The sequence below is a fragment of the Prionailurus bengalensis genome, chromosome E1 (assembly GCF_016509475.1).
Source record: "Prionailurus bengalensis isolate Pbe53 chromosome E1, Fcat_Pben_1.1_paternal_pri, whole genome shotgun sequence".
Lineage (NCBI taxonomy): Eukaryota > Metazoa > Chordata > Mammalia > Carnivora > Felidae > Prionailurus > Prionailurus bengalensis.
In genome coordinates this window covers 54,075,402-54,136,349 of record NC_057347.1, presented here as the reverse complement: position 1 = coordinate 54,136,349, position 60,948 = coordinate 54,075,402, and the positions used below count along the sequence as shown (strand labels likewise).

Genomic DNA, 60,948 nt, shown 5'->3' with positions numbered 1-60,948 from the left:
ACAGCAACACAGGGCCACGGGCAGAGAGCCGGAGCCTGCCCTACGAAGGGTACAGAGCATCTCAGTGCCCCAGGCCAGAGGGATCGTGAAGTTTAACAATTCACATAACTATCTGGGACAGTCCTCAGTACACTGCAGGTGCTCAATAAATGCCACTACTTATTACTAGCAACATTAAGAGCACTGACCTTCAGGGGGAACTTGGGAGAAAGACTGGGGCGGGGGAAACAAGGCTTGTCCTTGGTCCTGAAGAGTAGCTGGAGGCCACATGGGAGGTCCTGTGACATTCCTTCAATAGTCCTGTCTTGGGGCGCCTGGGTGGCTCAGCCGGTTAAGTGTCCGACCTCGGCTCAGGTCATGATCTCACGGTTCGTGAGTTCGAGCCCCGCGTCGGGCCCTGTGCTGACAGCTCAGAGCCTGGAGCCTGCTTCGGATTCTGCGTCTCCCTCTCTCTCTGCCCCTCCCCCACTCGTGCTCTGTCTCTCAAAACTAAACATTAAAAACAAGTTAAAAAATAACGTTCAAGAAAAAAATCATCCCGTCTTTCAACCCTTGCACTGAAGTCACTGAAATCTGCCGAGAAAACCCTCCCCACCAAAACCCAGGTGGAAGGGAGCGCTCAGTGCCCCTGTCACTCCCGCAGCGGAGGCAGTTAGACGGAGTGCATGCTTTAGTACAAGTGGTTTATTTCTCCCCAGGTGAGGGCGCACATGTACCAAGCAGAAGTGTGCCCACCTGGCTCCTTCAGGAACCACCCGAAGGATTCTAGTTTAGTTTACATGCATTAAAAACAACCCTACAGTTGCCAACCACAAAATGTTAAGAAGCAACATCTTGACACCGCGGAGTTCCTATCTGCGTGCGACGTGGCCCCACACAGATATATTTATGGTACACGGGATGTCGAGGTTAACGCAGGTAAGACAGGAGTCCTGGATGCCCCATGGCTCTGTTCTGTCCTGGGGCCGGGGCCGGGCGTGGACAGCCACTCTGCTGTGAGTGTTTTGATGGCAAAGTGGCTCTCCCCAAACGGAAATGGAGCCCTGGTTCCAAGCCACGCCTCCCCACGCCCCTGGCTTCGGGTGGGCAAGGCTGTGGGGGTTCAGTGTCTCGCACTCTGAGTTGACAGGAGATTAGAAGCACCAGAGACCCTAACCCTGGATCCTCAGCAGGCAGGATGGTGGGTCATTATTTCCTCCTGGCCAACAAGCTCCTTCTCAGCGAGCAGGTACATCCCAGGACAACGGGATGGGTCCGGGGTTGGGGGGATTAAAGAGGCCCGTCTCAGGTCAAGACACAGTCGTCTCATTTTGCTGAAACCTTTTACCGCAAACTTGCTCAAAGACAAAAGGGAGGGGCAAATTCACATGGGCATTCCCCGGAACAGGGGACTCTGGTCAGCTGTCCCTCTTTGCTTCCTTCCTGTTTTAAAGGGCCTCCTCTCCGACTGGGATGGACCCACATCCCCATCGAGCAGCAGCTCAGGACAGCGTGTCTCACTTATCTTGTACTTTGTTTCAAAACCCTCCCTCCCTGCAGATGCTTAAAGACCTGGCCGATGCCAGACAAATCTGCAGCCGGGGGTAAGGAGTGAGCCCCAAGTCTGCTGTAAAAACTGGATGTGCTGTGAGCTTCAATTCTTTGGATAATCAAAGTATTCAAAACACTGGGAGGAAAAAAAGTTAAAGTCGCTTTCAAAGTGTCTATTAATACCTGAGACTGTCCCTACCTGCGGCGAACCAACTCACAGCATCGATTCTGGAATGGAGGAGAGGCGGGGAAGGGCGCAAAGGATGAGCAGAGAGTGGCTGCTGTTACCCACACTGCCCCCGGCTCTCACCTACGAGGAGCCTACGAGGGACGAAGCTGTGGTCCCCCAGCCCGGGGACCACCCACCACACAGCCTCTCCAACACCTTCCCTCTGTGGTCCAGGGAGAGTCCGTCTGGTGGCTCCGGGGCACTGATTTGGACAGTGTCTCATCTCATCAGGGGCATCACCTCCCTTAGAGGCATCTCCTGATCAGCTCTTCCGTTTTTATCCCCGGGAAAATGCCGCCCATCAGTGGGCAGCCGAGAGGAGAGAGGGTGGTCACCCGGACTTCCGGCCGTGTTAGCAAGAGGCACGGTCCTGGACATGAGAACCATACAGCTCTCAGGTGGTGACGCCCGACCCTCCTTACTGCCGCTCCCCAACTGGCGAGGGTGGGATGTGGGGGTGAGCAGAACAAGGCTCCCTGCTTCGGCGTGGCGAAGCACCTGCGGGCGTTTCCGGTGTGGACAGGAGGGCAGAGGAGGGAGAGGCTGGCCCGAGTCACGGGTCTTCTGTCCGCCTGGGCCTTTGGTCGGGAATCTAAGCCAAGCCCGGGCTGACTCTCCCTGCTTCTCTGTAGCCCCAGGAGCCTGCCAATCCCGTGGTCCTGCGTCCAGTCTCCAGACGCCTTTGGTTTCTATTGAAGAAATGCGTGCGTTGGCATTAATTAAAAACCAAAACAGATCAAGGAGGCAGGAACCTCTGCGGAACGCGTGTTAGGCTGGAAACTCATTCCCGTAGTGCCTCAGGTGCTCATCCGCCACGGACAGGTAGGTGGCCCTCATGCTGGGAGAATACTGTGGGAGAGAGGGGGAGGGGACGAGTCAGAACAGGGTCACCTGTTACAGTGAAATCAGACCGTACTAGCAAAGGGGCCGGGGCTTCTCAGGGAGCAGGGGCCGGGCCAGTCTTTATCTCAGGCATCGTGGGGACTGGCCGACACCAGAGTAGCTTGGGCAGGCTTCACTGCTGGCCATGCTTCCAGTCCCAGGGCCATCAGGACGTCTGGCTTCCAGCATCAGATGTGAGATGTACACACACACCAGCCACCCTCCCTCTGCTATGGCTGCCAAGTCCACTCCAGGCCACACCACTGCCACTGGGGACAGCGTCGGGGTGCACCAAGGCACTGGGGAACCTGCCTCCTGAGTAACTGAGGGCACAGGCCCAGAGATTCAGAGACCCAGGTTCAAATCCCAGTTATGCATTTTACTCATCCCGTGACCTTGGCTGAGGCTTTCCAACCTCTGCGAGCCTCAGTTTCCACATCTGCAGTCAGGGACCTAAGAGCACCAGGCAGTAACCGTGCAAGAACGAGATGCTATAAAACAGGCAAGACACCTCACACGGCGCATCTCACACACTTGGCCCAACGTTACAAACACCTGGGAGCCTAACAGTTCCTGATGCTCGGGCCACGCCCACCAGTTTTGTTTTGTTTTTTTTTTTTTTGAGGTAAAACCCATATAACAAAATTAACCACCTTCAAGTGCCACCAGCACTTTTTTTTAAAGTTTATTTAGTGTTGAGAGAGAGAGAGAGAAAGAGTGAGAGAGACCACAAGTGGGGGAGGAGCAGAGAGAGAGAGGGAGACACAGAATCGGAGGCAGGCTCCAGGCTCTGAGCTGTCAGCACGGAGCCCGACGCGGGGCTCAAACCTACAAACTGTGAGATCACGACCTGAGCCGAAGTCGGACGCTCAACCCACTGAGTCACCCAGGGGCATGTTTTCAAAAGGCTCTTCCAAATGCAGCCAAGTCGGAGAAGCAGTGACCTAACACAAAGTGTGCTCAACGGACGTTCGTTAGCGACTGCTCGGGGAGCACAGGCCTCCAGCTGGGGGGGGCGGCGGGGATGGGTGCTGGGGCTCTTTAACCCAGCAGTTCTTAACCATTTCGCAACGTCTAAGACATTTCTGGTCATTACACTGGGGGGGGGGGGGTAGGGAGAGTGGGCAGAGGCCAGGGATGGAGGTAAACATCCTACAGCGCCCAGGACAGCTGCCCCCCACAGAAGGACCCAGCCCGTCCGTAGAGTGGGGGAGGAAGCCTGCTTCAGACTGTGGGGGCTTCTCCAACCTGCAGCCCCAGCTTTCCCCGTGAACCCATTAGAAACGCAGATTTCCCGAATCAGAAACGGGCTGGGCCCAGGATCAGGGTGCCTGGGTGGCTCAGGAGGTTAGGTGTCTGACTTTACCTTGGGTCATGATCTCACGGTTCCTGAGTTCGAACCCTGTGTCGGGTTCTCTGCTGTCAGCGCAGAGCCTGCTTTGGATCCTCTGCCCTCCTCTCTCTTCCCCGCTCCCCTGCTCTCTCTCTCTCAAAAATAAACATTAAAAACAAAAACAGAACAAAAACCAGGCTGGGCCCAGGACCCTGTGTTGCAACATGTCCCCCGGGAGATTCTGATGCACACTCGAGTCTGAGCATCTCCCCCTCGAAGCACTGTTTCCCGAAGTTCCTTGATGATAAGGATCACCTGGCTGCTCGATGCACTTAGAACTTCCCAGGTGCCTTCCCTGGACAGTCTGCGTCAGTGAGTCTGGACTGAAGTCCTGGGATCGGTATTTTTCACAATTGCCTGGGTCACTTGTGTCCGTCAAATCGAGGACATGGTGCCTGAGAGGGAAGCAGGGATTCCTGGAAGGTGGAGCCTGGGGAAAGGCACATTTCCAGCCAATGGAACAGGCTGTACCTTCAGACTGTCTTGCTTGCTATCACCCCGGGCAGTGAAATCCCCATCTGTCCCAGAGCTGGAGCTGGCAGAGGGAGGGGTGCATCTATACATCAAACTCGCCATTAGCTGAGTGCTGATGAATATTTGGAGCAGGCACAGGGGGAGGGCAGGGAGTGGCAGGTGCGAGGTCTATGGGGGTGCACGTCCACACACGCTGGGGGTTCCTAGGTCGGCAGCACCTGTAGATGCCTCCTCGTGCCCCTTGCCACTTGCACGGCAGGAGGTGGGGGTCGAGCTGGGTAGGCTGGGTAGCCAACTCGGCCAAAGCTCTAAGAGGCCCTAAGCAGGTCTTAATTCTAGGGAGGAAGGTGAATTCTGTCCTTGAGCCTTGCGAATAAAGTCAGCCCTTGATTATCTCTGCTAATGGCAGGGAGAGTGGCCCGGATCTTTCAAAACAGAAGGTAATCCCCAAATCATTTTTATTTGGCATCACAGCACACGGACTAATTCCTCATTCCCAGCAGCAGATCGCCCCTAATTATGTTTCGCTGAGATTACAATTAATATCAATCTGCATTCCTGGGTCTACAGCAGCTGGTAGGAGGAGGAAAAGGAACCCAGGAGGCTTCTGGGTAGAGAAAGCCAGGTTGAGATTTAAACGGTGCCTACTCTGAATGCTGGCTTCCACTAGCCCGCGGTCCCTCCCTGAGGACCCCAGCGAGAGCTAGGCCTGTGTCTAGGGCTGTGCCTAAAAGGACGGCAGGTGAGGTGCTCTGGGCAAAAATAGCAAGGCGGGGCGGTGGGCGGGGCGGGGTTTCTCAATGTCCCAAAAGTGGACACTTGGGGCCGGATCATTCTCTGCTGGGCTGAGCAGCATCCCTGGCCTTTGCCCACTAGGTGGCGGTAGCACCTGCTCCCCTCCCCCACCACCCCCAAGTTGTGACAACCCCAAATGCCTCCTGACAGGCCAGATGTCCCCTGGGGGCAGAACTGCCCCAGGGCGAGCCGCTCAAAGCTATGGTTCAAGTGCCACCTGCTGCACAGGACTCCCTCGGATCCCACACAGCAGCAGGGACAGGTCCCACCTCCAGGTCCCAAAGCACTTATTACAAGAGCCGCGTTTTTGAGCCCTTCCCGCTGCAGGTTATGCACTTCCTGAAGACCCAGCTGGGTCCCCACCTCTCCCCCGCCGCCCCCACCCCCCCCCCAGAACAGCACTGTGGTTTCCCCCGCAAGCACCACCTGTGTTTGGGGCTGACTCATTGGATATGCGTGTGTGTGAGCACCAGGGCCCGGGCGTGTGTCATTGGCCCCGTGTCCTTGGGTCCCTAGCAGCAGCCGCTCTAGTTTACCGGCTGGATGGCCCCTTCCAAACCCCCTGAATTAAAATGCCTTGTCCAGGGGCGCTTGGGTGGCTCCGTCAGTTGAGCATCCGACATCGGCTCGGGTCATGATCTCACGGTTTGTGAGTTCGAGCCTTGGGTCAGGCTCTCTGCTGTCAGCGCGGAGCCTGCTTGGGGGATGGTCTGTCCCCCACTCTCTCTGCCCCTCCTCCGCCTTGCACACGCTTTCTCTCTCTCTCTCAAAAATTAAACATTAAAAAAATAAGTAAATGCCCTCTCCAGCCAAGTGGAGGCAAGGGGCACTTTAACGGACACCGGGCTCAAGAACTGTGTGCTGCAACCCCACCCATCACACACAGACTTCCGGCCTTGCTTTCCACTCGCCACCCCGGCCCCCCATCTCTTACAGATGCCGCAGCTTGTGGAGAAGGTGGCGGCGGGAGGGAGCGGGCGGGACGGTGGAGAGTAGGGGTGGAGCAAGCGGCGCCCTCTTAGAGCATCTACGCACCACACAGACGCGCGTTTACAGTGACTGAGTCCTCCAACGCCCGCCACCACCGTGGGGTGTGTGCTATTATCATGCCCATTCTACGGGTGGGGAAACTGAGGCACATAGAGGCGAAGTGCCTGTCTAAGGCCACAGAGGTCAGAAGCAGTGAGCTGGTGTGAACCCGGGCACCTGGCACAGGAGTCTGTGTCCTTGGACTCCACGGTCTACTGGCTCTACTCGAAGCGATCTATCTGTCTCAGCCAGGATTCCTGCGGCCCCCACACTTCTCTGGGAGAGGACAGAGCCTTTTCTTTCCAATATGCACCCCCTCACGCCACAGGCTCCTTTCCGGATGCTGAGTCTCGGTCCCCTGGCTGGAAGCGGGCGTGGGCCAGAGGCCCAGGCCCCACTCAGGTACCAGCTGAGCGGGGTTAAGGAAGGCTGGTGTCCCAGACATTGCACCGTGGGGCTCCACCCCGCTGCCCACGGTGAAAGGCTAAACACCATCGGAGAGCAGAACAATTTCCTTGGAGCAGAAAGGGACGCTCTCTCTTACTTACATTGTTTCGTTCAGCAAACTTATCACTGCAAATTATTTCTCTGTCCCTTTGAGATGCATATAAACCTTTTTAAGGGCTAAACCAGGCTCTTGCCAGCTTTGCAATCCAGGAATGTTTTCTTAAGAGCCCGACGCGGGGCTCGGACTCACAAAAACCAGGCTCTTGCCAGCTTTGCAATCCATTCTTAAGGGCCTGGGAGCCACCTCTTTGGAAGGTAACCATCAAGGACTGCCCCCATCTCCGTGGCAATGAGCGACGCTGAGGGCCACCCTAACTGGCATCCATTCGGGATGGACTAGTGTGACAGAGGCACTGTGTGGTCCTCTTGCCTGGGGACAAGCGTGCACGGGGGTGAGGCTGTCTGGCTACATGGGGGTGAGCTTTCGGTCTTTGCAATGTCTTTAGCAGATTGCCAGCTATGTGCATGGCAGTCCGGGTTTAATGCTTACTTAGTAACAAAATTGTTTCACTTTTTCTACCTTCGGGGAGGGGATTCACCAGGTTGAGGGGAGGTCTTATCTGTCATCACTTCCCCAACAAGGGCCTAGCTCTGACTTTGCCCGGGTGCCCAGGTTACCGTGGGAGGAGGGGAGCCTCTTCCGATGAGCGGAACGTTCTCGTAGCGTGGGTTACCGCCGAAGAGCATGGCCTGGTTCCTGCGGGCCGAGAGGACAGCTCAGGATGGGGAGGCGCGGGGGTGGGGTGGGGGTACTTGGATTTCTCCAGGAGGGGCCCGCGGATGCGCATGTGCAAGCACGGGGTGGAAATGGACCTGGGGGAACTGTGGGCAGGAATATAAGGGAAAGAGCCCTCAGAGAGCCCAGGGGAGAAACTGCGGGTGGGGCACCAGGGGCCAGGAGCAGCGTGGCCCGGAGAAAGGCAGCTTCTGGGCCCTGCGATCTGCCCTGAGGGCAAGGCTTGGCATCTACAGGGGTGCACATGTACTGGGGTGGCTAGCTGGCCCTCGGGGGCCTTCCCACCAGGCACCCTCTGGCTGCAGCCGGGAGACCACGGCTGGCCTTGGATGCCTTCCTCCCAACCCGGTTCTCTGGTACCCAAATGTGCTCCAGAGCCAGCTCCCCTAGGGCTGGGGCAGGGGGAGGGGTGGCGGTGCTGCCCCAGCCGCGATGTGTCGAGACATGTACAGGGGGAGCCCTGCCGTACATGTATTCCGAGACTGGGGCGTTGGAGATGGTCTGTGCTGGGGGCTGCAGGCTGGTCTGGCTGCCCAGGCCGCTGCTATAGCTGCAGAAGCTGCGAAGCTGCCCCCGAGGGGGGTTGTGAGCAGCGATGCGTCGGGCCTGGGGGTTGAAAGGGTCATCACCGTCGATGTCATCATAGTCTCTGTCCCTAGAACGACATACAGGACACGACTGGCCGTGAGAGCCTGGACTCGGAGGCAGTGGGGTCCCGGCCGGCTTCCCAGGCTTCGCTCCCAGGACCCTCTCTCGCCACATGTGTGTGTCTCCCTCAGGTTCCTGAAACACATGGTCTTCAGGCCTGCCTCACACAGATCACTCCACCTGTTCCCAGCTTCACATCCACCTCCTCCAGGCAGCCCGCCATGCTGACCCCGTCACACTGACCCTCCCTGCCCTGCTTCCTTTTGTCCGATCTGCCCACAGGCACTGAAACACCTCATCTCTATCTGCTTCGTGAAAATGTAGGTGCCCCACTACCGGGGCTATAATCTACCCTTCTGGGTATTTTGGAAGCGCCCCTCCAGCATCCAGAGCCCTCATGATCTCGCGTCACAAAGCCCTTCAGAGGAAGAGAGGACGAGGAAGGGGCGCCAGGTGGGGGTATGACACTGTCACCATGCTCTCAGCTCCGCTCCTGCCCCGGGCCCTTGGAACCTCCTTTGGGGGTCTGTCTGGACTCTCAGGGAAGCTTCTGCAGAAATCCAGCCAGCCTGTTGGGGCTGAATGCCTGGAACCCCTGCGGCCATCGTTCGGCCCAGGTTATCGGCTCTGGGCGCAGTCACAGAGCAGAGCCTCCTGCGGGCTCCCTCAGGAAGCCCCCTGGCAGCCCACCTGGTGGTAAAGTGCTTCCAGGCCCGCGGCCCCGCGCAGATCATGGTGGAAAAGGCCAGGGCGGCCAGGAGGGAGAAGAGGCCGAGGTAGAGCAAGCCCTCGATGCCGTCGTAGCAAATGCCAGCAAGAGCGTCCAGGTAGTCCTGGAGGAGGAGGAGGAGGGACACGTTGCTGGAAGGCGGGTCAGGGCACGCCTGGGGTCTGAGCTCACTTCTGGTGGCCCCTCTCCCCAAGCCTCGGCCGGGGATCGTCTCTATCCCAAGCGCTTTTTGTATAGCCACTAAGGGTCCACACTCTGGAGCCCGACAGAAGGGCTTTTGGGGTTCACTCCATAAGCGTCTGCTGACCGCCTACTGGGTGCTAGGCACGCGAGGGTCGGGGTCGGCTCCGAGCAAGACAGACACGGCTGCAGGGCGGGAGAGCCAGAAGACAGGAGACATTTACGCTAAGACCAGCATGGCCAGAAGGAGTGGATTGTGCCTTGAGCAGATGGGGGAAGGGGGCACGGGTGACATGTTCGGGAAAGAGGAAAAAGGGCCAGAAGGAGACAGGATGGGGGCAGCGGGGGGGGGGGGGCGGGGCGGGGCGCCAGTTCCCGCTAGGCTTTGCAGGCAAGTGAGGAGCTTGCTTTTTATCAGTAGGTGACGAGATGCAAGAGAAGGGACGCGACCCAACTGGCTTTTACAAAGACCACTGTGGTTGCTGTGTGTGAAAGGTCATGGAAGGTCAGGGGGCGAGAAAAGGCTGGAGACCAGTTAGGAGGCCACGGCCATCACCCAGGGGAGCAGGGCGGTGCTTGGGTCGTGGCAGAAGCGGGGAGGGAGAGAGAAGTGGACGGGTGCAAATGCATACCTGAGAGTCTAGATGCTAGGATTTGCTGAGGGATTGGATGTGGGTGGTGCAGAGGGAGAGAGGGTACGTGCCAACGTCCAAACCCAAGCCCTTGACCTAACAGCCTGGAACCTTCAGTGAGCCACTTTACAAATACACACGCATATAGGGGTGCCTGGGGGGCTCAGTCGGTTAAGTGTCCGACTTCGGCTCAGGTCATGATCTCACAGTTCGTGGGTTCCGGTCCCACGTCGCGCTCTGTGCTGACGGCTCGGAGCCTGGAGCCCGCTTCGGATTCTGTGTCTCCCTCTCTGCCCCTCCCTGCTTGCACTCTGTCCCTCTGGCTCTCTCAAAAGTACATAAACATTTAAAAAAAAAAGACATCCATATATAAATATCTATCTGTCCGCGCATGCACAGTTTCCTTTTCTATAAAACTGCCCACGAAATAACACGTATTTGACAATATATATATATATTTTTTGTTGAGACAGAGAGAGACAGAGCATGAACGGGGGAGGGCCAGAGAGAGGGAGACACAGAATCCAAAACAGGCTCCAGGCTCTGAGCTGTCAGCACAGAGCCCGACGTGGGGCTCGAACTCACGGACCGTGAGATCGTGACCTGAGCCGAAGTCGGCCGCTTAAACCGACTGAGCCACCCAGGCGCCCCCGTATTTGACAATATTAACCGTGACAACTGAATGGCTTATGGGTACAGACTGTGCGGAACAAGGGTGTGCAGAATCAAGGGCTCACTACATGGAGCTGTGATCGTTATAGGACTCCCCGTGCTAAATCCATATGGAATGTGAGAAGTGTCCACACACCCTGGCTTAGTGCTTGGGGTGAGGGGAGCTCACCCCCCCCCCCCCCAGAGTGTTCCCTGCATTCGGGGCTGTGTGATATGCCAAGTTCTTGGAGAGGCAACCCTGGAAATGAGCAAGGAATGTTCACTTGCAGCCGGGGAGATGGACGGTTGACCAGATGGCCGGGGAGTCTGGCCGATGGAGAGTCTCTACGGGCTGCTCTCCGGGAGAATGTGGCCGGCGGGGGTGCCCCCGTCCTGCTTGCCGCCCAGGGCCCCCCCCACCCCAGCACCTTGTGCAGCCCTCGGCAATCCAGCATGGCTGTCAGCTGGTGAAGGCCGGACTCCGACGAGTTCAACAGGAGCTGGATTCCGAGCAGGTCTTTCTGAAGCAGGAAGAGGCAAACACATGGACAGGCAGAGAGACAGAGAATGAGCGGTGGGGGAGGGCTTGTGGAGAAAACCTCAGAGAGCGGCGTGTGCAAAGAGGCCTTTAGAGCCAGAGGGAGGAGGGGGACTAGACCCCTGGGGAGGGAAGCGCTCTCCACAGCCTGGCTCTGCAAAGCCATGGGGTCCAGGAGGGGTGAGGTAGAGCGGGGAGGAGGGGAGAAGGGTTGTCGGGGTCCAGCTGGGGCTCCCCCTGTTCCGGCACGGATCCGGGGGGAGGCAGCCGCCTTACCTCCGCCGTGGGGAAGAGGGGCACGGCAAACTGTAGCAGACCGGCCACCTGGATCTGCATGGTGGTGAGCGAGCGCTGGAAGATGGTCAGTGCCTGGCCAGGAGAGACCGCAGCCCTGCCGTGAGACTCCCCTTCCCAGGCGCTGTTCCCCGGCAGTCCTGCCCCCTAGCGTCCCTGATCCCGGCCCTTCCCCTCATCCCTCAGGTTTCGCGGGAGCAGCACGGTCCCCCGGTTTCCTGCTACTCAAGGCGTGGTCCTCGGATAAGCGGCATCGGCCTCGCAATGAAGCCAAAAGCACACAGCCATCTACACCTTACTGGTCGGTGTTGGGGCTTGGGGTCAAGGGGGGGCGGTAGGCAGGGCGAGGACGGGGCAGGGTGGGCATACCTGCTGGAAGGGGCTGCTTACGCTCTGACTGCAATATAGGTAGTAACGGGTCACCTCTGCAAGGCAAAGGCGTCGGCATCAGGCAGGAGCTCACAGGTGACCGGACCGTCATCCATCTTCAGTGGCCAAGCCAACCCCCAAACTCCCAAAGGAGGGTGCTTCTATGAAATGGCCCAGAGGTCCAGCTGGACCTGAGGTTGGGGGGTGGGGAAGGGTAGGGGACTACAGGGCCGAAAGGTATGGTTCGCCGTAGGCCTGGTCTGAGTATTTAGAGCCGCTCTTGACAACACAGGACCCGAGGGGGGGTTACCTGTGCGGATGTGGTCCTCTGTGATGTTCAGGATGAAGGTGTCGGGAGCTGAGCAGAAGTCACTGGTGCCCTGAGCCAGAGAGAGACGGGAGGGTGGAGGAAAGTTATGACACCGGGGTCCCGGCTGGAGTCAGGCACCCTCGGCCCCAGCCGCTCGGACCCCTCCGCTCAGTCCTGGGTGGAAAGCAACAGGCAGGAGCCAACTTCCCTGGGCCTGAATCCTGGCTCTGCCCCTTCCTAGCTCGGTAAGTCTGGACAAGTGACTTACTCTTTCTGTGTCTCAGCTGCCTCGTCAAAAACACGGAGAGAAAAACGCTATCCACCTTAAGAATTAATCTATGTAAAACACCCCGGGTGTTTAATGACCCTGGCTTGGTCATTAAGCGTCTGACTTGGCCCAGGCCGTGCAGCGTTGGTGGCATAGTGGTGAGCATAGCTGCCTTCCATTAAGCATCTGACTTTGGCCCGGGGCCACGACGTCACAGTTCGTGAGTTCGAGCCCCGCTTCGGGTGAGCCCCACTTCTCTCTCCCTCCCTCTTGCTCTCTCTGCCCCTCATCCACTTGCACCCTCTCTCTCAAAAAATTAAAATCGATCCATCAATCCAACACCCAGAAAAGTGACTGGCAGACAGCCAGCACTTGGCATTGTTACTGCTCTTTATTTCTCAGTGCCTGGGATGGACCTGAGGGGTCCGTGAACCTGCAAGACGTGTGATGGGGAGTTCCTGCACCACGGCCATTGATGACCTCTGTTGTAGTTTTGTCTTGCTGTTACTAAGCCCCACATGCTTTTGGGGTGTCAATCTATGAAGCGTCCTCCGGACTCTCTTCCTAAAGGATTCTGTTGGCATCGGACCCATCTCTGAGCCTTTGGGTGCGGGTTCTGCTCAGGATAAGATGTGAAGGGGGGGGACGGAGAGTTAGACTATGGGGCTCCAGGCTCTGCCACTGACGAACCCGAGGGCCTGGGCTCCCCAGCATGGCCCGGAGAGGTGACCGCTAAGGGCCCACGGACTGTTTGGGACAGGCCGGGGGCCCTGGGAGAGGGAGCAGCCAGGATGGCATCCTCTGAGCCAGGCCTTTCCCAGGTCCAGCCTGGGGGTACGGTGGAGCATTGGGTAAAGGAGGCCTCCCCTCTAATAGAGCAGTCAGAGTAAGCTCTGGTCCTCCAACCTGTTCCTAGGGGCTCCCCTGCTCCAGGGAGTGCTCCCCGAGCAGGGACCCATCCCCACAGCCCCCGCACTGCTGGTGCCCTGCCCTCCTTCAGGAGCAGCTGCAAGCTGGGGCTTCTTCGTTCATTCATTCAGAGTCGATAACTACTTATAAAGCACCTATCAGATGCCCTGTGCTGCTAACACTAGGCATGAGTATAGTGGCCAACTGCATCGTGGTATTTACAGGCTTTGGGTAGGGTTGGGGAATAAGATGCCCCTTTACATTTTTTTTTCTTAATGTTTATTCATTTTTGAGAGAGACAGAGTGCAAGCAGGGGAAAGAGAGAGAGACGGAGACACAGGATCTGAAGCAGGCTCCAGACTCTGAGCTGTCAGCAGAGAGCCCGACGCCGGGCTCGCACCCACGAACCGTAAGATCATGATGTGAGCCGAAGTCAGACGTTCAACTGACTAAGCCCCCCAGGCGCCCCTAGATGCCCCTTTAGATACGGAGCTTCCACAAGGACACACCTGTACGTGTCCACGTGCTCATGTGCCCACACACAGCCACGTGCTCAGGACCCTGGGAGAATTACTCTATATGCAAATCACTAACATGTATCAATCAGACTGATTTATTACTATCAATCAGAGCCACAGCACCAGCAGGCCAGGGGGCACCCCTACCCGGTCACTGGAGTGGCAAAGAGGGAGGAGCCAGACCTGAGTGGGGGATGGGAGGCCTTGGGAAAGATAGAGTGAGGCTGCCATCTTGGCCTGGGTCACCTCTGCCCCGTGCAAAAATATGGGATCCAAAGGGGGACAGGAGGCCCCCTCCCAGCCCACTCAGGCCTGCCTGCTCTTCAGACCCGAGTGAGGATTCAACTTTCCTGTCCAAGGAGACAAAGGCCCACACGTGCGTTATTCACACAGTGGGGATGGGGTGGGGGGAGGCAGGGGGCACTGGGCACGGGTGGGGACTGAGCACCGGAGAAGCCCAGTGTCCAGCCCCGTTGAGGCAGCTCTGGAGAGCACAGGTGACGGTCTGAAGGAGTCCCCCGGTGCCCTTCGCCTGATGACACAAATGCACAGCAAAGCAACGCCCCCCCCCCCCCCCGGGGGTTAACCAGCCCTTCTCCTCTGGAGCAAGTGCTATCCCTTCTCCCCATTCCACACTCAAGGAAGCTGAGGTCTGGGGAGCTTCAGTAACTTTCCCAGGGGTCCTGTTGGGAAGGGGTGAGGGGGGGCCGGCCTCCCCCGGGGTGGCGGGATTGGCAGGGAGTGTTCTGCTCAGCTGCCCGCTGGCGTCACCCAAAGCCCAGAGCTCAGTTCCCCCAAATTCTACTCTGAGCAGGTTCTCGGGGTGGGGGTGGGGGGGACAGAGCTCCTTCCTGAGGGAGGGCCTCTCTCGGGACAGGGAAGGGATGGGGAGGGAGGAGCTCGGCGGGGTCTGTCCTCCTCGGCCCCACTGGCTCAGAGAAAGGCGGCCTCCCGGGGCAGGGCAGCGGGACCACACAAAGGCTCCCACAACAGCCTGCCTCCCTCGCATCACCCTGCTTCCCATTACCATGCAGCAGGGCCCACAGCCCGCTCAAAGGCGCATTCAGCTCCCGCACAGCACTCCCTCACACAGGCCTGACTCAACAATTGGGGAAATGGCCTTTCTCGCCAGAACTGGCAGCCCAGGGCGCCCAGCTGGGGGATTAAACTGCCTCTGGTCTCCCCGAACACTGAAGCCCAGTGCCAGGGAGAAGCCCCCGCTGGGAGGGAGCTGTCCCCCAAAGGGCAGCTCATGGCGGCAAGATGGAAGCTTCCGCTGCTTCCAGAAGGCAGAGGCTGCCCAAGGGGCAGGATGGGCCCCCGGAAAGCCTGCCTTCTGCAGTCTCCCTGTGCTTACAGTTGTCCCTGGAGGAGAGGCTGTCGGCCAGGCAGCTGTGCATGTGGCTCGGGCCAACAGCCACTCCCCTGGACTATGTACCCGCTCAGCTCCTGAGGACATCAGAATGCTCTGGAGCAGGACCTGGGCCCTCCTATCCTGCCCTTCCCTGCATCTGGAGGGGACCCGGCCCTCGGGACATAGGCTCCCATCTGCTTTTTCTCTCTCATGCTCAAAGTGGACACTGCATGGTGGGGGCAGGGAACAAAACAAGAGACACGCACCTCCTCTCCCTTCCGGACAAACTCTGCCAGAAGTTGCTATGAGCTAAGCAGCACCAGGGGCCATTCATACTGTAGGCATCACGGTGGCGAAATGCCCAAAGCCAGAACGACTAGCCGGTCCCCAAGTCCCTGGGCAAGGCGTGAGTTTGGGGAGAGGGCTTCCAGAAGGTGCCCTTGACCATTCTTTTATCCCCAGGTAGCTAGGGCAGTACAGACGCAGGTCAGGGCCTTAGTTCGTGGCCCCTGAATCAGGCAGGGATTCCCTGAAATCCCCCCGTCAATACTGCCTGCCCCCCCCCCCGCAATCTCACACTTACACACACACACACACACACACACACACACACACACAGCAATGCACCTCCATGGCATCCGTTCACACGACGTCACAGTGATCTGCCTACAAGTCTTTCTTCTGCAGGCTGAGACCATGTCAAGAGCAAACATCATGTCCTCCTGGTCTCTGCATCCCTGGGCACCTGGCACGAGATGCCACAGAGCCAGAAAGTCGGTGAACGAATGATTCATGCGCACAGCTTAAATTGAGCGTTAGGTGTGTTTAAAGACCAAGCATACCTACACAGGAAGCTTCCCCTACCTTGTGTGTTTCTTTTTAGACGTTTTCAGGCACCGCATCCAGAAACATACACCATTGTGTTTTAGGCTGTGTGTGCGAGTTCAAGGCAACGGGCCGGAAGGCAAGCTAAATGCCACATTCCACATTCCCGATGCCCAGGGAAGCTGGCCAAGCAGTGTGCTTCTGAGGCCGGAGGCTTCTCCAGCCTGAGGTTGAGATCCCGCCCATCCCCACCAGACCCGGTTAGTTCTTCACACCCAGAGAGGTCGCCTGGCCATCCCAGCTTGGCCTTACTAGCAGCGGCTGGGATGCTGGAATGGGCCAGTGGGGCGGGAAAGGGATCAGGCATCTTATCTTGGTTCTGCCCCTAAATACTCATGACCTTGGGTGAGTCTCTTCCTTTCTCTGGGCCTCTGTCCCCCCAGGAAGGGCAAGGGGGCCGGTGAGGACGATCCAAGCTCACTCAGTTCAGGGATTCTAGGTCAGGGACAGAGACCAGAAGCTGGCCCTGCCCTGGGGGCTCTGGGCACGACACATCGACATGCCACCAGACAGACAGTCCTGGTCGGACCACCCACCTCCCCCCAACCCCGAACTCACCACTGCTGCAGCCGTGTCGGCTGCCAAGGACGTCCAGCTGAGGAGCAGAGCCAGCACCCCGCAGCACAGCATCCTGGGAGAGGCACAGGCACAGGCTGGCAGGTGGGAACACTGAGGGCTGTCACCCCACCAACCTCCAGTGCCCTTCCTCCTCACCACCATCCTGTTGGCCCTGAAACTCTTGCAGTGGCCTCTAATACCAGCCCGCTGACTGCTGGGAGAGAGGCATGGAGGCCGGACCCCTAAGCCCCCCCACCCCCGACAAATTGCCCCTGGCCAGAGGCAGAGTACGAGCCGTGAGGACACAAGCTACGAGGAAGTGTTGGTTAGAGACGGCAGAGGCTCTAAGGCTTGGGCCACATTCCTTCAGCTGTTCAGCAGACAGACCCAGGGACGGAGGGGGCCCAGGGAGGAAAGCCCAGTCCTCACTCCGTGTCCAGATGGTAAGTCAGTGGCTGCTGTCTCCCTCGACTGGGGGCTGAGGAGGGGTCAGAAGGTGGCTTCAGGTTCTTGCTCCCCACCACACCCTCTGAGGCCGGCCAGGCCCCCATCTCTCTCAGACGGTGGCACCGTCACCCCTGATGCTTGCCCAGCTCTCTGGCCCACAGACGGGGATACTCACGAGGCCAAGAGTGCCCTGGAGCGCCTGGCCAGTCCCAGGCAGGCGACGAGGCAGATGAGCAGGTCCAGGATGAAGAGGAGGAGGTAGGAAAGCCATCTGGGTGGACGGGTTGGGATGGTCAGGGGGAGGTACCACCCCACCAGGGTCACCCCACCTGGTGCCTAATGGAGAAGCCTGCACGGCAACCCCGAGGCCCCCACCCCCTCCCGACAAATTGCCCGGGGCCAGCAGCAGAGCACGAGACTGTGCCCCCTACCCTGGATAGGAAGCACCAGTGTGCGCAGCAGATGGGCTCTTCAGGGGCTCCCGGGGCTGCACCCCCCAATTCTCCCTGGACAAAGGGGCCACCCTCCCCCGCCCAGGCCGAGGATCTAAACCAGCACTGACAGCCAGAACTTTCTGCAGTGATGGACACGTTCAATCTCTGCACTGCCCACTGTATCTGCCCCTGCCCACGCATGGCTCCGGGGAACTTGAGATATGGTTTGGGCAGCGGAGGAGACTCATTTCTAACCTTAGCTGCTTTTGATTAAATTATATCCCAGCGAGAGGCCCCTCGCTGGACAAGGCAGGTCGCCATGGTCTCCCTGCAGCCCCCCAGCAGGCACGTCTTTGGACCCTGGTTCCTGCTGCTTCGAGAACTCTCACCAGTGTCAGATCACAGCTAACATTTATGTCCACAGATCTAAGAAAGCCGCTAAGATGCCGCTTCTGTGATGAGGGCTCAGCCTGGCTTCCCATCGTCCCAGCGGCCGGGGATGCACCACTTAGCAGTTAGGTTCATGTAAGCAATATTTGTGCCATACCCTGGGTTTAGTGCCAGGGGTGCCTGAGGCGGGGGGCTCATTTCTAGACCACCAGGGAGCTTAGCAGGGGGCAAGGGAGCCCCAGGCCGGGTCATCCCAGGGCACCCCTCATTCTTCAGGCCTTTTGCTCCCACCCAGGGCTGCACTGACGGGGACAGGCAGTCACACACCATTTGGGAGACCCTGACAAGCTGCCTCTCTCCTTTAAGACTCAGTTTCCAAACCTTTACTGCAGGAACCTTCGTCTCTCAGGGCTGGATGAAAAATTAAATGTTCACTAGGGGCGCCTGGAGGGCTCAGTCGGTTGAGCGTCCAACTTCGGCTCAGGTCATGATCTCACAGTTCGTGGGTTCAAGCCTCGCCTCGGGCTCTGTGCTGATGGCTCAGAGCCTGGAGCCTGTTTCGGATTCTGTGCCTCCCTCTCTCTCTCTACCCCTCCCCTGCTCATGCTGTCTCTCTCTCTCTCTCTCAAAAATAAATACAACATTAAAAAAAAGTTAAATGCTCACTAAATGCAAAGGTTAATAAGGCATGTCACTGAGGGATTTCAAAGTCCCTGCTTTCCTGCTTCTCCAAAGCATGGGCTGAGGAATCCAGAGCGTCCAAAGTCCAAAGGCACTGATCCAATCCTAAGCAGAGCCCCCTAGTTCCTTGCGCTTCCAAACAGGATCCCAAGGGGGTCCTTACAACCGAGCGCCAGCCTCACCTAGCAGCTGAGGGACAGACAGAAGGGGCTTCTCCAAGCCCCCGCAGCAGGAACGCTTTTGATCATGATTATTTCTCTTGATGCAACAGGCAGATAAACTCATGGACCCCCTCCTCTCCAGCAATGATTTGCTGCTTCACCAGCACCGTCAGGAGGCTGAGAACCCGTGTGAAGCGTAGGTGGGAGCGGACGGAGCTGGAAGAAAGCGACAGTGGCTTCCAGAGGGAGGAGAGAGCATGCTGAGGCCACCAGGCAGCCAAGGGCGCTTCTTCCCGCCTCTGGGAGTGGAGGCTGAGTGCCGAGAAAGGGGGCTAATCAAGACCCCTGACTCCCTGCACAGAGATGTACTGCAGCCTCCGGGTCTCCCAGGACTGGAGCTGGGGTTTTGGAGCAAGTGCAGGGCCCTCCCTCCACCAACGAGCCAGCTTCCTGAGAGTCAGGACAGGAAGGAATCTCAGGAACGTCACATGTGAGGACCCCATTCTGCAGATTGGAAAGCAGACAGAGGCCCGCAGGAGGAGAGCCTGGCCCAGGAATTCTGGACTCTCCACATCTGTGAGTCTCCCTGCAAGAGACATGGCCAGGCACCTCTCAACATCCTGGTTTCATGTTTCAGTCCTAAAGGTTTCTTATTACCTCTCTCCCTGCTCTGCACATCAGCGGAAATCAGGTTAGGATCGCTTCTGTCACCCTCCATGATCGTGTTTCAATGTGTTTTCTCTGTATCCACACCTCGTGTTGTAAGGAATTCCTGGAAATAGCTCTGTGGGGCGGATGTGTTTTCCCAGAAGAGCCCAGCGGTGATCCGGGATGTGTTTCTAACCAAGAACTTGGCTCTGGAAGGAGCTACCCGGGCCCTTACTCCCAGAGCTCTCCCGGACCCAGCCTCCGCTGATGCCTTGGTCACACCCCTTATAAGCCTCTCGAAGAGGCTTGGCTTTTTATGGTCTCCAATACTTGGCCAGGCCGTGGCTACAAGTGCTAAAAAATATTTGCTTAGCTGGATGGCTGTGCTTTAGAACCATCTGGAAAGAGAAGATGAGGAGTCTGTTCAGAGGAGAAAGCTGGTTAGGTCGAGGAATACGTCCTCTGTTCCAGGGAAGTTGAGGCAAGGGAAGAAATGGGCAAAGAGCAGGTGAAGGAAGGGACAGAACACGATGGTTTCCAGGGGTCATGCACGGGTGCTAACCTTGGACTAGGCCTTTTCCACCTCAGCCTGAGCAAGGGGGCTGGGGATCGGGGGTCAGAGGGGACCCTTCGGTCACCCACACTGAAACAGGTGATAAGCTTCATCATGATCTTTCCTCCCTTTTTAATGAAATCGTCTTAAAAAGAAGCCCCTTTTGATACGTAAACTCTGACTTATTTCATCTTTGTCGTTACCGAATGCCCACACGAGGCGCTTGGGTGTACAAGGTTCTGTTCCAGACCCACTCACAGAGAATGGCAGGGTCAAAGTGGACACCCGCTTTCCACCTGCCCCCGAGCCCCCCTGACCAAGGTTCCAAACGTTCGGACAATGAATGGCCCTCAGGTCACGGGACTAATCAGATGCCGCTGTTTTAGGTCACGGGTCACAGCCAAGGCCTTAAGAGTCGGGAAGTTTCTGTGGCTTGGGAGAATGGCAGTTTTGGATGTGAGGAAAAAAAAAAAAATTGGTGGGAAGCTGGATCCGTGATATCCTGGGGATGCAGGGGCTGGGTGGGCTGCAGGGATGAGTGGGGAGCGCCAGCGGGGGCTGGGGACTTCATGCGTTTCCGTTGACAAGGTCTGGCTTTATCTTACCCCAGGGGAAGGGAGAGCCCTGGACTGGAGGTCCCGCCAGAAGCATATCCTCTGTGTTCTTATTAGTCAGTCCGGGGTGGGACTTTCTCATAAAGGAGAAATGAATCCAGAAAACTGGTGTAAAATTGTGCAATGGGGCGGTGGGTAAAGGCTCTGACCTAATGCCTTGAGGGGGAACCAACACATTTGGGGGCGGGGGTGGATCCCAAGAGCTGCTGTTTGCTCTTCAGGAGTCATTTATTCATTTCGGCCCAGGGCCTCCCTCCGTGCAAGGTGCTGGGCCCTGGCGGCACAGCGAGGAGCACTTTGTGAGTGGAAGACTCGGGCGGGGAGCTACCCAACGCCAAGACTGCCGCCTCCTTCCTGGGCTCTCCCCAGAGTGACCTTCACTAGATGCTGCATGTACAGGGAGGTAGCCGGTCCCTGGTCAGCTGGCCTGTGTCCAGTGCCTTCACCCGGGATGGGGTCTGGGAGGCAGGGGAGACACAGACGGACGCCCCAAGGTTAGATGACGTAGGTATGAGTTTGTACAGCTGGGTGTGGCCAAGGTGGGGTGCTGCCCCTCAGCCCCCCATCCCTCGGGTTCTGCATTAGTGAAGCTAGGGCATCTCTGCCTTTGCTAAGAAGTTGCCATGAGCGGGGGGCGCCTGGGTGGCTCAGTTGCTTAGGCGGCCAACTTCGGCTCAAGTCAATGATCTCACAGTTCGTGAGTTCGAGCCCCGCGTCGGGCTCTGTGCTTTGACAGCTCAGAGCCTGGAGCCTGCTTCGGATTCTGTGTCTCCCCCTCTCTCTACCCCTCCCCTGCTCACGCTCTGTATCTCTCTGTCTCTCAATAATAAATGAACGTTAAAAAAAAAATTAAAAAAAAAAAAGAGAAGTTGCCATGAGGGGAAGCTCTATGCAGGCGGATAGGCCACCGTCTCCCTGACCCCCTGCACCCCTGTGGCTGAGTCTGCGGGTGTAGGGAAGCCTGCTCCAGAAACCCTGGCCGGCGAGGAACCTATAAAGCCCTTACGTCTTACCCAGCACCAGCCATGGAGAATGCTGGTCCCGGAGGAGTCCCTGGAGGCCAGGCCCAGCCTCTAGCGCTAGATCCTGGCACTTCACGGTCCCTTTGCCCCTTTCTGGGCCTCTGGGCTTGCCCACATAAGGAGCGTGCTTTACATGACCACCACTCAGCACCAACACCCCTCCGATTTCAGGCATGGCTTCTTGAGGCCTTCGGGTGGGGAGTCCCCGCCTGGCCCCCAAATGCAGGCTGGGCTGAAGGAAGACGCACGGCCCCCGCTGCCCCCCCCTCTGGCCCCTCACCTGTAGTACTCCACGTAGCCGGTCTCGTCGGCCAGCTCGGTCAGCTCTGCGGTGACCTCCCTCCACGCCGGCAGCCCCGAAAGCTGGACGATGATGTTGCCCGCCATCTGCTGCATGAACTTCAGTGTCTGGATATAATCACCCCGGGCAGCCAAGATCTCACTGAGCCGAGCTAGGTGCTGCTCTAGGTCTGCCGCCATCTTCTGGGTGGTTCCGGATACCTGGGGAGGGGCCGGTGTTGTTAAGTCTGGCCTCCTCAGGTGGGAGGAAGCTGGAGAGGTAACAACTATCCTGACACGAGCAGGAGGGCAGAGGCCCCAATCCCCCCACCCCCCACCCCCAGCCAGCCCTCACGTCCCTCCATCTGCCAGGAGAGGGGAGGCCCAATCTGGCCTTAACCAGGCCCCGGGCTCCCAGATGAGGAAACAAACAGGAGAACCTGTTTTGCTTCCTTGCAGATTCTCTTAAATCTTTGAACATCTTGGAGGATCAATTCTTCTTTTTTAGACTGAGGAATAGAATATTTCACTGAAAAATTCCTCTGTTGCTACCTGACTTCTTGTTCCTACAGTCGGATCTCTAAATGCCTCACAAGAGGAAGGCTTTGTCGTGGGACCCAGCAACAGCTCCCCGGGTGTCCCGGGCCCGCATGAAGGCAGAACAATAGCACTTTGAAATGACACAGACGGACCGATCCTGCCTCCGAAGAGCCTGGCCAAGTGACAGGGGGAAATCGGGGCCCGCTCTGAGGGCTCGCACACCCGCCCCTGCTGCGGCCGTCCAGCCAGGTGGACGGACAGGTTCCCTCTCTCGGCTGGGGCGCGAGGGCCCGGGGCTGAATGGACCCTGCAGGAACAGCTTTCTTTCCAAAGGCACAGAGGGAAGGGCGATGGCACTGAACTGTCCTTGGCTTTCAAACAAGAAGCACAAATAGGGTCTGGCTCAAACAGCCCGGACTCAGGGTTCCCGCTGGACCCGGGGACGCAGCCTGGGGATCCCGAGCTCGCCCCTGCAAGCCTGCTCTGAGCCAGTGTCAGGGGGAAAACTCTCTTGTGGAAACTGGCTGGCCAAACCAACGAGCAGAACCGGCTGGAGGGCGGAGTATGTGCTAATCCTCCTGGGGCCGCCTCAGCTCCCCCAGGTCTGGAAGGAAGATAAAATGCCAGCAGAGGGGGCAGAAGCTTCCCAGAGGGAAGGCCCATTAGGTAACACTCCTGGCCACCAGCGGTGGGGCAACTTTGTGGGGCAACTTTGAGGCTTTTCGCATCTGCGCTGCTCCATGAGCTCCGGGTTCCAGAAAAGAGAATGGCTCTCTTTGTTCCCCTTTGTTTTGTTTTTCAACGTCAGCGGCTTGTTCCATTTTCCGGCTTGCTCTCCGTTCTTACAAGTTGGGTAAGGACTAAGAGGTACCAGACGGCAGAGGTAGTCTAGATTGGGCAGTTTATAGCTTCACACGGAAGAAAAAAAGACATACAAGCAGATTCTCTAACTCTCACCCTAATAAACTCTCCGTTTCAATTCAGTAAGATCCGCGTGTAAGTGTTTCGTCCAAAAGGCACCATTACTAAGTGCCAAGATTAGGATATGCTTTCTATTCCTACATGATAGAAAACCGGCTCTAGAGCAAAGGGCTGCTAAAAATGATCTGTAAACTTTTTCTGTAAGATGATTTTTTTTTCTCCTTCCATAGCTCCGTAGCTTTAACTTCTTGATGTCTTAAATCTCTTCTTGGCAAAAGACAAAAGCCGGGAAAACATCTGCCAGGCCCCTCGCTTCCCTCCTGATGTCCTCCCGAAGATAACAACAATAAAAAAATTAAAACCACAACGTTGACCTGCTTACAGCCCTGCCCCCTCCCCGTTCCCCACTCCACTCCTCCATCCCCCGGCCTCAGAGGGTGACATGAGAGCTCCCAAGGGACAGGGACCAGGGACGTCCCGGAGTTGGGACAGAGTTCTCCCCCACCCCGGTGACGAGCTCTGTGAACAACAGGGGACGGATGGCTCAGCTCCCTGGGCCGGGCTGGGGTTGGGGCAAGCAAGCAGGTGTACCCCCAGACGACAAAACAGTCGTCCCTGGCCCAAGCGCCGGCTGGGTGATCAGATGCAAATTCTCAGCCTTGTGCCAGACCGACAAAATCAGAAACTCTGGGGAAGGGCCCAGCAATCTGTGTTTATCGGGCACTCAAGTTTGAAAACCTCCAGAGGGGAGGAAGCTTCTCTGCTTAATGAGGTTTTCTAGAAGGGCAGCCGCATCAGGGGGCAGAGGGGTACAGCCTCTGCAGGTGGCCACAAGGCCCGCCCCCCCCCCCCCCCCATCTCAGATCCTGAAGGGAGGGGCTGAGACCAGAACACCTGGGTGCAGGCTCTGGTCCCAAACACACTAGCTTCAAACCCTGTGCCCCGGATTCCTCACCCAGCGGCTGCCATGGGCTTGCTGGGGCTCTAAGGAGACAGCCCAGAGCAGCCACACTGGCCACTGGAACGGGTGCCTTAAGTCTGAATCGGCCAAGCTCATGGGGCCCTTATTTTAAGCTGAGACCCTGAGGGGTCAGAGGTGTGCCTGGTCCCCTGGGTGAGTCGCTGGAGCTCAGGCTCCCTTCACTGGAGGAGAGGAGGTAGATGAGGGGCACTGGACGAGAGAGAGGAACCCCCCGACCGGCACTCGCAAATGACCCTTTCTGACCACCCCCCAAATCAAAATGTGCGGCTGACCCAGAACCCTGCCAGGCCTGCCTGAGCTTTGAGCTGCGGCCCCCACCCACTGGGGTCCTCAGAGTGGAAGGGTGCAGGGATGGGACTTCCGATCCAGGAAAGCCCTGAAGGGCTCATCTTGCTCTGGCCCAGTTCTGGCTGCCTGACCTGTCCTCGGAGTCCTGCCCTCCCCACTCCCACTCACCCAAGCCTCCTCTCTCCTTCACAGTGATTACAGGAACATATATAATTACAGTAATTATAATAATGGCACTCATTATCATAGTCACCCCATCTGGGGGGACTTTGTAGATTACCGGGCACTTTCATCAACATTATCGCATTGAACACCATTTCCCTGATGTAGGCCTTCATCCCTTGGATCTGGGGAGCCCTCCAAAAGCTGCTGCTTCCCTTGCAACCCTTGGGACCCAGTGTGTGGGGTGCCTACCCCGAGGCCCAAACCAGCCTCACAGGCCCTGGCAAGGGCCCAGAGCCCTGCCTTTCCACAGGGCCCCCCGTGGGCTCACCCAGAGGAGGCAGGAGGTGGTCCTGGGCAGGATAGAGGCAGCTCCCAGCTGGCTGGACCATCACAAAACCCTGGGGCTCCTGACCTCAACTTTTAGACATGGTGCATAGAAGAGGGGCTGACGTCCAGGGACACACGGAACCCTTCCCTTTGGGAACATGGGGGAGTTTGGAGATGTGGGGCTCGCTGTGGAATGTCCAAATCTGGCCTGGAGACTCAGCCCTCGGGGCAGATGGGCCAGCCTAGGGGCTTGTTCCCAGCTCCTTTTGTGTGTATATTCTCATCTACGGGACAGGAAGAACTCAGCCTTTCCCATCAGGATGGCCCTGGCATTCTCGATCTCAGTCCCCGGCGGGGGGAGACAGGGGCCATTCCTTATGATGGGCACTGGTCAACTAGTGCAGGTCATGTGTCTGGGGCTTCCCCGGGCAAGGGACTCTCCTTCTGGGGCTGGGTTCTTCCTCTAGGGGGAACTGGTGCTGTGGGTGGAGAGAGAGGGGGAGGCAGAGCCTAGAGGCAGTAACCACGGAGGCCCTTCCCCGCTAGGGTAAAGGTGGGGTGGGGGGCCCAGAAAGTGAGGACCCCTCCATGCCTCTCGGCCGGCCAGGCTGTGTGCGGCCTCAAGGCTGCCCTCAGCCCCACATCCCAGCTGCCCACCCTCGCCCCACAGAGCTGCCTCTGCCCCATGTCTGGACGACTCAGTCTTCCAGGGATGGGTTCTGGTGGATGCAAGGGGTAGATGGACAGGTGCTGCAGGACAGGTGGGTCCTGGTCTGGCGTGTGACCCTCAGCTCCCCAGAAGGGCTCTCTCTGAGGCCAGAGCCACGCCAGCAGCCTTCCTGGGCGCTGTCTCTTTAAGGGGCACCACCCACCCCCTGCCAAGGGCTGCTGAGGGATTAAGGTCTTAGAGGAGCTTAGGGAGAAGGAGCGGACAATGAGGTCGAACCCTCTTCCAGAATTGGGTCCCAGGGCAATGTCCAAATGCTCTGGCTGGGGCTGGACTTTGTGGCTGAGGCTGCCCAAAGACACGGCCTGGCTGTTGGCTGAGGTCACCCCTCTGCAGGGGACATGGTCCAGAGGGGACTGGGAGCAGTGGGGATGTCCAGGGACTGGCTTCCCTGAAAACTGTCCTTTGGTTTTCTACCGGAGCCTGGCTCCTAGGGGCACGGGGGCTCCCTGGAAACCAGCCCAAACACCTGCCTGCTGTTTACAGCAGAGGTGACAAGCACTTGGAGGCCAGGGGGCCAAGACCAGTGTTTGAGAAAACCCTGATCCCGTGGCTCGGCCTCTCACTCAGGCCAGGGGCCCAGCAGAGTGGCTGTGGCCCTAAAATTCCGACCCCTCCTCTGGCAGCCCACCCCATCCTCCACCCTGAGCCCCAGCTGGACGCCAGAGCCCGGAGGACACCTCGTCTTCCCACCCCTCGGGGTGCTTCACTTGGTTTTGAAGCGTTTCACACCTTGACATCTTCTGGACCTCGCGGTGCCCCGTATGGAGCATTTGAACTGAACATCAAACACCATGGGGCTGACTGTCCACGTTCAGGCTCCCCTTGGACAAACGGGGAAGTGGTCAGCCCTCCGGAAGTGGAGAGGATTGGAGTCCACGGCCATCTCCGTGTCCTCCCAGGACCCGGTCAGCCTTTCTCCTTTTGTCCTCACCACCCCTCCCTGCCCGAAGAGCAGAAATTGCCTGTTTACTCCCAGCAGAACCAAATGCAGCCCCAAGGGGTGTCCGCTCCACTCCCCCTCCCGACCCCCGAGCCAAGCTGGCCGGGCCGTGACTGGGGCCCTTGTTCTGAGCACGCTGACCTCACGGGCTGCGCCCGGCCCGGCCAGTGCTGCCCGTGAACCTTACCAGTGCATCTATCCCCGAGAAGGTGTGGTTCGCGTTGTCCAGGGAGTAGATCAGCTGGTACACCCCGTCATTGGTCTCGCTGTTTCCATAGAAACCGACGCCCACCGCGGCACTATAGGCGAGACCCCAAACAGAGTCAGAGGTGACACCCAGAAGAGAAAGTTTTTTGTTTTGTTTTTTCAAGCACAGTATTTTTAAGAGCGGTTTCCGAGTCGCAGCAAAGTCGAGCAGAGGTACAGAGATTTCCCACATCCCCCGTGCCATTGAGAACACCTGCACGGACACGTCATTATCACCCAGCGTCCACGGCTTACCCTAGGGACCACTCTGGGTCTGGAACATTCTGTGGGTTTGGACAAACATATCCACCATGACGGTATCCTACGGACCTGTTTTGCTGCCCTAAAAATCTGTGCTCCACCTATCCTGCCCTCCCTCCCCGGCCACCCTGAGCTTTTCGCTGTCTCCACAGCTTTGCCTTTCCCGGAATGTCATATGGTTGGAATCAAACAGTCTGCATCCGCTTCAGACTGGCTCCTTTCACGCAGTGCTATGCATTTAAGGTTTCTCCACGTCTTTTCATGGCTTGATAGCTCATTTCTTTTTAGTGCTGAGTGACAGTCCAGTGTCTGGATTTACCCATTCACCTACGCGAGGGTACCTTGGCTGCATCCAAGTTTTGGCGATTACGAACACAGCTGCTGTGAACAGCCGTGGAAAGCAGGTTTTTGAGTAAGGAGCTCTTTCCTCCCCAGGGAGGGAGGGAGGGAGTTCCGGCAGGTGAGGGAGATGGGGGTGAAGGTTCACGGCCACCTTGTCCCTGGCCTGGCTGACCAGATCTACAGGACATTTCCTTTAGGCAGAGAATACTACTGCTGTCTTCAACCTAGCAGCTCCAAAGCGGGGAAGGTTGCTGGCCTGGCCATAGGGATTCTGCTGCGCCCCAGGTGACTGTCATAGGGAGGCTTGGGGGACCCCTGAGGTCTCTCCTGAAACCTCCAGGAGCTGGGCCTCCCTCCCACCATCCTCTACCCTTTCCCCCTGCTTCCCTACAGCACCCATGGGGCCGTCTGCCATACTGAAACCTTCCAGCTGGTAGAAAGTTCCTTCTGACATGGAGCTGCAGCCCACATCCTCACACCGCGCACCCGCTGGTTCTCGACTGTCCTGGGGGGTGGCCCGGAAAAAGCCTCCAATTCTGCAAGACGCCCCTCGGGCATCAGAATGTGGCTCCGTGTCGTGTCACCTCTTCCCTCCTGCTCTCCAGGTCAGACACGTGCCCTCCAGACCCTGGCCCACATCATCACCGTCCACCAGGTTCAACCCCTCCAACCGGTCACCGGCGCTCCTAACCACGGCCTGTGGGTGAGGCACCCACGGCCAGGTGTCCGCTCGGTTCCGAGCACCCGGGGGGGCTAAGCCCCGGCAGCCCCCCCTCTCCCCACTGCCGACCCCGCGGCCTACGACCCCCCCACCGGATCAAGCCTGCTCTCCCCTCCTGCCTGTAGCGCCGCTCTGATTTTCGTTTTGTTTTAAGCAAAAGCAGAACTTTCAATCTGTCCTTGTGAAACCGCATCTAGTTGGTTTTGATCCAGCATTCCAGCAGGGACACATCATCTCAAAACTCGCCTACGTCATGTGCCGGACTTCGTCCGACCTGAGCCACGGGGGGTTCACTGTGCAGCCTCCGAGATCTCACCCAGAACAAACACTACCTCTGGGGGGGGTGGGGGGGGGCGGGAGATGAATGCACATGGGCACGCACTTACGTGTTTTCTTTTCTCCTTAAAGAGGAAGGATCTAGGGAGACTTCACAGAAACCTCCTCCCAGGGCGGGCTCAGCCACGAGCTCAGTGTTTCTCGGAAAGTGGCTCGTGGACCACAGGGCAGAATCACCTGGAGCGCCTGTTAGAAGTGCAGGTAAGGGGCGCCCACCCTGCGCCCACCGTGTCAGTGTGCTGTGAGCACGTGCATTTATTTGACAGCGAAGTCCCTACCGCTTCCTCTGAGTCACACACACACACACACACACACACACGCACACACGCTGGCCACGGTTTGCTGTCCCGCTGTGTGTTCCGTTCATTCAACCGCATGTTCAACCAGCTTTCATTCCAGTTCACTGCACTTGGGGGCGCCTGGGGGGCTCAGTCGGTTCAGCATCCGACTTCGGCTCAGGTCATGGTCTCACGGTTCGTAAGTTCGAGCCCCTGCGTCGGGCTCTGGGCTGATGGCTCAGAGCCTGGAGCCTGCTTCCGATTCTGTGTCTCCCTCTCTCTCTGCCCCTCCCCTTGGGCTCTGTCTGTATCTCTCAAAAAAAAAATAAACATTAAAAAAATTTTTTTTTTTTAATTTTTGTTATGCTCGGAAAAATACCTTTTGTTTGCCCCTTGCGTTTCTAACTTTCTCCTTTAGTCACCTGCGTCATGATCTAGTGTTTTCTGGGGATTTGGCCTGAAGCCAACACCTTTCCATCTCTTGCTGTGTTTTGGGGACTGGAGGTATTCTACTTCTCCGCCTTCTCCTAGTCCGGATTTATTGGAGCTGGCCCAGGAGGGCACCTGGTCTTCAAGACCAGAAATGGCCCTGGCTGTTTAACGAGGGCCTCCCAGCTCCCGCCGGGTGTCATGGGCCCTGCCTGGGCCACGTGGACCATTCTGCTCGAGGAAAGAGACAGAATAAACGCGATGACGGCCCTGCCTATCTTTCCCAGCTATAAAATTACTGTCTCCCAAACAGAAAAACACAAGGAGCTCTCCTCATACCCCTTTTGACGTTTCGGGAACCTGCTGCTGGTACTTTCTTCTATGGATTGGATCTCCTCTCTTCTCCAGGATCCTTACTGTCAGAGCTCAACGCAACATCTCCCCCCCCCAGCCCCCCAGCCTCACTTTGTTTCCCGCTACTCCCGGTTTTTCTACTCCCCACCCCCCCTGACTCTACCCCTCCGTTCCTTCCAATCTGAGCACAACCCCAGTGAAGGTGACTGTCAGCCACTCTACTTACTGCTGCTCCCCAAGATCCCCATAGCACCCCCACCCCAGCCCCCTCATCTGCTCTCTCTGCTCTAGCCTCACTGGCTTCTTCCAGTTCCTTAAACGTCCTGTGCTCCCTCCTGCCACAGGGCCTTTGCATGCACTCCTCTTCCTTCTGGCTGGAAGTACCTCCTCCTACCTTGCCCCCCACTTTTGCCTGGTCACCCTATGGATCTTGGCGTCCATCACCCAGTAATGCCCGACTCGAGTCGGCCATCCAGCTTGTTCCTTTCCTCCGAACTTACTTCTCAGTTTGTAATTTAGTTTGTAATTGTAAACAAGTGTATAATTCTCTGCCTCTCCCAGTGGACCAGGAGCCACAGAAGGCAGAATTAGCGCCTGTGCTCACCGCCGGCTCGCTCTTGCCTGGTGCAAACAGCATGCAGAATTTTGAAGGATGAGTCACATCACATTTCTGTTCTGAGTTTTCCTTCAAACTCAAAGGTAATTATTGCTTATTGGGATTGACCCTCGTAAAGTCATTCTCACTGTTCCAAAGTATTCTTCTGTCATTTGTAGAGGTTTTTTTGTGTTTTTTTTTACTCTGAGTTCCCACAGAGAGGGCTCGCTGTGTGGTAAGCACTACAGTTTCCTTCACTGTCTCCTGCCCCCTGCCCCCCTCCAGCAGGCGGCCTTTATTCTGGTTACTTTGTGGGAGCTCCTCTCTGCTGGGCGTCAGACTCGTCTTTGAACTCCTGACTCAGGCAGTTTATGATTTAGGACCCGGCTGCACGTTCCCTGCTCTCCCCCCCAGCCCCCCTACCAGCCCTAGTGCTCAGTATGTTGGCATCATTGCTACCCTGCTTCCAGTTCCTTCCTTCCTTGGCTTAGAGGACCCTTACACTGCAGGCGGGACGGGACGTGACCATGTTCTAATGGAGAAGAGACCACAGTAGAGAAGTGAGGCTAACGGCCCAGGATCACTGCGTCCCGCCCGCCTCTCGTCCTGCCGCTGAGGCAGAGAGCTAAGTCCCACTGTGGGTTCTTGGATACAATGGACACTTGGCAATGAGGGTCTCTACGCCTCGAGGGTGACCACCCCCAGGAGCGTCTCAGGGTGGATCCGAGGCTTTTGGAAAAACCTCTGCAGATACGAAAACAAGAAACATACAAGCAACTCCCGAAAACAGACCCAGGGTGTGTGTGGACACGGCCCCGGGGGCGCGGGCTCTGGCACGGAGTTAGAAACCCTCATGCGCCGTCTGAAGACACTAAGAGCTATTGATCTCTTGAGAAGATGGAATTGATGGAGACTGCAGCCAAATTTTCTCTGACCTCGCAGACCAGCCGGGAGGGTACCGGGATGCAAACAGCAGACACCCCCTCCGTCCGGGAATGCCGTCTGGCAAACTGCTCCAGGAGCTGCCGATGGGGGCAGGCACGTGCCCGGCCAGGCCGCACAGGACTACGCCAGGACAGAGGCACACTAGGGAGACCCCCATCACCACCCCACGAATCCAATTCCCTCTGCTACGCAAGAAACGCCTTCACCCTGTGAAGGGCTCTGCCATCAAGGTACCCGGAACTCGGTCAGGAGGATGTGGCCAGACAGCAGACGAACCCCTTGGGGTTTGGTGAGGGGCTGGTGGTGGAGGGAGAGGGTACATGGTCTGCAAGGCGGCACCCAGTGCACATAGGGACACTCACCAGCAGACGACGCCAGCCACCACCGCCGTCCAGGTGACACAGCAGGAGTTGCGCCGCTTGGTCTGTATGGCCTCGTCCCGCCTGCAGCAGCATGCACAGACCACGTACGCCGCGAGGAAGATGAGGTTCAGGCCCAGGCAGACGGCGGCCACCAGCCCCAGGAACATCAGTGACTATAGGGGAGATGCCTGGGGTCAGCACTTGGTCCCAGGGCAGATCCGGAAGGCGCCCTGCCCTGGGGCCCTGAGCTCCCACTCGGGCTGTGAGTGTAGGAGCCATGACTGCACGTGGTCGGTCACCCATCCCCTCCTCTGCCCTTCCTCCCTCCTCCCACAGTTGAGGTTCTCGCCCTGTCCACACGGGGCCTGGCACCGGGGCTGGGCGGGGGGTGCGGGGGCGGATGTGAGGGAGAAGGAGCTGGGCTCAGGTTGGTGGCTTATGCACCTGCATGGAGATAGGGACCAGGCCCTGCCTGATGAGCGGCCCTGAGACGTCCAAGAGACGAGGCAGGAACCGCCCGCTGGCAGTGGGGGTTGCGGGTGCTGAGCTGCGTGGCTGGGGGACAGACAAGGAGGGGGAAATCCCCGGGGGTCCGAGGGCCGTGGTCTCCTGGAGGACATAGGGCTTGGGCAGGATGTCTCAGAAGCCAAGTGGAACCTGGGCCAGGGCCAGGAAGGGACGCCTGGTACATCTGCTTCCTCTGAGCCTTGTTTTAGATGCTAGGGTCCCTCCAGAGAAACCAGAAGCCAGCGTTGTGCTGGAGGGGGAGGGGGGAGGCCAGAACATGCACCCGGGGGGTCCCTTTCACTAAACCCGTAAAGGGATAGACGTCCGCCTGGGGCCAAGGGCAGCAGCAAAGCCCAAGATTCTGAAGCCCGTCTCAGGCCAGCCGAGCTCCTCGGGGTCCAGCAAAGAGAGCTGCCGTCTGTCAGGCGGCCCGGAGGCACTCTCCTCCTTGCCCTCCAGTCTCTTGCTTCAGCCAGATGGACACCAGATGGCCCCAGGATTGGTGGCCGCCAGCCAGGGCCGGACCTGGCTGTAAGTCAGGCTCCTGAGCTGACAGCCTCACCCTGCTCCCCACGTGCCCCCGGGGGCGGGGTGGTCTGGAGCCCCCTGCCCTCTAGTCCGGGCTGGGACTGTTGGGCTGGGAGCCCAGGACGTCCTGGTCTAAGGTGGGAGACCAGACTTGAGCAGGGCCATGTACCCATAGGAGACAACCCTGAAACACAGAGGCTGCGCTCTGCTGTCCTCAGGCTGGGGGCCATTTTCGGCGGGGCGAGGGGGGAGGGGAGCGGGGGCTCAGAGAAGTGAGGCACCTGCTGGGTCCGCCCTGTCTTTCTCTGCTTGGCTGCTTGGCCCTGCGAGGTCTCGGGGACCCTGACTCCACCTGCTCTGCCCGTCGCCTGCACCTGCAGGCTTCTGAGCCTAGGGACAAACGGCCAGCGTGGTGGGGACGGTCCAGAAGTGGGCAGGGGCAATGGCTCTTTTGGGAATGGGGATGGTGGAGGGCGTAGTGTGGTTTCACCTCCACCTGGGAAAAATACATCACTGCTGTTGCGGGAACTCGCCTCTCCGCTCGCCTCCCTCCCTCAGCAGCGTGGACGGTAAGCCCACCTGCAGGCAGCTAGGAAGGCCCAGTGGGTCTGAACACATCACCCCTGCAGAAAGGTCCCTGCAGTCCTCAAGGTGTGGCCGGGCACCACCTGTCCCGTGACTGATCCGGGAGGCCCCCACCCAGGTGAGACAGTAGAAAGGAGCGGCCCCCTTCCTGCCCCCAGCCCATTCGTCCTCACTGGAGGGTCCTGCAGCCCTGGGCCAAGGTGAAGGGGGCCAAGGAAGACTGGATGTTAGGGGCTCACTACTCAAAGTGAAGTTCACTGACCCGCTCAACATGGACCTCTCTTAGAATGCAGAATCTTGTTAGAAATGCAGGGTCTCAAGCCTCATTCTGGACCCTAGTGAGTCAGAACGGCATCTAGGAATGGTCCCAGGAGATCTGTATCCCGCTCAAGTCTGGGAGCACTGATGAGCACCGACAGACTTTTCTCAAACCTCTTCCAGCAGCTTAACGTTTGCTTCAAACGTGCTTGCTTAGCAGAGCCCCGCTATTCAGGGCCTCCTCTCACCGAGGAGTGCACCGAAAAGCCACGCTTTGTCCTGGCCACCCTCTCGCAGGCCCCCGAGGCCCCTCTGCTAAAACCTAGGGATCCCCTGACCAATCTGCAAACCACTGCACAACGAGCATACGCCCACAACCCAGCAATTCCCCTCTAGGATATTTACTTTACAGAAAAGGAGGGCTTGTGTCCCCACAGGATACGGACAGGAACGTTCACCGCAGTGGTAACAGCCCAAGGGCGGAAACAATGCCAACGTCCACCAACAAGAAAACAGATACATGTGCGACGTCCTACAGTCATACACTGGAATAGTACACGGCCATGGGAAGAAAGCAGCAGCTACACACACGGCTGGACGGTGATCTCATGGGCACAGCGGTGGGGGAGACAGGCCAGGCAAAACGGCAGACATAAAGTTCAACGTCGAAGAAACCCACCTATGTTTTTATTATTTTTTTTTTTTTTTAATTTTTTTTTTCAACGTTTATTTATTTTTTGGGACAGAGAGAGACAGAGCATGAACGGGCGAGGGGCAGAGAGAGAGGGAGACACAGAATCGGAAACAGGCTCCAGGCTCCGAGCCATCAGCCCAGAGCCTGACGCGGGGCTCGAACTCACGGACAGCGAGATCGTGACCTGGCTGAAGTCGGACGCTTAACCGACTGCGCCACCCAGGCGCCCCTTTTTTTTTTTTAGAGAGAGAAAAAGTGCATGTGCCTGTGTGTGAGCAAGCGGGGAAAGGGCAGAGGGAGAGAGAGGGAAGGGCGGGGGCGGGGAGAAGGAGAGGGAGAATCTCAAGCAGGCTCCACACTCAGCATGGGGCTCGATCCCGCGACGCTGGGGTCATGACCTGAGCCGGCATCAAGAGCCAGATGCTCAACCAACTGAGCCACCCAGGCGCCCTAGAGAAGCGTACCGATCTATAGTGATAGGTGGGAACAGTAATTCCCTTTGGGAGGGTATGGGCTGGGAAGGAGTGTGAGGGAGCCCTGGGGAGGTGGGAATACTCTCTCAGGATGGTATCACACACACGTACTGAGGTGCACACTTAAGAGTGTGCACTTTCCTTTAAGTTGTTCCTAACGGGAAAAAAAAAAAAAAGCGACCTGAACTCCGACAGACCTTTTGTATACCTCAGAGAGCGGTTCACATCCAGACCTCCTCCCAGCTACCCGTGACTTCTAGCTGGCCTCCTGGCCGGCCCCCTTGCCAACCTCTCCCTACACAGGCAAAGCCACCACTCTGCCATGCGTCCCCACCCAGCAAGGGAGGACCTCTAAGCGGTAGTCTAGACACGGGCTGGTGCCATTTCAGTCTCTGCAAACCACAGCCAGCTGCTGCCCTTAGTCTGTGTGCTGGCTCCCCTAGGTCACGCTCTCAGAGCCCCCTGCCCCCTGTGAGCCCAGTTCCGGGGGCAGGGCCTCCCAAGCCGGGCAGCTGCCTCAGGTGGGCTCCCGGTGATGCAGCCCAGCCTGGGAGAGGCCAGGCCTGGGAAACCCAAATGCAGGGGGGCCCTTTGGTTAGCAGTTCACCTCCAGACGTCACCTCTGGGTGCTGGGGGGATAGGATGCGACGGCAGGAAGGGCAGGGAAGGAAAGGAGGAAGTTGGGGAAGGGAGAAGAGGAGGAAGGAGGAGCTGGAGGGAGGAAGGAGAGGAAGCCTAACCAGCAGAACCCCACAGCCGCCTGGGTGTCACCTGCCACCCTGGGATAGACAATTATGTTCCCGCCCCTAATTAACACTGCAAGTCCCTATGTGCGGTGGCAGTGGGGGTGGGGGAGAGCAAACCTCCCTTCCAAAGGGACCTGGGAGCTCTGCTCACAAGTCCCCTGCTCTCACAGAGCCTGGAAAGTAGTTTCCCACATCAGTCCCACCTCCACAGTGCCCGGCAGCTCCCACCTCCCCACTCTGCCCAACACCAGCCCACAGCAGCCCCACATCAGGGCTCGGGGCTCCAGCCTCTCCCCCCATCAAAGTGACTTCAATTAGTTCTGGTTTGTCACTCTGTAATGAGAAACCCAGAGCACCAACCCAGGACCCAAGCTGGGGCGGCACTGACTGATCTGTACTCTGGGAACCGGACCACGAGGGGCTTCTGCACTAGGCAGGGGAAGGGGCGACAGCCTGGGTCCCCCTCACTCCAAGAGGTCAGGAGACAGCTAGAAAGTGAGCGAGCCTCGGGGGCGGAGGGTGAGGCCAGAGGGAGGGGAGCTGCAGCACTGGAGGGAAGGGTTAAGCCCCCCCACCACCAGCAGGGGAGGGGGGCGCAGCGTGATCGTCCCATGACCATGACTCAGTGTTCAGACTGAATGAATGGGGCTTCCTCATTCCAACTTTGGCTCCCCGGCTCCCAGCCGGGCCTTTCCTCCTGAGAGCTGCCCCCAAGGAAGGGGGTGGGGGGAGCCCTGTAGTTCTGGGTCCGGCCCCCACGCTGTCCCCACCCCTGGCCTGAGGTCACACACTTGGGACTCTCTGGGGAGCCTAGGAACTGAAGCACCATCCAAAATTAACATGTGGAAATCCACGTCTAAATGCAAAACGTTGCAAACCTCTCCGTCTAAACGCAAAAAGTTGAAAACCTCTCCTCCACCTCACCATGCACATCTGGAAAGGACACCCGGTCTACAGAAGCAGGGAAAGGAAAGGTGGAACAGGAAGCACACGTGTGGCTCTTGCACGTTGACCGTGGCCACCGCGAACATTTGCACGGCATCTGGAACTTTACTAAGACAATTCATCTGGTCTCCCTGCACTGGGGGGTGGGGGTGGGGTGGTGAAGGCACAGCTGAAGGAAGGAACCCAAGTAGCTTGTTCTGGAAAAGAGACACAGCCGGATGCAGTGCTCTGTCGCCCGAGAGGAGTATTGCCCTTGGACACGTTACTGAGCCCCCAGCCCGTCTAATGATTTGTATCACTGGGTCCCACTACGTCCCTCTATGTACTAAGTGCGTCTCATGCAACGTCTCATTCGGTACTTGCAGATGAGGGAAGGGAGGCTCAGAGACGGACAGACACCTGCTACGACACACGGTAAGTGATAAAACTGGGATTCCAATCCAGACAGCTGGATGGCAGAGCCCCAGCCCCACCTACTCAGCTGCGGTAGCCTGACGCCCAGAAGCCCTGGCCCAGAAGCCCTGGCGGCCTTGGCAATCACGTGACCCCACGCCCAGCACAGCCCTGGCCCCAATCTAGTTTGTGGAGCACTCAGATGACTGACAGCAGAAGGTGCCCGATCCGTGGTAACTGACCTGGCACTTGGGAGGAAAGGGACTTCCAGGAGAGACCCACGGTCAGACAACTGAGGAACTCAGCCAAGTATGAGCCACCTAAAATAACACCCCAAGCCACACTTCCCATCCTGGCCCCTCACACCCACCTCGCACTCGGTGCCCTCAGGAGAAGGGCCAGGAGGGCCGCTCATCACTGGGAGTCATTTGATGCCCAGTTCGGTGTGCCAGGGTCTAAACCCTGGGACGAGAGGGGCAGGGGGCTGTGAGTGGGTCCCGCTGGCTCAGCGGCCACCTGTTCATGGGACTCGGTGGGGTCGGGGAGGTTCAGGCCCTGCCAGCCACAGATGCTGGCTGGACAGGCGCTGTCTCTGGGGTCGTAGTGGGGGAGGGGGAGGGAGAGTAACCTACCCCTGCCCCCAGGGCTTCTTGTCCCAGCCAGTTTAGATTTCTTCCCGTGGAGAGAATAAAATTATGGTTGGAGACCCTGGGTGCAGGATCTGGGCACAGGCTTTGGGACACAGCAACGAACACGAACACACACACACACACACACACACACACACACACACCCAACAACACAGCTGTCTCAGAAATCATATCCGCCTCTTTGCATGCATTCATTGGGAGCGGAAGATTCCCTGGAGCTATCCCCAGGCGGCCACATTCTCAGGGAAGGCTGACTTCCACAGGCTGGGCTCCGGGAGAGGGAGGGGCAAAAACATATTAGGAGGGAGCCTGGCTAACCCGCCCAACTGTCTTAGCAGGAAGGGGTCCTGATAGCCTCCTCTTTCTGGAAGGGCAGGCTCCATGTGCCCGGGGCCTGAGGGCAACAGGGACACTAGGGGTTATTATTAGACTCCCGTCACCACGGGGGCACTACACACCCTGCCAGATCAGGATCCCCGGGGCCCTGCAGGAGAAAGGCCTGGTGGGGGAACAGGCGAACAGCTGACTCCAGGCTCAGCCTCCAGCTCAGCCTCTCTAGACCCAGCAGAGGCCCCGCTCTGCCCCGACCTGCCCCACACTGGCAGATCACGCTTGAGAACCTGACACTCTGCAGGCAAAGGCCACCAGGGGTCAAAGTCCCAAGACGGGTCCCGTCCTGGGCTTTTCAGCCGGAATCTTTGACCCAACAGTGAATTGACTCAGCTGGGCCACGGGAGGCCGGGGTGGCCTTGGCCAGACCCAGAAGGCTGGGAGAAATGTGCAGCTCCGCCAGGGCCTGGAGGTCTGGGGAGCCCCTCCCCCTAGGGCAGTACAGAAACGGCAGAGGGGAGGGCCCGCCGAGCGGAGAAAGGGCAGAACGCGAGGATGAGGGGAGTGGCCGGCCACGAAGCCAAGACCCCAGAAATCCAGGGCCTTGGGGGGAAATCACCCCCAGCTGCCCACTCAGCCGCCTCCCCCAGCCCTGCAGACGTCCAAGAGGGGCCCAGGCAGAGGTGTCCGCAGCGGCTCCCGCCCCGCAGGCAGGGCTGGGGACGGAGGGGCGCTGCGGAGCTGAACTCGGGGAGACCAGTTTCTGCCCAAACTTCTCCCAGGCCACACACACCCGGAAAGAGAGCGCCCGTCTTGGAACCGCAGACGGAGGAAAAGCCCGAGGCGCCTCTGGCATCCCCGGAGCTCGCTCAGGAGCTGCCCGGGTACCGCCACAAATACCCGCTCCCCCGCGCTCGGCCCCTTCCCCCGCGCGCAGCCGCCGCGCCCTTCCTCCCCGTATCCCATCCCGGGCATAACTCCCATCTTTCCAGTTTCCCCGGCCCACGAGGTTCCCAGACGGGAAGGCCGTGGCCAAGCGTCCCGGGGGAGAAAGGGAGAGGCGCGACGAGGCTGCGGGGGGAGAGTGGGGGCGGGTCGGAGAGGCGTATGGAGCGCGGCGGGCCGGGAGGGGGAAGGGGTGCCGCGGGGGCTTGGGGCGCCGGCCGTGACCCGGGTCCCGGCGGCGCGAACTCACCTCCCGGTAACTCTCATCGCGGGGGTTGAATGTGCTGTCCACCGGCTGCAGGCGCAGGCCCAGGTGAGGGACGCTGTGCAGCCACGCCACCCACCAGGGCGCGACGTACTCCACGCGCGCGGCCAGCATGGCTCGACCCGAGTGCGCCCGCCTCCTGCGGCCGCCGCTACCCCGCCAGGGACGCCCCGCCCCGGCCCCGCCCCGGCCCCGCCCCAGTGCAGGCCCCGCCCCGCCTAGCTCCTCCCGGGCTCGACCCTCGCCCTGGGCGCGCCCTCGGGCTGCAGGGGGTCGGCCCTGCAGTCAGCAGCCTTTTCCTTCTGTGGATTCTGTCCTGGCCCCGAGGGCCAAAGAGGTGCAAGGAGAAGTGAAAACATCACCCAAGCACTCCTGTTGTTTTTTTTTAATTTATTTATTTGGAGGGGGGCGGGGGGAGACAGAGAGGGGGAGAGAGAGAATCCCAAGCAGGCTCCAAGCTGCTAGCACACACTCTACAATCATGACCTGAATTGAAATCAAGAGTCCCAGGCTCAACCGACAGAGCCACCCGGGCGCCCCGCTCCTGTTTCTTAACAGCAGTCTCCAGGGCCCTGGGTTCTCATCACTTATTATCAAACCAGGATGTGGAGCGTCAGGGAGTACTGCGAGCAGTGCGTCCCGGCCCGAGAGTCGACGCAGCCATTCCTAGGGCTTCCAGAGGAGAGTTAAGTAAGCTGACAGACTGGGGCCTCGGGGAACAACAGTCTGCCCCTGGGTCACTAGTTCTAAATTCACTCCCCATCATTTATGGAGCATCCGTTTTGTAAACCACGCTGACTGAGATGTGGCTCTGTCCTGGGAGCCCCCAGCCATCTGCCCAAACAACTGACTTGATGCGGCTTTGGAAACACTGGGGCCTGGGAAGAGCAGCTTGATTCTTTGGGGCAGGCGGAAGGAGGTCCTGGAGGAAGGGATCCTCGAACTGACCAGGAGGGAGGGAAGGGCTGGACATCTGGCGGGGGGGGCGGGAGGACACAAGACCGTCAACAGCAGGTATTTACTGAGCACCTACTATGTGCCAGGCACCACAGGCACTGAACAGGGCCGATGGAAACCCTTGGCCGAGGGCACTGCGCTCCAGGGTGTGGCTGCTAGTGGTGCACACAGAAATCTGCAGACCGCCGTCTTAGAGGGGGCTGCGGGGGAATGCGGGGGAAAGAAAAGGGGAGCAGAGTCAGCAGACACGGACTGGGGTTGGTGGTAGTCGGAGATCCGGTGAAGCCTCTCGTGGTCGCCTGGCCCTGAGAATGCTGAGCGCTCACAGAGGCCCGGGTGTGAGAAGCCCGGTTCTGGAACTGGAAACAGTGTGGTGTGACCGCTGGACGCCAGGGGCGGGGGAGGAGAAGTGAAGCTTGAGGCAAGGATGAGGTCAGGGTGGAGGGCCGCCCGGGTTTCAGTGGGAGCGGAGGACTTAAGGACGGGTTGGCTGCTAGAGGTTGCTGGACCACCGACGTCCCTACCGTGACCCCTATCAAAGGGCCAGGGGCCAGAGAGGGCATGCAGATCTGTAGTCAGGGGATGGTCCCCGGAGCCTGGCTGTGGCCATCTCATCTACGCATGCCCAAAGAGGAGGCGCCCAGAGGGCCACAGGAGGCCGCGGACCCACGCCTTTCTCATAGGGGTTTTCATGAATTTAACAAACTTTGAGCCCCTTCTCTGTTCTAGTGGATACGGTGATGGATGAAACACCCATGTTCCTCTCTGCATGGGGTCTCAGGTTTACTAGGGGAGGAGAGGTGGCCTTCACCCCACTCAGTGATCAGGGCTCTCAAGAGTCTGGTGTTGGGAAGGGGGGACTTGTTAACTTGGGGTGTCCTGGGGGAAGGTTCTGAGCCAATATCCGGTGTAAGGGTGTGGAAGGGGACAATCCCAGAGTCCTCTGAGGGGGGTGGGTGGCAAGGAGAGACTGGGGAACTGCAGGGACAGAGAACAGATCAGGGCTGATTGCCCCACCGGGGCGGGGGAGTGGGTAAGAGGGAACGTTTCCAGGTGATGGAAATATGGATTGCAGTGATGGTTATGCCACTATAAACGTTTGTCAAAATTCATAGACTTCCACACTAAAAAAGTGAATTTCACTGTAAATTACACCTCAATAAGCTTTACTTTAAAATAAATACCTTTAGGGGCACCTGGGTGGCTCAGTCGGTTGAGCATCCGACTTCAGCTCAGGTCATGATCTCATAGTCCATGAGCTCGAGCCCCATGTCGGGCTCTGTGCTGACAGCTCGGAGCCTGGAGCCTGCTTCAGATTCTGTTTCTCCCTCTCTCTGACCCTCCCCCATTCATGCTCTGTCTCTGTCTCAAAAATAAACATTAAAAAAAAAATAAATACCTTTATTTAAAAAAAAAAAAAGATGGGGAGAGATACGCAAGGGCCATTTCACACATGGATTCTGGTCTCTGACGTGGCCATAGCTGCTTGCAGAGGAAAACATACTTGGAGCGATTTCCCAGGGCCCAGGGCAGGTGCAGACAAGAGGATGTGGCCTTGGAACTCACTCCGCCCGGTGCCACCTGCACGGCTGCCCTCCCATTCCTCTCGGTCAATAGCACAGAAGGCTCTAGCTGCTGACCCTGCCTCCGGAACACCTTGGAGGCTTGAGGATTTGGCATTTCTCCAGAAGATTAGATCACAGCAGCGAACTCTAAGTGCTTTAGGAGAGAAGCCAGAGACCTCAAGTGGGAGGGGTCTGCCTCCTGGCCCCTCTCACCTTGGGGGAATTGACCTTGAACCCGGTACAGGACCATCCTGCCAGAGCGGAGGCTTGGGCCCCAGAGGGAGGGGGCGGGGCAAGGGGCGGGCCTGCACACACCTGACAAACTACAAAAGCTCGCCCTCAGGGCCATCCCTGCAGCCACTTGGGTGCAGCCTGGAACACCCAAACCTGCTGGGCCAGTCTGCACCCAGCTAGACAGTGATCAACTGCGATCCTTCTAGCTTCTTCTCCAGGGGCCTGCTGACCTAGGCAGGCCAGCCTGTGAAGCAAAACCGCAGAACAGGAACAGGAACTCTTCATGGAGTTGACGTGAGAACAGCCCCTGCGCCCATTCCAAACCGGCAGCCGTGGCCCGCACCTGGCCGTTCACCTGCTGTGCAACACAAATGGGCTCACCCGAGCCTACAAGCTGACCTCAGCGACGCAGCGGGTGACCCTGGCCACCCGAGGGCTTGGAACACACCTAGGCCTCAAACCAGCCGAATGAGAATCTCTGCAGTTGGCCTTGGCCATCATGGCGAATTTAGAAAAAGTGCCCCAAATGGCTCTGAGGCAAAAGCCAGCGCGGAGATCCATGGCAGGAAAGGGTGCCTCCTCTAGACTCCGAGGCCAGACAAATGCCCACGGGGCTTGTCTCCTAGGAGCTGGGGCTGGTCTCTGGACAATGTGCTGGGACAAAGGGAGCCCAAGTGGCAAGCCCGCCTTCTTCCTGGGAATCTCGAACACCCGAAGAATGGAGAAGACTGGAAGCCATGGAAGGTGCTCCATTCTGGGCTGGTCAATGATCACGGAGCGCCTGTGGACCCCTCCTGGAAGAAACCCGCTCACGACTAGACTCAATAACTCCCTTACGGCTTTAGAGTTTCTATAGGGAAAAGGAAAAAAAAAAAAATTAATGAATTCAGGCACTTAGCTGCTTGGGAATGGATTTGATCTGGTCAACCAACTCGAGACACTAGGCACTGGAGACCGCTCATTTGCTGTAGCGTGTCGCCACCTTGTGGCCTATCCTGATACGGCCCTCATTCATCTCAAAATGGCCAGGTGCCAGATAGGGTCCCAAACCTTTTACTACTTGCTCCTTTCCCCTTACAAAAAACCGCGGAAGCGCCAAGTTATTTGCCTTAATGATACGGAAACTCAGGCAACGCTGGGAAAGGCGGTCTAGCAAACCCCACCCAGCCCTGCATGGGCCTTGCACACGGGAGCCCACGCAACTTGTACCAGGGACCTCACGTGGAGGCACTTTGCTGGTCGGCCTCAATGTTTTTTCTGCTTGAAATATGTGCATCCTACAGCACCTGCCCAACCCCACTGTCCTGAGAGGGGAGGGGATCCTCGGAGGCTCACTGCCCTGCAGTGGCACAGGGAGACACCTGCTGGCCACAGGACACTGCCGCCTACTGTCAAAGCCATCTCCCGGTCTCTTCTCTGAAAGCACAGTCCTACCCCTGCTGGACTTGTCCACGGTGACCGTGAGATCGAGGTGCAGTGGGCGGACAGGTTTGTAGTTCCCTGGGACTGGTGACCAGCACACGGTGCTCAGCGAGGTGGTTTCTCAAGGTCACGCTAATTGGCAAGTGGTAGAACTTGGGATTTAATCCCCAAGGAGCCCGGGCTGGCTGGGGCCTGCACTGCTCACGCTGGGAATACCCTTACGGGCCTGAGCCGTGGGCCCCATTCATGCCCCCCCACCCCTGTGAACTCGATGTGCACCCCACTGCCGTAAGGCCCAGGGCCAGATCTTTGCGGCAGGAACCCCGGCTCCTCCCCCCTAACCATCAACTGGGTTTATCAGACTGTCTTTCAGTCCCAGGATCTTGTTTCCTGTTCCCTCTTCCCTGGAAAGCTTGGCCCATTTCATAGACTAACATTCCTCTGTTCGCGGCAACGATCTCATTACACCCGCAACGTTCTTCCTTTCCGCTCCACTTTACCCTGAGCGGGAGCACTTCGGAAACAAGTGTTTCAGTCTGATGAAAAGCCTCATGCCTACCCTGCGTCGAGGGAGACCTTCCACAGCACACAGTGGATCTGAACGCAGCCCTGCTGGGAAGATGGGCCGGCTCCGCACTTCTAAGACGGCTAATCAACTCCACCTTGTAACCACCATTTTCGTTATCAGGAAGCTCACTTTACCCAAATGACTTCTAAATCCCACGAGGGCACGCTGGCTTACTTCCACAAAGACCTGGCTCTTCCGTCTATTTCCACCTATTTATTTTCAAACTTAGGCTAAAAAGAGGATGGTTCTATTCGTCCACTGGGATCACGGCCAAAGATGAGGGACACCAAGGAGGTAGCAACCGGGACCCCCAGCCTGTTCCCACCAAGACCTGTGACCAAGTAATATTCCCCTTCCTGCCCTCAAAGACAAAGGACGTTTTAGGAATTTTTAAAACTTTAATACAGTTCCAATCAGTGTGCCGGGTTCATTTCAGCTCCTTTACTGCCAAACCTAGGAGAAAAGAGATACAGAAGTGAGCCACCCAAAACATACATTGTATTTTGAGTTACTCTTGCTTGTCTGGATTTTGTACTTAAAACTAAAGAGGGTTAACAAGACTCAGAAATTAAGCATACCGAGGTGGTTCTGCTTAAAATAATAGTGTTTGACAACGATGGTAATAATAATAATAATAATAATAATAATAATAATAATAGTAATAATAAACAAAACACACTCCTCTTCTCACAGCCTCCACGAAGAAGTCTCAAGAGGAGCTTACAAAGCCTGGCCCTATCAGTTTACTTCTCACGGTCAAGAGGCAGACTCTGGGAGCACTGTGCTCCGGGCCGTGTCCCCCATGGCCCTTGGTCCTCCCACCAGCTAGAAGGGCCCCGTCCAACCTATGCTCACAGCCTATAGCATTTAGTTTCCCGACCTGCACCGCTGGTACAGTAAAGTAGCCACCTTGCAGGGCTGTGGGGAGAACGGACCAGTGCCCCACACTGCGTTAGCAAAGCACGAACGGGAACGAAACAAACTGCCCTCTGGCCAAGGAAACGATTCCTGGTATGGGATGGACACTGGGGACCACGACCATTCACTCCTTGCACGACCAACAGCAAAAGCAGATACTTAGGACAAGCCACACGTGCACTATCCTAAATCTGGGGACAACTCAAGGAACAAGATGGAGACACGTGCACCTTCCACACTTCTGGTCTTACCCCCCCCCCCCCACCCCCCAGCCGATTCCAAACTCACTCACCTGGGGGCAGGGACTGCTTCAGTTTCTCTGCCTTCTCTTTGTCTGTGATGACCAAAGTGTAAAGGTATCTGCTGCATCGGACTTTGAACTTCACATTATCTTTATTTTTCTTGATCTTGACGGCTACCAAACAGACCAGAATGAGCAATTAAAAACTGTGTCACAGAAAAGAGATGTCATGCAGCGCACCTGCTTTGTATTTATGCAGAAAGGGGCACTCTGGACTGCAACCACGGACAGGGCTGTGCTCTCCTCCCTGTACCGTGCCTCTGCTGAAAGAGAAAACAAGAGGTCCTCTAAGACTTCAGTATTTAAAAAGCTGTCAGAAACCTGTATTTCCCGGGGCGCCTGGGTGGCTCAGCCGGTTAAGTGTCCCAGCTCTTGACTCTGGCTCTCGTGATCTCAGGTTCACGAGATTGAACCCTGTGGGCTCTGCACTAAGCGGGGAGGCTGCTTGGGATTCTGTCCCTCCATCTTGTACCCAGGAGCTCTCTCTCTCTCTCTCTCTCAAAACAAAAGCCACTACATTTCCCTTCAGTTCCCTTCCAGAGAGGACAGCCCCTGGGCCAATGGGAACTGCTTGCTTCAGGATCCCATCACCTACACAGTGAGTTATATGCTAAAGCCTTTCTTAAATTCGTGAAACTCCTTTTCCGGCCTCTTTCCTACTGCCAAATTCTCTCCCAGGACCAGAGCACAGACAACAAAGAGTCCCAGGTGTAACTCAAACTCAGCGCTGCAAGGTCTAAGTTTTGTGGTCTGTGGATGGCGTCCATGTGCTCGCCCTGGCTGCTCTGGAGGCCACTCACTTATGTTACTCACGTAAGTTACGGCCATTTCACGTGCCCATCAAAACTCCTCACCGTAACTTTAGAAACAGCCCAGACTCTCCCCAGAATTCGTTATTATCGTATCAGCGGATGATCAGTATCAGTCAAGAGTCCGCTGGCTGGGGAATGCACAGGGCTCTGGCGTCTCAGCCCCGTACCTGACCTGACACAAGCACTCAGCCCCCGCAGAAGCAGCGCAAGATTAACTCGGACTCACAACCCACAACTCCGTCTCTGCCAGCAACTGCCGGAGAAGACATGGCACAGGAAGAAGCCCTTCAGCCCGCCCAAGGCAGTGGCCGCCTCAGCTTATGTTGTAGTAAATCCAGAAAACTGGGTATTCATTCAAACCAACCTATCTTGCTACCTTAACGTTCCTGTTAATGCGAAGGCACCGCACTGCCCCTAGCAGCTGCTGTATGTCTACACGTTAGGCTCAACGTGTGCGGGGAAGACCCGTGCATCGCTTGAAGAAGAGACGTTTACTCAACATTATCAGAGTGTGCGCGGAAGTTCCGTTCCGGGCACGGTCCTGCACCCCGAAGGACCGAGAGCACAAACAGGAGACTTTATGCCAGTGTCCAAGGCAACAGCATTCAAAACGGCCAGAGGAGACACCGAACGCCCACTGACGGACGAAGAAACCAAACGGGGCACGTCCGTACGACGAGTATTCAGCCTTAAAAAGGCAACTGACAAATGCGACGATGTGGATGAGCCCCGAAGACCCTACGCTACACGAAGCAAGCCAGTCACAAGAGGACAAACACCGCTGATTTCACCTACAGGAGGGATCTAGAACAGTCCACGAAGCAGGCAGAATGGTGGCTGCCGGCGACTGGAGGGAGAGGACGGGGAGTTACTGCTTCAGGAGCGTAGTTTCAGTCTTACAAGATCAAGAGTTCTGAAGATGCGGCGAGCACGTTCTCCGGGCCAGTGAACTGCACACTTAAAAGCAGGTTTTATGGGAGCGCCTGGCTGGCTCGTTCGGTTCAGTGTCTGACTCTTGATTTGGGCTCAGGCCACGATCTCATGGTTCTTGACATCAAGCCCTGCATCAGGCTCTGCACAGACAGCTCAGAGCCTGCTTGGGATTGTCTCTCTCTGCCCCACCCCCACTCGTGCGTAAGCTTGCTCTCCAAGTAACTAAATAACCTTAAAAAAAAAAAAGTAAGAATAAGCTTTATATTACACATATTTATAAATTCAGTTTTTAAAAAATTTACTGAACCGACACTGAACACCCTATTATGTCTGCAGGGCAGCAACCCTGACCTCACAGGCCACAGGAACACCACGCTCCCAAATTAAAACGCAAACCAATCTGACGGATTTGGGGCCGTTTCTTCAACATACTGAGGTCTCTACAGGACCCTCTGATGTGATCCTCGCACCAATCCCATGGGACAGATTCTACTGTCCCATCTTCAACTGAAGGAAAGGGGGGTGCTGTGTCTACTCTGCTGAGGATGGCCACTTACTGACAGAGCTGGGATTGACTCAGGCAGGCAGTGTGACCACCCCTGGTCCGAACGAAACTGTCAAGACAACCTCTCTAAGCACGACAGTATACGACACACACGCTGTCACCTGCGGTCCCCAGAACCACCGGACAGACATCCCTACCAGATGCTACTTGTTCCCACAGACGGCCACCATCTCAAGAAGTACCAGAGGCGTGAAGGTAACAAGGACACAGATGGGACCCCCCCTCCCCCAACACTGTGAACCCACGTGCACTTTCATCCCTCCAAGGACAGAGCACCAGACAGGACAACCAGGTCCTGAACCACGTCAACAGGTCAGCAGGACGCCAGGCCACGTTCAGAGCATCTCATGTTCTCTTAATGACACGTCTGAGTGGAAAAGGAAGCTTTAAGGAGTATTTGATGTAGCAGGAAGACGACTCTGGGCTAAAAAACAAACAAACAACCCCCCCCCCCCAAATAAAAAACCCCAAGGGGGCTCCTGGGTGGCGGCTGAGCAGCCACCAAAGGCTCAAGTCATGATCCCAGGGTCATGAGATCGAGCCCCGAGTTGGGCTCTGTGCTCAGCGTGGAGCCTGCTTAAGATTCGCTCTTCTTCGCTCGCTCTAAATATAAAGCACCCTCCCTCCAAGGTACGAACTCAACAGCTACCCCGCGTTAAGCACAAGCCCCCAAACCTCCGCCACGACAACAAAGCCAGAACGGAACTCCCTCCCACGCGTGGTGCGAACGAGAACTGGGCACCCGGGCCGCGACCTCACCAATCCGAAGCTTGCTGTTGTAGCTTTCGGACGCACCGCTTCCTTTCCCTGCTTTACACGCCGGGAAACCAAATCCGACAACTTCGTGCAGTTCCCTGGGCGCGGAGCCAGGACCCCGACCGCCGCGGGCCCCCAGCCCAACGTGCCGCGCTGGAGTCAGGGTCCGGAGACCCGCCTTTCCCGACCTCCACCCAGCAAGGCTTCTGCTCGGAACGCACACCTTGTTCTGAACTAAGCACGGCTCTGAAAGCGTTCACCATCAGGCAAAGCAGGGAACGCACTGCCCACCGAGGTCTTCCTTCCGGGAAGCACGCCAGAACCGCCGCTCCCCGGCGGCCGGGCGCTCGCGGGAACAGCCTCCCCGGGGACACGCCGGGGGACGGCGCTCGGGGTAGGGGCCGCCCCGCGCGCCCGCCCCCGCTCGCTCCTCCCGCCCGGTCAGGGAGACCACTTACACTTGGCATCCTTTCGCCTGGCCGTGAGCAGAAAATCCTTGATTTCTTCAATCTTGCGAGGCTGCAACACAAACGGGCAATGAGCTGCACAGACACGCTTTTTCTGGCTGTGACTTAACCATCGCCACCAGTCCCTGGCGGGGATCGGAGACCCCTGCTCAGGCGCTCCCGCCCGCCCGCCCCGGGGGCCCCGCCGCCTCCCTGGGAAGGTCCCGGCAGGGGCCGTACTCACCATGGTTACGAGGGGCGCAGGCGAGCGCGCGGCAGGCAGCTGCGGAGAAGACAAGCGTTAGCGTCAACGGGGCGCGGGGAGGCGCGACGACCCCCGCTTCTCTCCCCCACCCCCACCCCCACCCCGAAATGCCGACCCCGTCGCACTCCATCCTCCTCCCCCGCACCCTCGATCCACACCCGGGTTCCTCAGCTCTCCCCCGGTCGTGGATTACCCCGGATTACCCGCCAGAGCCCCGCTTACCGCTCAGGAGACACTCGCGGCGAGCAGCAAGAAGGGAGGAAGGAAAAGAACGAGACTTCCGTTTCCTGGCAGTTAAACCCTCCCCCGAAGGAAACTGGGTACGGTGTCTGCAAAGGGTCAAGAATTACTTAGGCGTTTGTCCTTCCCGTTGCAGCATCTCTGCCCCCTTCTGGCCTATATTAATAGTGCAGATCGAGGAATAAAGTGGGCCGCCTCCCTCCTCCCTTCACTCTCTTTACCTTCCCCATCCCCAGTCCCCCACGTAGGCTTTGTTAGGCTTTCTTTCAGATCCGGTTGAAAGACCGGACACTTATTATCGACTACTTTCATTCGATCTGTGCGTTGGGCATCTACGCAGAGATTTTCCTATTTAAATAAAGGGATCCTCTTATGTACATTTTAGAACTTTCTAGGGGTTTCTCACACTTCTGTCTGATCGCCTTCCCTGTGGACGTCTAATCCGTCATGCTGCTTCCAATTCCTTTAAGAACTGGTGTACAATATGGGTAAATTAATACTTCCAGTAGCTGACATTGATGGCGCATAACATGGGGCACCCCCTGTGCTAAGCCTCTGATCCCCAGGCGCACCTGTGACAGGTGGCTCTCGTCGTTACCCCAGTTTTTCCCACGGGGCGAATGAAGGTTTGTCCTTTTGGAGAGAGATGAAGCCAGGACTCGAACCCACGGTGGTCAGATCCCAAGCCCAGACTCCTGGCCGCTGCTTTCGGAGGCGGTGCCCCTGAAACGGGCGGGCAGCTCTGGGCAGGCAGCGTTTCCTTTGCCCCTTTGCTTCCTCCCCGCCTCCAGCCCATGCGTGACCTCGTTTTCTCCGCAGGCCTTTACCCTCAGCTCTCACACAACGTCTTTTCAGGCAGGCTATGGGAAGCCTGAGGGTATCGATTTTATTTTTATCCTCCGCTTGTCGTCTATTTTCAACCTCTCTACAAATGTCTACATTTGATTATATTTTGTTTCCCCCCAGTTTAACAACCGCAGGACAGGATGTAATTGCAGCCTGCTCGTTATTATAGAGCAGCCCACCTGAAGCGAAGGAGTACTTCGCCGTGAACTTTACTTTGAACTTACTCTCCTCCATCCGTCCGTCTGACAGTCCCTCCCTCCCTGCCTTCTGTTAGACAAGCCTAGCTTGAGCATCTTCCCAGGGAACACAGGGGAGGATAAACCGACAGTCCTTGCCCCCGGGAAATCACAAAGGGCTCCAACTGTGCTAGGGAGCATTTTAAAAGAAGCCAAACTATGTGTATACAGAGGCATCTGGGTATTAATAGTAGGACACCTTAATTGACAGGAGCCTCATTTTAGATGGTCTGAAGGTTGGGGTCCAGCCTGGGAATCATGGGAGCCTCAGCTCTGACCTGAGAAAAACACCCTCGAATGCCTCAGCCTGACTTTGCCAGCCCTCCTCCATCCCAGGCTGGTGGTGACTTTCTGCTCTTTTGTCCCCCACCGCTCAGCCGCAAGCAACCGGTTTTTCAGCCCAACCAACTGGCACCTCCTGGCTCCAGGTCTTGTCTGCGCTGCCCCCTCTGTTACTAACTCCTGCCCGGCAGGACTCTTCACCTCTGACCCCTGTCACTTGTCACTGGCACAGCAGACATACTCCTGATAGACTGTGTGACAGCGTTAACCTTTTGAGACCTTTGCACTGTCTTTTCTTTGAAGACCAGAGTGGGGCTCGGCGTCATTTGATAAGTCTCAAGATTCAGTATATATGTGCACGGTGGGTGGCCCCTGCTGACCTCACAGGGGTCTCCGACTGTGAGCTTCACCTCCCGCGGGGTCCACCCTGGGCCCCTTGTGGAGTTTCCCGTGTTGTGTGGGTGTCGGCACCACCAGGGAGGATTCTGTCCTCTGAGACCACTAAATGGAGTGCGAATGAAGGAAGGGAGGGAGGGGGGAATTAATTAGGACAAAGCAGCGCTCGGCGCATAGTAGGCCCACAAAATATTTCTTGCGTGAATGCCTGGTGTTTCTCTCCACTACAGGACCTACAGGACAGGGGCAGGGGACAGGGGACAGGGGAGGGGCTGTCCCAGAGAGACAGGTGCTCACCCTCTTGAACTGTATAATAAGAGAACATAGAGGTGTATTTACAAAGCACGAAGGCAGATTGGCTCAAGTACCTAAAGTTCCCTCCAGCTCCCCAAGGGGCACAACTAGGAAAATAAACAGCAGCTCCTGGAAGGTGAGGCCAGGAGCCTAGAGGCACGTTCATCATGCTTCACGGGCAGATGACCCCAGATGGTCGTGGGACAGCAAAGTCTGCATCTCTGAGTGGGGGGCCGGTGCCACACTTGACAGAATCTTCCCTGGTGGTGCTGAGACCCACGCAGCACAGGAAACTCCGCAGCACAGGCCCTGCAGGAGATAAAGACCCCCAGACGTGAGAGCTAGGCTTCCGTGGTCCGGCGTAGCTTGGTTTCTGGAAATAGTTCAGTGTGGCAGGTATGGTCTGGGGGTGGGGGTGGGGAGAAGAGGTTGGAGGGGGTGCTGGGGGGAGGCCAGCCCTCCGGTGGTCTCATTTCAGTCTCCCCTGTACCCTTGGGGAGCCAGACAGCCTTCCGTCCTCTCCCTCTGGAAAGCCACACCTCGGGCTCCAGGTCCCTTCAGACCTGCAGGGAATGGGTGATCTGGACCCACTGGGAGGGGCAGGAAGTCAGTGTGTCAGCAGGGAAAGGCTGGTCGGGTTCACGTCCAGAGAACCAAGGGTGATGCCAAGTGGTGAGATGGCAAACCAGGCTTCCACTCGGGCCTTTGCGGGGGCCCCTCCAGTGGGGGAGCTCATGGTCTACATGAGGGGGGGGCAGGGGTAGAGGAGTGGCACCCCAAGCTGCTCTGTGGGTCTGCCTGGCACCCTGGGCTTGCTCACCATAGGCATCAGGGCACAATGGCCTGTGGCCGGTTCCAGGCTTGCCTCCTTCACTTACTTGCTTCAAACGCGATGTGTGGGGGGGTCACCTACCTCTCTCTTTCCTCATGGGGCTGCTGCGAAGCTTCCTGGGATAACTGAAATGACAGCTGACTTCCTGTTATCCCCACTCGCTCCAGGAGGTCTGGAAGCCACCCTCTGCCCGTGGGTGTAGTGTCACAACCGCCAGTGGGCGTGCCAAGGCCATGACTGGAAATGGAACGTGAGGGAAGAGCCCCTTGCTGCCTTCTGAAATCCGGGCTCCCAGGACGGGTATGAAGGGACAAGTGTGGTATTTGTCCCTGAAGGCACAGGTGCTTTCGGATGTGCTATCTCGTTTAAGTCTCCGAGAGGCCTGTGCGCGTGGCCTGCACCTTTGGCCTTCAAGCCACCTCGGAAGGAAGTTGTTTATTAAACGCTGCAGGGGGTGCCCAGGGGCGCAGTCGGTTAAGCGTCCGACTCTTGGTTTTCAGCTCAGGTCATGATCTCAGCGTTCATGGGTTCGAGTCCTGCATCAGGCTCTGCCCTGACAGTGTGGATTCTCTCTCTCTCTCTCTCTCTCTCTCTCTCCCCACCTCTCCTTCTCCCTCTCCCTGCTCCTTCCTCGCTCATGCTGTCTCTGTCTCTCTCAAAAGAAAAATAAATAAATTTTAAAAATTAAAAATAAGATACACCCTGTGTGTTTTCAGGAGGGGAGAGTCTGCCGTGTCTCTGGCTGAATGTGGTTCCCTGGGAAAAGGATGGGAGGGAGGGAGGGAAAGAGTCCAGGGCCGGTGTTGGGACCGGTGCTTTTTGGGGGGGACCCAGGATGGTGAGACTAAAGGAATATGGGTGACTCCCCTCCTCCAGTCTGCCCTCCCCAGCTGGAGAGAACCTCAGGACCCCTGAGTTAGAAGCCACAAAGCATGACTGGTCAGGCTGGAATGGGGTTTCTCCAACTGGGCACTACCGACCTCCGACCTTCGGGGCTGGGGCAGGAGCTTCCAGGGCAGGAGTCGCTCTGAACGTTGTAGGATGGTTAGCAGCCCCCCGCCCCCTACCCACCCGATGCCAGACCCTCAGCAGGCCTGGTGTGGGGGAGGGTGGGGTGGGAGAAAAGCCCCCGCCCCTCAACTGCACCTGCAAGGGCCTGTAAGAGGGCGAACAACCACCTGCTCGGAGAGCTCGTTGATGGAGTAAATGGACTCCGGCCGTTTTTAGAGAGGCCGCCGTTAACCAGGCACCGCGTCGGGCGCTTTCTCTGTCCCAGCAACACCTTTCAGGACAAGTCTGTGCCGCTCGAGTTTTGTGCCAGCGCCCCCACCCCGCACAGCTGTGACAACACAGACACCAGATCCTTTCAATCTCTGTCCCCATCTCAAGGAACTCCCAGACTAGCAGGGGAGTCAGTGACGCATCAGGGCTGTATGTACAGTAAGTAGTGCCGCTTACTTGGGACCAGATGGGGACCGCAGGGGACTAATCCAGGCTGGGGAGGGTGGGCGGGCCCAGGGAAAATCCTCCAGGAGGAAGTAACTGTGATGCCCGATTCGCAAGGGAGAAAACCCACCCAGCACCCTGGGAGCAGCCTGCCAGAATGTGCAAACCCTCAAGGCAAATGTGTTCCAGGGGGGCTGGAAGGAAGAAGCAGTCAGACTGGGTGGCAGCAATCTGAGAGGTCTTCCTGGAGGAGGCACTGTGACAAAGGATGGGAAGAAAACTGTTTCTGGAGACTGACAATCTCAGGGCAGAGCCCGTGCGTGGCTGGGAGACGTTGAGCCTCAGTGGCATCTCTGAGCCTGTCTCTATCAAACAGGGATATTATTTGCTCCTTCCAAGGCTTCTGGGCCACTGTGCCAATTGTGCGTCTTGCGGTTGCCCTGCTTATGAGAAACCAGAAGATACGACGAACGAGGAGCGGAAAAGGCTTAGCCCAGCAGCTGGCCCTGTAACTGTTAATTGAATGCGAGTCCAGGGCGGGAATTGTGGGTGGATATGCACAGCCACAACCTGGAGAAGAGCTGGTCAGCCCGAGTGGCGGGGTCCTCCCTCCCCAGCGCTGGGCGGTGGGGGGGGGGGGGCAGGCAGAGGGCACCTGCCTGGGCTTCTCCGGTGGGAGCACCAGCCGATGACACCTCCTCACCGCCCCTGCCTCCCTCCACCGGCCCCTCTCAGTCCGTGAACTGCTTCCACGGTGTCCAATCTGCTACCGTAAAAAGGATGGATTGGACGTCGTCCACCAGTGAGGAAAATAATATCGGGCGGAGGGGAATCCATCTAGAGTGTAAAAGACAAGCACCGCTCCTATATATCAACGTGGGCAGGGGTGAGGGGACGTTGGAGTGAGAGAGAGGAAGGGCGCAGTCCCTTCCAAGTAAGGGACAGGGGCCAGCCTATCAGCTTGTATATATCTTGCATTATGCAGCGGGAGAGAGAAAATCGATAGAGCTGTCAGCAGTTCAGCGTGCTCACACTGCAGACGTCCCCATCTCAGAATGCTCCAGACGGATGCTCCAAATTAAAAACCAGGGGAGGGGGAGAGGGGGCTGAAGGGGTGGGAGATAAACACCCCGGCAGACCAGAGGGAAGGAAGGGATGCAACTGAGGATCTGGGAAAATGAAAGTCCATAAATCCTGAGGCCCAGGGAGCATCTTGGGGGAGAGTGACAGCAGACCCTTCCCTCGGCAGTGGGGTCCTGGGTCTGGGGTCCCCTCTGCCAGGTGGGAGTCCCTGGGGAGGGATCGCGGGCAGGCCTCTTGGATTAGAGGTGTTAATGGAGACAGGGATGGGGGGAGGGGGGTGGGGGGAGGCAGAATGACCCCGATGATACCCTCGGAACCTGGGGTGTGTGCGCGTGGGGGTCCTGTGCGTTGGGGGTTGCATTGCAGGAGCTGCAGGGGCAGGGGGCAGCTCTTTGCTCCTTAACTGCTCCCTCCCAAGAAGCTCTGGCTTCCTCTTAGTACCCCCCGCCTGTGTCCACCTCCCTTCTCTGTCCCTGCTTCAGCCCGTCCTTCTAGCCCCTGGATGGCAAGCCTGTGGGGGAGCCGGAGGATGTCCCCACGTCCTTCCTGGAGCTGGCCAGCTGCTGTGGAGGCTCCTGGAAGGACATGAGCTAGTGGGCCAAGCACCCACCGCCTTTGCCTGTCCCCGGCCACCCACCGCACGTCCTCCCCACCACCCCCTCCCAGGACCCACCTTTCCAGGGAGGGCTGACAGAAAAGAAAGCCAGAGCCAGCTCCCAGTGGGGGGGAGGGTGCCGGCTCTGGGAAAGAACCACTTGCTTCCCACCACTGCTGTCCCCCCCACCCCCAGCCTCGGCCTCACCCTCCAATCCTTCCACCTTGCATCCTTCTAGGTCCTGACAGTGAACAGGCACAGCAAGAATGGGCGATTGGAGGATAATTTTAGTAAAAGAACTGGTTTCGAAGGTGTGGGCAGGTGCAGGGAACCGGGAGGGAGCCAGGAGGGAGGGGGCTGTGCGGAGGGAGGGGCTGCATGACTGACAGGCTCAGCCCTCCAGCTGAAGCTTCAGCCACAGCAACCTCTCAGGGAGAGCTGGAGACAGTCTCTCGAGCTCAGTGTCTGTCCTCCCCCTGGCCCTCCTTCCCTCCCTGTCTCCAGTCTCCCACCAGAGCACCCCAACAGGTCCCTGGCGGTCTCCCTCGGGGCACGGAGCAGGGTGGAGGTGTGGCCTCAGAGGCAGCGGAAGGTACTCCCCCCGCTACTCCTTCCCACAGAGGACCCCGCTCCACCCTGGGGTGGCCTTACGACCTCATGTGGCCTTGTCACTGTCTGTCTCTTTTGTGGTCACAAGGCAGAGGTCCCCCAGGGCTCAGATGGCTCTCTTCTATCCTGTCCACCATCCAAACAGCCCCTACATTCCCTGACGCCCCAGAGCCAGGCCAGGTCTCCAGGTTAATGTGCCTGTCGACCGGCGCAGACACGCTCCGGCTGGCGATCATCCTGTGCATGTGAGCCCGCCCGCCCGCATCTTGCACGCGCGTGCACCAGCATGCACACACAGCCATGCAAGTCGCCTGCGCTTCCAGAGAGACAGGCCCGAAGCTTCATGGTGTTACATCACCCAGAACAAGTACTACCAATTAAACTGGTGACCGCGTTTCCAAAAGCAATTATGGGAGCTGCAATGCCTCCCAAGATTACAGAGAACGCTCAAGGCTGCAGCGCGGCTGGAAGCAGGGGCTCCAGGGGCCTGCGGGCAGCTCGTGTCTGAGCACCAGGTGCATGTGTGCAGGTGCCTGCCTTTGAGCACGTGAGAGTCCCCCAGAGGGAGCTAGAGTTGGGGGAAGGGGACGCGAGGACTGCTGCAGGCCAGCAGCCCCACAGTTGGGGTGGGAACTGGATCACTATTCCCGTCTCCTTCCTGGATCCTTCTCTGCTGTGTGTGAGCTGGGAAAACCAATCCGTACAAACCTATACTCGATTCCAAGGGCTTGGGGAAGTGGCAGGCCTGAGGACTGGCAGGGGTCCCCGTGGTGACCCCTTTGCCACGGTCATCTCCCCAGAGGCTCCCTGCAGCCACACCACTTCCTGTGGCCTGAATTACAGCATCTTTAGAGGAGGAAGGATAGAGGCAGAAGGGGCCCCGACCAACCTCCTGCCTGGCTGAGACTCCAGGAAGGGGGCTTCCCACAGGGGGCGTGGCTGCTGTTCACAGTCTATACCTTCTGTGATGACCGCTTCCTCTCTTCTCCCCCCACCCCATCTGGTGCTTACCCACGGAGGGGACATGGCTGTTCCTTCCTTCTGTCACTACTCCCCTTAGATGTAGCCCGTGGCCTCTGGAAAGAGGCAGCCTCAGGGGCTGAGGGACGGGAGGCAACAGAAGGTGGGGTGGAGGTGGAGGGCAGCCTGGATGCTGGCTGGTCATGCCCCGGCCCCTGGCCACTTTTTTCCTACCTTCCTGTTTAGAATTTCTCGGCCCCTGCCCGATAGGCTGATCTATTAATGGAGCAAGACAGGTGCAGTTGGTTGGTTCATCACAGCGGTTGAAGTCTTCAGCCCAGACCTCCAAGGAAAGGGTTGGAATGGCCACAGTCTGTGGTCGATGTGGTCCAACCCTTGGATTTAGTCTTCTAAGAGCAGAGGCCTGGGTGGGATTGGAAGAGCCTCAGCGTGTGTGTGGTTGACTAGAGTCACATCAGACCTGGAGAAGAAGCCTGGTGGGAGAGCCGTGAGGAACCCTCACCGTGGCTTCAGTAGACCAGGTGACAAATGTTACCTCTGTGTTGACTGCCCACTGTGTGTCAGTTGCCATCCCAGCTGGTCCATGAAGATCATCTCCTGGAATCCTTACAACAGTGCTCAGTGAGGCAGGATTCCAACCTCCTTTTTACTGATGAAGCACAGAGAGGTTAGGCTACTTGCCCAAGGTCACATAGTTGGTAATTAGAGAGCCAGAGGTTGCCTCATTTCTTGGGCATGGAATGTTCTCTCGTTGAAAGCCTTTTGCCTCCCTGTCCAGGGACCACCTGGGCCACAGGTGGCTGAAGACAGGCCAAAACTGTGAGACAATTCATTTAACCTGCAAATATTTACCGAGCACCTCGTCTGCACTGGGACTGGGGGTCTAGAGAGGCACAGACGTGTTTTTTTGTCCTCACGGTCCTAGCCCCCCAGCCTGGGAGATGGCCTCTCTGCCCTTTGCCCTTCTCAGAGAGAGCCCTGCAGCTCCTGCTGAGGAGGTGAGGGTGGCTGTGCCCTGCTCCCCATGACCGCATGACTGTGCCCATGGCCTCAGATGATTGGACTAAACTGGGACACTTCTGGCTTTGGGACCGGAACCTAGAGGCTCTAGTTGGTGATGGATTGATCTGGGATTTCGTGGAAATGAGTCTGAAAAGGGCACTTCTTTGGGGGGAAGCCGTGCATATGCGTGTGAGCAGAAGTCAGAGGCGGGGTGGCCCCGGGAGGAAGAGCGGCTGTTGGGTGCTAGTGCCCATAAGAGCAGCAGAACTTTCTTCCCCGGGGTACTGTGAGGTCCCCTCCCCACGTTTCCATTTTTGGCAACTGAATGATCCTTAAAAAAATTTCTTTTAAACGTTTATTTATTTTTGAGAAAGCGAGAGAGACAGAGTGTGAGTGGGGGAGGGGCAGAGACAGAGGGAGACACAGAATCTGAAGCAGGTGCCAGGCTCCGAGCTGTCAGTACAGAGCTCCATGAGGGGCTCGAACTCACGAACCTCGAGATCGTGACCTGAACTGAAGTCGACCGCTTACATGACTGAGCCACCCCAGAGCCCCGGAAACTGAATGATCTTCAAGGTAGAGGTCCTGGTGGGCACATGTGATGCCTTTACTGCAGGAACAGAGAAGAGGGGACTGGCCGCCTTCCTGGGGGCCTCAGCAAGTGCCTGGGATCTCAGCAGACAAAGAAGAGAGTCAGGAAGCTTCCTGGGGAGAGGAGAAGACCCCAGCAGAGGGGACAGGGCATGCAAAGATGGGGAGGGACTCAAGACAAGCCCAGCGACTTTCTGACAGGGGTATGCTGGCAAATGTTTAAAACCCGGCTTTCTAACGATGACAACAGAACTCTTAATTTGTAGCCTTTGCCGATTCCTGTGGTGTAAATACTCCCGCCGTGGCTGGTTTCGAGCTGTCTGTGTGATGTCGACGTCTCAATATGCAGCAAGACGCTTTCACAAGCTGGTTCCAGCAGGGGCCATGTCAGGTCCTGTGCCATTGCCTGAATGCAGGGGACATGTGGGAGGACAGGAGAGGTGGATGGAGACACAGTCAGGAAGGGTTCTGAATGCCACATTCGGGAGTCTGAACTTCCGGATGAAATGGCAGAAGCCCAGGCCCTGATTGGGTGACCGTGGGTGTGTGTGAATCAGCAGCTATATGGGGTGCCTCTCTTTAAACTGGTCCCCTGAATAACCCCAGGGAGTCTGAGCCCGGTATGAAGCCTGGGGAAGGGATGCACAGAATGTGAGGTGCATTATTTTCTAATAAAGAGGAGCTCTAAGTCACCCCCAGCCGGCCGCACCTTGGGGCCATCCCTCATCTTAATGAGCCCATCCAAATCTCGTTTGCTAATGAGGAATTTAATGGTCACAGACTGACAGGCGAGACAGAGAGGGGAGACAGGAAGGTCATTACGAAAATGAGTGTGTAGCTAAGTGCCGCCCCACTGCCTTCCCACCTGCCCACCCGAAGTGCTGGTCCAGAGTGGGGGAGTTGTGGCTTGACCTCACCTCCAAACGGGGTTCCTGGCTGGGCCTGTGGTCAGCACCTTGGACAGGGGCCAGCTTTGCTCTATGCTACCGCCTTCTGGAACACCCTTCATGCTCCTTTGCTTCCCCTGTTTTTCCAAGACTCAGATGGGAGGTCACCTCCTCCTGGAAACCTTTCACGCAGTTCCGTGTGGGTCAGGGCCCACGGTGTCCGCATGGCAACCTTTGCCCATTCTCATAGCATCTATGTCAAGATGCTAAAATGCTACATTTTCTTGGTTGCTTTCCCTGCTGGTTTGTAAGCAACCTGAAGGCAAGGGTGTGCGTTATCCTCTCCATATCCTGAATATTGACCACATGCCCAGCACAGTGCAAGCCGTGCGGAGAGAGCTTCTTGACAGATGAACGAATGGATGGAACAGTGAATACAGGAGTAGATAGAGGAGCAAGGGAAAGAATGCATGAATAATGCGTTTGATGAATTGATCAATGGATACAGAATCGTGGCCAGGCTATTGAAAGGGTGGGGAAGGATTTGGATGCAAACGAAATATCCCATCCCTTAAGTTACATACACAAGACAGAGACATTAGAACAGAGATTTCCAGAGATCCCCACATCCACATCCCCTTCTTCCATCATATAGGCCTATCCAGAATAAAAACTGCACATTCCACCACTCTTTGTAGTTATCTGTGGCCATGTGACTACCTCGTAGCCAATGGGGTATGTGGAGAAGTGGTGTAAAGGGAGGAGCCATGCTTTTTCCCTGCCTCTCTCCTTCTGTTCCTCCTTCCTGTTGGTTGAACTATGGGGGTGATGGCTGGAGCTGGGGCAGCCTTCTTAGACTTGGGAGCCAGCCAGCTTGGAGCAACATGTCAGAAGAAGGGCAAGTCTTTTGAAAACTGTGCAGAACAGAGCTTCTAGACCAGCCCTGGGCTGCTAACCTCCAGACTGCAATGAGAAAGAGAAATTAACTTCCAACCCTTTTTCCTGTTATTTTAGGTTTCAACGATCGACTGAATCTAATCCCAAATAATATGTGCACCGCTGTGAAAGAGAGATTCCAACATAAAGATAAAGAGCAAACCAGCACAACACAGACCATGGAAGCCAGCACTGAGCATGAATCCAGGGTGACATCTAAGTCTAGACCTTGAAGGTGGACAGAGGCATGTGAGGAATAGTATGGCATGGTAATTGTTAGAATGGTGACCGGGCTCCCGAATCCTGGGCTCCTCCCCTCCTCCAGCCTGGAGGACCTGCTTGTGTCAGGACCCTGTGCTCAGCATCCTGGGAAGAAGGAAAGTAGCTGGCCAAGGCCAGCTGGGTCAAGGCAGCCAAGAATCCTTGCCAGGGCTTGGGACATGGAGAAGACCAGAGACCAGTGAGTGTAACTCTGGTCTGGAGCAAAGAGCACTGGACAGAGAGTCAGATTGTGTCAGATCGCTGTTGTTTTCTCCACTTCCTCTCCCATGTGGGAAGGCTCTCAGTCAGTCACAGCTGGCTGCTGGGTTGTTTGTGGGGCAGTCCTTCAGGCTGGGACTGGAGGAGGGGGTGGCCTGTAGATGTGAGGCTGGCTCAGGACGGGACGTGGTCCCATGGCCTGGTTCTGGGAATTGTCTCCTGGCTCTGCTGGGGGGTGTGGAGTGGATGGCAGAATTCTAAAATGACTCTATTGACCTGCACCGTTGTATAATCCTCTTTCCTAGAGTGTGGCTAGGACCTAGAACTTGCTTCTAACCCATAGAATATGGCAAAGGTGAAGGTATTTTGCAGATGTAATTAAGGTCTCTAAACAGCTAACTTTAGGTTTATGAAAACGGAGATTATCCTGGGTGGACCTGACCTAATCAGGTGACTGAAAATCAGAGGCTTTCTTTCTTGCTACTTTTGAGGAAGCAAGCTGACAGGCTTCTACAGCTGTAAGGAAATGAATTGTGCCAAGAACTCCATGTGTCTGAATAGCCCCCTCAGCCTCAGAGGGGACCCCAGTCCCAGCCAACACCTCGAGTGCAGCCTGGTGAGCCCCCAAGCCAAACCATGATCAGACTGCTGACCCACGGAAACTGTGAGATAATGCCTGTGTGTTGTTCTAAGCCACTAAATTTGTGGTAATTTTGTAAAACAACCATAAAAAATTCATAC

General features: G+C 57.3%; 2 protein-coding genes across 3 annotated transcripts; both read right to left on the bottom strand.

Annotated features, from left to right (window-relative positions):
- Nucleotides 1-669: 669 nt before the first annotated feature.
- TTYH2 (tweety family member 2) lies at nucleotides 670-38,900 on the bottom strand. Of its 2 annotated transcripts, none has more exons than XM_043585163.1 (14): nucleotides 38,715-38,900; nucleotides 31,411-31,583; nucleotides 26,729-26,840; nucleotides 21,650-21,870; nucleotides 17,042-17,137; nucleotides 16,420-16,492; nucleotides 11,928-11,997; nucleotides 11,618-11,673; nucleotides 11,231-11,323; nucleotides 10,845-10,937; nucleotides 8,914-9,056; nucleotides 8,045-8,230; nucleotides 7,458-7,536; nucleotides 670-2,608 (listed from the first exon to the last, which is right to left on the bottom strand). In XM_043585163.1, the coding sequence occupies exons 1-14, from the start codon at nucleotides 38,841-38,843 to the stop codon at nucleotides 2,528-2,530; spliced, it is 1,605 nt and encodes a 534-aa protein (XP_043441098.1). In that variant the 5' UTR covers nucleotides 38,844-38,900; the 3' UTR covers nucleotides 670-2,527. The 2 variants fall into 2 exon arrangements, with proteins under 2 accessions (XP_043441098.1, XP_043441099.1); XM_043585164.1 differs by lacking the exon at nucleotides 38,715-38,900 and adding an exon at nucleotides 31,855-32,162.
- A 4,953-nt stretch (nucleotides 38,901-43,853) lies between these two features.
- Nucleotides 43,854-48,789, bottom strand: RPL38 (ribosomal protein L38). Its single transcript, XM_043585160.1, has 5 exons — nucleotides 48,694-48,789; nucleotides 48,451-48,489; nucleotides 48,219-48,279; nucleotides 44,686-44,808; nucleotides 43,854-43,928 (listed from the first exon to the last, which is right to left on the bottom strand). Exons 2-5 carry the CDS (start codon nucleotides 48,451-48,453, stop codon nucleotides 43,903-43,905), a joined length of 213 nt encoding a protein of 70 aa, XP_043441095.1. The 5' UTR covers nucleotides 48,454-48,489; nucleotides 48,694-48,789; the 3' UTR covers nucleotides 43,854-43,902.
- Between the last annotated feature and the right edge of the window lie 12,159 nt (nucleotides 48,790-60,948).

Bases quoted from the DNA above. Each gene is read 5' to 3' on its own strand.
- TTYH2 (XM_043585163.1), bottom strand. From the start codon at position 38,843: ATGCTGGCCGCGCGCGTGGAGTACGTCGCGCCCTGGTGGGTGGCGTGG. The intron at 11,998-16,419 runs GTGAGTTCGGGG...TCTCTGGCTCAG, and splicing joins CCGACACGGCTGCAGCAGTG to GGCACCAGTGACTTCTGCTC. The intron at 11,674-11,927 runs GTAACCCCCCCT...TTTGCCTTGCAG, and splicing joins AGAGGACCACATCCGCACAG to AGGTGACCCGTTACTACCTA.
- RPL38 (XM_043585160.1), bottom strand. The intron at 44,809-48,218 runs GTAAGTGGTCTC...TCTGTTTGGTAG, and splicing joins CAGGCGAAAGGATGCCAAGT to CCGTCAAGATCAAGAAAAAT. The intron at 43,929-44,685 runs GTGAGTGAGTTT...CTTTTCTCCTAG, and splicing joins GAAGCAGTCCCTGCCCCCAG to GTTTGGCAGTAAAGGAGCTG.